We start from the raw sequence: 72,089 nt of genomic DNA on the forward strand, positions 1-72,089 counted from the left end.
GACCCCAGCCGGATGGTGGAATTGAATATAAATATTCTGACTCCTTTTCCTCTCTTCCTCCACTTTTTCCCTTGCAAAATATTTATATGAGCAGCTTCTACCATCTTCACAAATGGTTGTACCTCAGTTGTTCTAAAATGTTTTTGCAGTACTTACAGTGGGATGCAAAAGTTTGGGCAACCTTGTTAATAGTCATTATTTTCCTGTATAAATCGTCTGTTGTTACAATAAAAAATGTCAGTTAAATATATCATATAGGAGACACACACAGTGATATTTGAGAAGTGAAATGAAGTTTATTGGATTTACAGAAAGTGTGCAATAATTGTTTAAACAAAATCAGGCAGGTGCATAAATTTGGGCACCACAAAAAAAGAAATGAAATCAATATTTAGTAGATCCGCCTTTTGCAGAAATTACAGCCTCTAAACGCTTCCTGTAGGTTCCAATGAGAGTCTGGATTGTGGTTGAAGGTATTTTGGACCATTCCTCTTTACAAAACATCTCTAGTAGTTCAGGACCTCTCTTTAACTCACACAACAGATTTTCAATAATATTCAGGTCTGGGGACTGAGATGTCCAGAACGTTGTACTTGTTCCTCTGCATGAATGCCTTAGTGGATTTTGAGCAGTGTTTCGGGTCGTTGTCTTGTTGAAAGATCCAGCCCCGGCGCAGCTTCAGCTTTGTCACTGATTCCTGGACATTGGTCTCCACAATCTGCTGATATTGAGTGGAATCCATGTGTCCCTCATCTTTGACAAGATTCCCAGTCCCTGCACTGGCCACACAGCCCCACAGCAGGATGGAACCACCACCATATTTCACTGTTGGTAGCAGGTGTTTTTCTTGGAATGCTGTGTTCTTTTTCCTCCATGCATAACACCCCTTGTTATGCCCAAATACCTCAATCTTAGTTTCATCAGTCCCCAGCACCTTATTCCAGAATGAAGCTGGCTTGTCCAAATGTGCTTTAGCAAACCTCAAGCGGCTCTGTTTGTGCTGTGGGCGGAGAAAAGGCTTCCTCTGCATCACTCTCACGTACAGCATCTCCTTGTGTAAAGCGCGCTGAATGGTTGAACGATGCACAGTGACTCCATCTGCTGCAAGATGATGTTGTAGGTCTTTGGTGCTGGTCTGTGGGTTGACTGACGGTTCTCACCATTCGTTGCTTCTGTCTATCTGAGATTTTTCTTGGTCTGCCACTTCGAGCCTTAACTTGAACTGAGCCTGTGGTCTTCCATTTTCTCAATATGTTCCTAACTGTGGAAACAGACAGCTTAAATCTCTGAGACAGCTTTCTGTATCCTTCCCCTAAACCATGATGGTGAACAATCTTTGTCTTCAGGTCATTTGAGAGTAGTTTTGAGACCCCCATGTTGCTACTCTTCAGAGAAAATTAAAAGAGGGAAACTTACAATTGACCCCCTTAAATACTCTCTCATTATTGGATTCACCTGTGTATGTAGGTCAGGGGTCGCTGAGCTTACCAAGTCAATTTGAGTTCCAATAATTAGTTCTAAAGGTTTTGGAATCAATAAAATGACAACAGTGCCCAAATTTATGCACCTGCCTGATTTTGTTTAAACAATTATTGCACACTTTCTGCAAATCCAATAAACTTCATTTCACTTCTCAAATATCACTGTGTGTGTCTCCTATATGATATATTTAACTGACATTTTTTATTGTAACAACCAACGATTTATACAGGAAAATAATGACTATTAACAAGGCTGCCCAAACTTTTGCATCCCACTGTATATTCATGACTTACAGCTGTGTTCTCATCAGATCTGAACTAGACAATTTGTAGACACCTGTCTTAGTTAATTGTATAAATATCCTAAAACGTTTTCAAATGCTAGCAAAGAATGAGAAGTGCTCTTTCTGATGTGCACAATAACAAACTAAACCCAAGTAAATGAGAAAAACTGAGAAGAACTATTTGATGAAAGTGCACCAGACGTGATTTGTGTGGCCAGTAGTTTAAAAAGAAAATCAATATTCTCACATTAATGTGATCATTTCTAAACACATTCTTTTCCCTGACCGCTTTTTTAACCTTCAGAAGCACTTTAATGTTTTCTGTGCTTACTTCTGTACATCTGAACAGAGCGGAGCACTTAGGCTCTTCTGTCTCCGTTTATATAAGGAGATGTTTATTTATCAACCAATGACTTAGAGCACTTCAGCACTCTTGTTTCTGCCTCACTCGGGAGCAAATTTTGAGCTTCTGGGTGAACATCGTTCTGCTGCACGGCCAACTCATCCTTGACGCTAATACGTTTCTAATCTCGGTGTTTAGCCGATGCTTGCTACTGTCACTGTGCTAAAAGGGTTCTCCGTTTTTTGTTTCTCTTTTCTTTTTGCATAACTGGTCATGTGTCATCTAGCAGTGTTAAATATTACTCAGTGCTAGGCAACTAATAACTTACCCAAGTTACATAGCAGTAGTTTTGTTGTACCTCGATTGAAGTGACTGATATTGAAACAGATTGATCTGATGTGTCGTTGGAGTTTTTCTAAAAGAAAAAAAAAAAGCATTGGATGATTACCTGTATGCTCAAACTATGCTTGTTTTATTGGTGAACCTGTGCCTTTGGACCGTGATTAACAAACCCCTGGTGGTCTGAAGCCAACACACAAGTGCATTAAACCTGCAATCTTTCTAATGGCCACTAGGGGGTGAAGCCTCTGGTTGCCAGAGGAAGTTTACTTAATAACAGACTATGAGGAAAATCTCCTCATTCATTCATTCGATACACATTTTTCTGATGAGTTCATGGTCTCAGTTGCTTGTTTCAGGGATTGGTGAATACAACGTGTTGTTCATTTTACATGAGGGTGAGTGTTCATGTTTCTAAGTCATATTCAGTTTAAAAACAATGCTGCTTTTCTTGAGGCTTCACAACACGACCTCAGTAACCATGGGTGATGGCGCGCTGTCTGTCTTTTATATACAGTCTAATTCCAGCTAAGTCAAAATCACAGTTTCTGTAACGCAATTAAAATTAAAACCACTTTAAAGGTGTTTTTCTTTTGGTTTGTTTTTTAAGAAACAATTCTAATTCTTTCCCCCCCCCCATAAAACAAACAATTACTGTACCATTACTCAGTTTCATCAAGAACACAAATGAATCTAAGAAATCTGCAGCGGTTCTCCTTTTAGTACAATAAATCATTAGTCCCACGAGCATTATCCGGTCCATCAAAGCTCCTTGTGCAGCACATTAACTCTATACTTTTGCTGGTCTGGGAAACAAACCACAATAACTCTTTCATAAATGTTGCAAGAAGAGTAAAACACAACCTGCAGTGCAGCACTTCTTCCCCTCCCCACAAAGTGAAAAGCGTGAGATGAAAGAACTTTTCTTAACATGTCGAAGTCATCGGACCATCACATTCATCACTGGGTCACCCTCCATCAGCAAAGTACTTCCTGCTCCATGGGGAGAAAAATTGATAGCACATTGTCTGTTTGCTCAATGGCTGCCTTAGATTACATGGTAAAACATATAGTTTCTTTTAAAGAGTCATTAAAGCTTCCTCCATGCGGCTCACATTTAAAAGCACCGACGTTTCCTCTTGTTGTACATAGAGTAGAGTAGACATTTCTCAGGTGAGGGATATTTTAATACAAAAATGGAAACGTGGGCCAATTACAGGTTTGGGTGCTTGAAGTGATTTAAAACATGCATGTAATTCATCTTAGGTAGTCTGAAACTTTAGCATCAACACGGATGAAAATGGCATTTTTAATTTCATATATAAGTTAAATAATTGCTAAAACTCCAATGCATTTTTTTGCTGGTTTGAAAAGGTTCATAAACGATTCTACAACTACATGCGGCGACATAAGTGAAGGATTCCAAACTTCACACTTAATTTTTCTAATTTATTTAACATGAACATTTCTTAGCAGTAAGGCGAATCACTTAATTGTCTAAACTTTAACTAAATGCTCCAGTCCCTTTGTATATAATTAATGGACAGGCGTTTAAGTTTGCAAACAGACCAACATTTCAACACTGTCTTCAGATGATTGAAATGTTGCACAATTAAAAAGCTGTGACCTCATATGTGCGCCCTAGTCCCTTCTTTCCTTAAGTTTGGTAATATCCAGCTGAGATGCACCTGATACACTTTGGTGGAATACAGCTTTAGTTTAATAATAATTTGATTAGATAGGAGTTTTTGAAAATTCTGGTCACAGATTTTAAATCATTTTTCATCATTTGAGCCTCAGAAACAAATAGATGCTATTTGCAATCTGTTACAGAAACTTTGTTTTGTTTTTAAATGTAAAAAAACAAAACAAAACAAAAAAACCCAAAAAACAAACACCTAAGGTTCAACACTCAAGTTCATACATGACTGAAACTCATTTGCTCTCCAGTATTTAGTCTCTGTCTCCATCTAGTGGCCAGATGATAAACCTAACAATGAATATATCCTTGGCTGCCTCTGCTTTCAGTTAGAAAAATCCAAACAGGAACATTTTTAGTATTCATTGTCTTTTTATTACTCCTTAATCAATACCAGTTTTTATAAATAACAGACATACGGTTAGAAATTGCTGTGTCAGCCATGGAAAGTAAGATCATAAGAAACTTGACAGAAAACAGGAATCAACAACTGGAATTGCTGCTTGTAAGAATGAAAATCGCAATTTCAAACATTCAATGCAATTTGCATCAAAGTATTTTTTTCCCCCAAAGAACTACAATGATAAAACTCATTCCTCCTTAAAAAGGGATGAATGTCAAAGTCCACTGCAGGTCAAAGTCAAACCGGAGCAAAAGAGTCAAATTGTCAATAAAGCCCTAAAAGCTTTCAGCCAGCGAGTTTAATCAGGGCCCTTATTATAGTTTGCCATCATGAAAAAACTTGTTCTCCAAGAAAAGCAGCAGGATTCAAGTTCAGATATGGCTGTGGAGGCAAAAAAAACCGAACCTAAACCTCTGAGATGCAGATTGAATACATGAACATCATAATGAGGCACAGAGCTGCCACGCTGACAGGAGGACTGACGGCCACAGACGCACACAAGTGTGAAATTATACAATCAAAGCCAAACATGGAAACATTTAGGAGTTCTGATTCTACACTACAAAGACTACAGATTGATGTCTTAAAAATGTAAAGTTCACTTCAAAGCCAGTCCCAGGAAGCTTCAACCCTCAACACATCAACAGCATTTTCTCTCGAATGATTTTTGGTTAATGCACGTCTGTATGAGATTGAAACACAGCGAGTTTTACATTAAGTCCAGTAACAATCAAAGCTGCATGTAAAGACTTTATTTACAGTAACACAAGAAACCAGTGAATCATCCTTTTCTCTCTTACTGCAGCTCAACACTGTTCAAACACACCGCCCAGCAACTGTAATTAATACCATAAATAAAAAAAAAAAAGGTGACACTTATAGTAAAAAAGTTTCCAAACGCCACATATAAAAATCTAAACACTGAAAGTAATGCATCTGAACTGTATAAAATGACGAGCTGATGTATTTAAATGCTTTAAAACAAAAGAAGGCAGGTCGACCCCCTTTGGGAAAAAGTGGGGTCAAGTGTTTCGGGCCTTCCAAGTGCAGTCACCGCGCCTGTACCCCTCCTCTGACAGTCTTTTATTATGTGCTCAATCTTTTCAAGTAATTCCATGTATCAGTGGCAAACCCCCCCTCAAAAAAAAACCCAACAACTTTCTTTCAGTTTTTTTTTTTTGATTGTTCCAGTGTTTCCTCTGTCCATCACTGAGGACCAGTGTGTACAAAAAGTGCGAAAATTACAAAGCTCATTGCTGCACAGAACTACAAACCTAACAAAAACATAATCCCAGTTTGGCTCATGAGGAGAGCTTGGAGTAGCTTGGTGGTGAAAATTTGCGCTTCAGGTATTTGATTATGTAGAGAGGAAGACAGCTGACGAGTGTGATGGCGGACACCTTCCACAGGAAAGGCCAAGTCGTGATGAAGGACGAGTCTGGGAGAAGGAAAGAGGACAATCGTCAGAGTTCTGTCATAACTCCACAGGAAATTAGGAAAGGGTAAAGACTTTATCACAGCGACATGATCGCGCTCTAAAATTATGTTTGTGATTGCGTTTGGGTCAAAGCATGAAAATAAAAACTTAAACACGTGAGATGAAAACGACCCACACGACAAAATAAACCCAAGAACATAAGATGATGCAAACATACAGATGCAAGACCAGATACATAATATCAGAGACAGATGAAGGAGAAAGGGGTGTGAATTCACAGGCTGTACACCTACCAAGGAAAGCTCCCAACGACACCCTGCCTATGCCTGTCGCCGACACACAGAAGCAAAAGAAGTGCAGCAGAAACAGTGAGTGCAGTGCAAAAAGTTAGCAGTGAAGAAAGAAATAAAAATAGGACAGACAGAGAGAGAAGAAAAAGACTGAGGAGGGAATAAAAGCACAGAGCTGAGGGTTTAAACAACAGCGCAACACTTAGGTGCCAAGTAGTGTTACATCAAACTAAACAGAGCGGGCACAGCGAAGAAGAAGGCGGTTCCTTGAAGTACTCAGACCAATCAATACTGGACGTATCAAACCAAAAGTAAAAGCCTCACACCAACTGTTCAAGCTGTTCACAAGCAGGTTAGTTGACTGTTTAGCAACTGAAAAATAGCAAATTTGCATCACTCTTCATGGTTGTTCAGACTAAGGTTTTATTTTAATGAGAAAATATTCAGTAGATTAAAGTACAACAATAAGTTCTCATACAAGCTTTCATATAACTATTTGATAGGATTTTTAAATATGAAGATATTCTATTATCTCCTGAAACCTTAAATGTTTAAAAAGGTCAGTAAACCAGTAGTGAAAAACTCAGAGGAAAGGTATACCTACCAAAGTACTCGTTGAGGAAGGCGAGTGAGGCGAGGTAGCAACCCAGGCTGAAGAACTCAGCCACCACCATGAGCCAGTGCCAAGTGCGGATCGTCAGCGCCACCATCAGCAGCTCAGTCAGGATGAGCGCCGTGAAGGAGATGGCAACCACGTGAACGAACTCCGACTCAAACAGCACCAGCGCGCCGTACATGAGGATGCCCCCTGGTGGCGCCAAAGGAAACATGCGGACTTTAAAAACTTTTTTTGCGCGATTAGGTCTGGTCTAAGCGTCTGGGCTTAACTAAAATTACATTACTCATTATTCATTCAGGACTTGCTGTGCACCAGATCTCCCTTTAAGAAATCACGATTGTTTTCTAAAGATTAACTGGCCCAGTCTATCAGTTTCATCAACAGTGGTCTGGGACACTGAGTTAAGGATTATGGTGTCTGCAGATAAGGACTGATTCAATAACATTATTTATGAGGCTGAAGGATCCACAATGACTTCCAGTGTGTCTCACTCTTGAGTGTCCAGACACACACTCATCTTTGGGCGCCTGCTGTATCTTGATAGCTTTTCATTTTATCATAACACTACACAAATTGAGCTTAATAGCCTATAACTGATCACGTAATTGCTTTTTCATATTGGCTTAATACAGCGCATTCCACCGACTCAACGTCTGTAATAAATTATGCCCGATCAGTTCCTAATATTTTCTTCCTTTCATATTGCTTTTTTCCCTCTCCACACACCGAGTATTGGCCTTTAATTAAAAACCTCGAGCTGTCAGGAAGTCACGCTTGAGCAAGAACATAGATCTTTCTCACTCGCTGCATGGCTTAGCGATTACAGAAATATCGATTTACTGGACAGACAAAAGCTTGCATGTAAAAGCGGATGGCAGTTGGAAACCTTAGATACTGAGAAACGGACTGTGCAAGGGTTTGAAGGGGCCCTGGGACTGTGCTACTAGACAATGCACAAATGATGAAATGGTGGCTGAAGAGTTGCTCTGACAGTTTAAAGATAGAATCACGCTGTAGATGGTTCTGCTATAACTTGAAAGTTGATTTTAGGAAGCAAATGTGAGTGAATGATAAGGAAAAACACACCTTGATAGACACTGATCAAAACCCAAATGAAGAAAGTCTTGAAAGACAATGAACGTCCCTGAAAGAGAGGAAGACATGTTGTTACTTGTTTAAATTCTAGCGAAGGAAAGCTATCAAAAACAAAGATTAAAAAAAAAAAAAAATGGGATTAAACCTTAGTGAGGTCCTTATAAAGCTCTGGGTAGAGCAGGGCCATTTCTGGCTTCACATCTTGGTCCAGGACCAGGGAGAATACAGGAAACATGGTGTAGATAGTCGCATACCTACACACAAAGTAAAAAAAAAAAAAAGAGAAAGAAATGAGAGACGAAGACAGGAGAGGCAACAAAACTGAAGGTTATATGATCGAATACTGTAGAAGCTTGCATCAGGGTTATGCTGTTGTGAAGCTGTCCTTACACTGCCCCCATGAGACTTCAGGTACTCACCCGACCATGAGGAAACCCTGGTACAGAGGCACAGAGGCAAAGTAGAAGACGGAGGAGAAGACGGCCTGAGGACAGGACACAAAACTGGTGTCATAAAGTCACCAAATGAGGAATTTTAATGTCCCCTCTGTGGGGAATTTGTAATTTCGTTTTAACCGCAAAACAACTTTCATGATGAACTCATTAGGAACGATCAAAAGCAAAATATAGGCTCAAAATATGTAACAAGAAACATACAGCATTTGTAGTGTTTTGTCTGTGTTTTAATTTAACTATTGCTGTACCTGCATGGTGGAGATGATCATGCCCCTGTGCATGACAAACTGGCCAAGCGCTGCAGAACGCTTGTAGCTGTTCCTGCCGTGAACCATGAGCAGGCGGCCAATGTGCTTAAACTGAGTGATGGAGAAGTCTGCAGCCAGCGACGCCTGCTTCCCTTCCTATGTGAAACAAACAGAATAAAGATGCTAAGCTAAAGTAGAACAACGGTTTTCTTTTTTCTTCACATTTAAAGACATGCCACTTCGTTTTACCAGTTTTATAACTGAGGGATCTGAGTCAAGGTTTTTAGAGTTTTTATGATCAAATTAAGTTATTGGACCTAATCCAGGATAAGACACACAAGGTCTGAATGAAATGTGCAGCAGGCTTTACCTTTCCTTCAATCCCAATGCCACAGTCTGCAGCCTGGATCATACTGACATCATTTCCTCCATCACCTGCCACAAAATTACAAATTACATGATGCAGTTTCTAGAAGTAGCAGCTGGAATGGGCATTTTTAAATCAGTGAGTTTTCACTGCCATCTTGTGGACACATGCAGTAATACTCGGTCTAAGGCCACATGAATCTTCCTCTAACCCAACTAAAATCAGTGATGTTAAATGGTCACATCTGGGATGGGACGGTTAAGAGACTGTGAAATTACGTGTTTTTCTCTGAAGCACTTTACAAACCAGTTCAGCTTTTATCCCAAACACGAGTATGAAATCGGTCTGGTTTAATTTGTCTGTTCACCAGAGTTTTATAAATGGTAAACACTTTCCTCTCGAAAAGATGGGGCTAAATTCACACAGATATTTTCTCCCGCTAACAGATTTTCCCAGGCTGTCCGTGGATCGTAGCCAAATGCCTTGTGGGCAAGCAGGTCTGCCGCCCCTATATCTGTCAACACTTACCTATGGCGCAGGTTCTGTTGGCTGTGTGCTGTTGGAGGAGTCTGACGATCTGAGCCTTCTGAGTTGGAGAGCAGCGACAGCAGACCACTGCCGGACACTGACACGCCAGCTCCACAAACTCATGCTCATAGTACCTCAGACACACCTGTAGCACCACAAAGGAAGTAGCATACATAAAAAAAAAAAAACTAACAAAAAAACCAAAAAAAACCCCCAAAGGTTGTGTGACATAAATTACCTTGTTGACCAGAAAACACAGTGAAAATGTTAAATTCCTGCTTAACTTTTGTTTTTGTTTTTTTAAATTCAGCTCAATGTTCCAGTTGTTTTTATTATCTTTCCCTCTCCAACTCCTCCACTTCTTGGGTGAACTCCAAAGTGTTCGTTTTGGCTAAGAAGTACACCCTCAACATCATCGGCTGTGCAAGCGTCACTGCACTGCACTGTGCTGTAGTACCTCTAAGGAGTCTCCTGAGATGACCAGAGCACAGTCATGTTTCCTTCTGAAGGCGTTCAGCTCCAGATGGGCCTCTCCTCTGTTTGAGACCTGCTCGAGAGCCACACAATACAATTATCCACAAGATCATTTAAGCTTTTTGTTATCGCACATTTAATCTTAGTGAACAGCTATCTGTTTTGGAAAATGCAAAGTGGACAAGATGTTCGCTGCCATAAGCTTTCCATTTACTCTTTGAAGTTTACTTATAGACACATTTCTACTAATCAGGCAGGCAGGCTTCTCTTACATGCAGGTAGACAGTCTGTATAGAGGCAAAATGTAATCGTGAAATGAAGAGCTAACATAATATATATGCTTTTAGAAAAGTGGATAGAAAAGTAGTTTTTAAAACAGCCATACACACCTGCCCACGCCCTTAGGTCTGCCAATCAGCAGCTCTTTAAGGTGCTGAACACCAAGGGTAAATTTAGAGGTGACCATGCTTTTGCTGTAGCTGCTCCAAAGTTGTAGCATGATTGGCCTTTTGCACGTTAGGCAGACCTCTGCTCTTTCTGAGTTTATAACTCTTCTTAAAACATATTTATTTGCTGAAGCCTTTGGCACATTTTAAGAGATTGACTCTGTTTTACTATTTTTTCTAATTCCCTAATTTTTAACATGTTTTATTGTTTATGCTATTTGTATATGTGGTTCAGGGGGTTTGGAAGCTCATCTCGTAACCTGAAGGTTGCCGGTTCGATCCCCAGCTCTGTCTGTCCTGGTTGTTGTGTCCTTGGGCAAGACACTTCACCTACCGCCTACTGGTGTTGGCCAGAGGGGCCGATATGGCAGCCTCGCTTCTGTCAGTCTGCCCCAGGGCAGCTGTGGCTACAACTGTAGCTTGCCTCCACCAGTGTGTGAATGTGAGAGTGAATGAATAGTCAAATTGTAATGTAAAGCACTTTGAGGGTCTCGAAAAGCGCTATATAAATGCAATCCATTATTATTATTACAGCGATTTAAAACAGTAGTTTTATTTTAAACTGCTTTAAAAATAAAGGTGGTATGGTAACCATAATCTCTTATCCACCCTCCCTGAAAAACTGAGTTACACCCAGAGTGTGAAGCAGCCAACTAGCCGACAGGTCCTTTTATGCAAACACTTCATGTTTTCAAATAAAACAGCGTACCGGTCTGAAGACGTGGATGTCTTGGTTCCTGGAAACCAAATGAGAGCTTTTAGCGATGCACGTAGCCGTCTCAAGCTTGTCCCCAGTCAGCATCCAGATCTGAGAAGAAAACAACATGAAGAAACACAAAGTGTTACAGAAACAGCACAAAAATGGAGTAAAATTAAACAAATAAGATCTTCAGTTATCTCCAACACTTTATGGTTAATTAACATGAAAATACATCAAATTCTGATTAGGTGTAATATTATAGTTTTCCTGCTTTTTATCCCTCCTGAAGTAATTATTAAGCAACTTTCCTTCAAGGTATCAGTATTGTTGTTTAAACATAATGCTAACAAGCAGCAAAATGAATTTTTCTTCAGTCTCGATTGAGAAAAATTATGTTTTAATCTTTTAATTATTTCTTCCACCTTTTTCCTTTTACTCCCTTGCATTAACGCTACCATGTCACTATTACTTTAATAGTTTTGTTGGACTGCAACAAAGTAAATAAATCAAAGTGGAGATGATCTGACGAAAAAAAAAAAAAAAGCATCGGTCTGGCGTCCAGTTTTATTTCTGCACCGACCTTGATGCCAGCATTTCTAAGCAGCTCCAGCGTGGGCCTGACGTCTGCTTGTAGCTGGTCTTCCACACCAGTCAGACACAGAAGCTCCATCTCTCGCTCGAGACTCTCCACCACTGCTGCGACCTTCAGGGTTCGATCGTGGATACTCAGTTTCGCTTGATTGTAGCGATTCTGCACAAAAAAAGGAGAAAGAACAAAAATAACGAATAAAATCATGAAGCGATTCAGAGCTTCAGAACCGCAAATAGTGGACACGCCTGTTATTCTCCCTTTAGAGTAGTTTGAACTGCAGAGACTACAAAACCAATAAAAGTATTTACAGGCAAACATGAAAGTGATCTGAGGATTATGATGGGTTTGTGGTTGTTTACTAATGTCAAAGAATTCCTTTTTTTTTATGAGTTACTTAAACATTTGTTTCATCTACTCTTCTTTCATTATTTTTTTATGACAGTTATATCAGTAAGTGTAAGTTAAAAGTCCAGAGGAACCACGAACTTCACCCTCAAAAATGACCGTACAGTGAAAACACATATTTAGATTTTCATTTGGAGGGCTGTCAAAGCAGACTATATTAGATTTAAAGAGGTACACATCGTTCCTTATAAACCAACAACTGATAAACCTGCATACCTCAAAGTCCTGATACTGCTCCTCAGATAAACACTTCTTCGCCACCACCAGAGTCCTCAGGCCCTCTCTGGCCATGTTCCCACACTGAAAGGAAGGAGATCAGAGATCTATTTCAGGGGTGTTTTCAGTCTCAAGTATCTTTCAAAAGCTTCATCGCTCTTGACTGAAGTAGAAGATGTTGTGTATTTACAATAAATGTTTGCGAATGTTTCCCTGAGATGAATTTCAATCAAATCTAGGGCAGATAAGTTCTTTTATTAGAGCAGCTGCTGTGCAAGTACACCGTGCAGACACTACTGTCAATAACAGCATATTGTTACCAACACCAAAAGAAATCAATATTGAATAACATACCCTGTGGTGAAATTCAGAGGACACAGTAAAACAAAGGGATGGATGGCAGTTTATTTTTGATATGAAACACCAATAGGGGCAATCTGTCCACTTGATTGGTTATTGACAAGCTGAGTAACTGCAGCGAGCTGATCTGACAACGGGATATTACGGCCAACAGGACATCATTAGCACCATTGTTCAAGAATATGACATACTGTAATTACTTCAACTTTATCTAGGTCACTAATTAAATCAAAAGCTGCCCCCGGTGCTAAATGACTCAATAATGCCAATATAATTATGAACATATGCGCACAAGACCTTCGACCACCAAACTGGTGTAGGTGGCCTGTTGATCTTTTGATGAAATGTCCCCATTAATAGAGATGCCGTAAGCAGCTAAGCTCTCGTATATTTGTTATTCATGTTGGTTATTTTATTACTTCACATAAGTAGAAACAAATGAGAAAAATACTGGCAGAGAAAGACTACATTTAGTATACATTAAATTAACATGCCTTTTTAAGACATGAAATTGCATAACATATTTTTAAAGCAGGTGTTTTTCAGCATAACTTTTATTTATTTAGTTTGAGTTCAACAACTGTATTTAAAATCTTTTATATTTAAAGCTCCACAATCCCTTAACTATTATGTTATGTGAGAACAGCATGCGTCAACAGTTCACACAAAAATGTTTTGAGGATGCGCACAGACTGATTAGAGCACGATGTTTCTTGTCCCTGCTCCAAAACCTGTAATTATGCTGTCTGCCCATCATTTTACATAGACTGTAATTACAAGTAGCCAAGAAGAAAAACTGGTTACATCAGCCCTAACTCCAATTCTGAGCCAGAGATATTGAGAATTTCGGGCAGTGACAATCTAAAAGATCTACAAATCGGGGACCTATCCGGGAGTCAGTTAAACCAGGTTCCTTCAGCATAAGCAAAGTTATATTCAAGACCTTTTTAATGGTGTTGGAATGAAACTGAATCTTAGAAAGACCAATCAGGTAACAGTCTTTATCTGGCACTAGCTGAGGCACTAATTTGACAAACTGCACCAATCCAAGCGTGCTGCCTTATAGTAACCGTGTGCAAACACATAGACCACTTAAGAGCGCAGGAATAGTGTCACCAACTCACTGTTGTGATTCTCATCCTGAACCAAAATTTGGTTAAGACTAACTTTAATGGAATTTGCGCCTCTTTGATCCAGTTCTGTCCAAACTATATTTAAAGGAAGTATCCAGTAAAATCTTTGATATGACTCAAATTTGTACCTCTTCTTCCAACCAGTCGTTATACTGGACGATGCTCGCCATGGCAACATCAGCACCCTTCATGTAGAAAGTGATATCCCCCGTTGACTCCTCCTAAATAGTTGGAAAATAAAAATAGCTACGTTTCTTCTAAATTTGAAGGCATTACTGTGGAAACTAAGCTAAACAGAAGCAACAATAAACAGAATCACAAGATTAGGTTCAAACCTATCTTAAAAATTAGCCCTCATTATGTGCAGGAATAACAGAAACAGGCATGACTCAGACCACACAAAAAGGAGGATATCATTATACACACCCGAACAATGATGCCCATCCTTTTGCTCTCAGAGGTGAAGGGGAAGATCTGCAGGATGTAAAAGGAGAGAATCTGTCCAGAGGGAGTCTTCAGCTGCAGGGAGGTCAGGTCTCTGTTCACCAGGGTCAAACCAACGCTTTCTGTCCACCGCACCAGCGCCACCTGAGGAAGATTCGATGCTTTGACTTTAATAAAACAGCAGACGAAGATATACTTGTTCACAATGTTTGAGGACCAAATTAAAATACTTAAAATCTTTATTTTAGGATGAATGTTTACTAAAACTAACAGGTTAATGAGAAAATCACTTTATGTAGGAAAGAAAATGATGAAAGTTGACAACATGTAAGCTGATTAAATGTACTTTCACATGCACTTAAAGGATGAGAGAGTGTTACGGCATCTCCAGAGCTGCTGAGCTCTTCCCATTCAGCTCCACATAAGTGTTTTTCTGTTTCTCTTTCCTCTTTTTCCCCTCAGCAGGAACTGCGGCCCCCGAGTGAGTGTTCAGCTGCACACGACTCAATCCTCAATGGGTTCATTTTCAATTTGCTCACTCAAAGGTTGTTATTATACTCTGACCTACAAATTAGAACTTCCTGTTAATACCCCATCATTTCTCCTGCTCCCCCTTTGAGCTCCGTAAAAAGGCTGCCTATATTTACTTAACACACATCTGTGTGCCATTATCCTGTGTGTGTGTTCACATAGCTGCACATGGACACACATGAATTGACACACAACATGTGCTGACATTAAACAGAGTCCTTTTAATCTACTTTATCAGCTCTACAAAAACTATTTAAAGCTTTGTCAACTTTGATACAAATTGCATGTGATTCAAACTGCGTGTGTTACAACATTACTAAAAAAAACGACTGCTGCTGACTAGTTTACTGCAATGGCAGACGTTCTTAAACAACACGATCAATCATTTCAACTGTGTTCACTGTGTTTTAGCAGCCATGTAAATCACAATAGCGGCAAGTGGACTCTTAACAGTTAAATTATTTTCTCTGCTGTAATGTCACTGGTAACATAAAAGGGTACCCTGAAGAGCTCAATTTATTTTGGGATCATTTGACACACTTTAGATTTGAAAGAGTATCTCAAGACAGAGCAGAAATTGTGCATCTGGATTCATGAGAAACTTCTGTTGGTAACTTGTTTATCCCAAATACAAAACTATAAATCGTCTAGTTTGCGTCTTCTTTTTGCATTTGAGCAAAAGTTCTTGCATAACCAGTTTAACAAACCTTCACAGCCGTCCTGCTATTTGTACACATTTTTAACTGTTATTGATAAGCACACAGGGACACATGCAAACTTAACGGGAAAGAAAAGTATATTTACTTGATTATCATTGTGGTGTAATCGACACCAATGTCCCAGCATGTTCATATTGTATCTCACCTTTTTTTGACACAGAGTTATCTTCACAAAGCTTTTGATTTTAGCTCCAAATAAAAATTATCAACACTATGACAGAGTCTAAGAAGTCAAATATTAATAGCCAGTGACCACCAGCTCAGCTGCTTTTCAACTGCAGGAACTGAATGGATCCAACCTGGTGTTTCCCATGACATGAATCTTAGGGGGAATTTCACAAAGATTTCTCTTTTTCTTGGCTTTTCAACAGAATTTTGCAAACTTGGAAGGATCAGGTACTATCAAATTGACGTGCCTTGCATGTATGCCATTAAAAAGGAAGTAGCAAAGAAATATTTTTTATAAAGGAGAATATTAAATGTGAAATAGCAGCTGCTGCAATGCTTTTCTTTTCTTGCATTGGAGATGAAGTGACACAATTTTCCTGATCTTAATGACGGCTGAACAATAATTGTCAACAAACTTCTCAATCCAGAAAGACCAAGTGTGTAATTTAATACGAGCTCCTGAAAGGTGACAAAATGTAGGAAAGAAAAAAAAAGCCACACACATTTAAAGGCGACACTCAAATATTTTTTTCTAATCAGACCACAGGTCGGACGACCTTTGTTCTGATCCCAGTAGCTTCCACTTTATAATGACTGCTTATGATATCCGAAATGATGAGTGAGCCAAACAAACTAAGAGAAGTATAGCGGCTGAGATCGGATGCTGCATTCAATGAGACGAAGGATTCAAAAGAAGAGGGAAATGAAAGACAGAGAAAGAACAAAGGAGAGAGTGAAAGGGGAAGGGAGAGTTCTACCAACAATCACAGATCTACACCTCTCATCCTCCCAGTGAGAAAATTAAATATTGATCAATCCAAGCAGTGTGAGACAATAGAGGGAGGAGAGACAGAGCAGAAAGAGGGGATATAAATAAATATACCCATCAACTTGGAGGGAGGTAGTGCAGGTAAAACAGAAAAATTAGATTTATCTTTTAATACGCTTTTATCTTTATTTTGATTGCCAAAGGTGGCAGGGGGTAAAAAGGAAACTCTGCCAGTCTCACATAGGCTTTACGAACCTTCACATGTCAGTGGTGATAAACATGCCAATAATGCTGCAGTGGGCCTTTAAGGGTAGATTAACTCTCCTCCAATCTGCATTAAACTACTGTTAAAAAAAACAAAACAAAAGCCTGACTTTTTTGTCGTTTTCCTTCTGTGTTCTCCGTGTAATCCAGCTCTCGTGTTACATGGAGAAAGGAAACACTGAGGATCCTCGTGGGGACCGGGCTGCATTCTTCCTTCAGTTACAGCAGTAAATTCTCAGGCAGCTAATATAGACAATTAAAAAGCTTAACCTCTAAAAAGAGTTCATGACCTTTGACTTTCTGCCAGTGAAATGATAATTATGACTAAGCAGGATTATTTAGGATGGCTAATAAATGACACAGAAAGAGATTAGAAATATTTTTACAATGAGTGTTTCAAAAGCAAAATCTCATTTTTCCGCATCCTTTTGTTTAGTATATGCATGTTTTCTCCTACAAAAATATTAAAAGGTGCTAAAATAAAGATTTAAGCTGACTTTAAAATATATTATGGGTTTTTCCAAAGACTCTGAATGAGCTGGGAATCACCCAGAAACGTCACCCATGACAAGGGCGGTATTGTGACAATTTGTCACACACGGATTATTTAAACACATCTGTGTGACTGTAGAAAAAATGGACTCTAAAAGGTAAAGAAAATAATTTTATGTAGTGCACTGTAATGTGTTCAATTCAGACAGTTATTCAATCTTAACAATGTGCTGATTTAATTCATTAGCTTTCTATTTTACGTTCCCTGCCAGCTTCCAACTCCAAGTGTAATCTGCATCACAACAAGTTAACCTCTGATAACCCAAAGTAGTCATAAAATATTGTTTTTGACAAGTGAGGAAAACTGTGACCCACCCAAATTAGATAAGTTTGCTAAATACGAGGTGGAAATAGAGCTATAATCTAATCTTTGACGACCAGGATAACCACTGCGCTTTATATCTACCTCATCTGGGCTGGAGGCTTGATACGTGCGGTTGTCATCACTGAAGTCCTGGTCGGCTTCTGCAGATTCAGTCTCCCCGTTTACGGCATGCGACTCGTACACCGGTGTGACATTGTGGCACAGGGCGATGGCTTTCACGGCCTCGTGGATCCGGCTGCTAACGCTCTTACGAACCTTTGGGCCTGATGCCTGGGTCTTCCGCGATGGCGTGGCACCAGTGGCACTACCACTGGATGGCTGGGAAGTTGCCTGAAGTAAGAACAAAAGGTCTGCAGCTGACAACAGTTTCTGTCCAGACTTGTATTAAATATTTAGTTTTTTAAAAGAACTTTATAGATTTGGGCTCGGCTGTTCCTGTGTTATGGCACTGAGTAAAGGAACAATGGCCAGCATAGTGTTGCACAGTTACATGAACCTTTGAGCCGTTGTATACAAAATGTCATCACTTTTTTATCCTTTTAAACAGTTTTGTGAAATATTGAAATATCCATGTGAATTCATGAGTTATGGCTAAAAATGTGTTTGCAAGGTACCAGATGCAGTGCCTAAAAGAACTGAATCTGGAGTATATTTATATATATTTATCCCTGCAGACACAGTAAGAAACAGCTAGTTCTTATCAATCTGACACACCTGTTCAAGCTAGATGACACAGCGAGGAGAGGACTGCAGCATAGTCTCCATCATGTTATATTTGGTTTGAGGGCTTTTACATTTTCCTCTCTTTTGACAAGAACCATCAGTTTAAGTGTGCGATTACTGAGCATGACAACAGTCCACAGAGCCAGCTGTAGTTGACAGGAGGACTGCACTCTACTGAGCATTAGACTTTGGTTTATTATTAGACTTGACTCCTGCTGAGCAGAGAAAGGGGCTGACAGGAGTACAGTAAGTACACAAACTTTATCTAAAGGGACTGAAAGATCTACAGGCAGAGATTATTATCCATTCACCCAGATAAACAGTGTCACAGATATAAATGGAGGATTTCTTCTAAATGTACAACAGATACTTGTAGGCAAAAGTTGTGATTAAATTAAGACCTTTAGGTGGGTTTTTTTTAGACTATATTATAAATGATCCTCTTTAAATTTTACACATCACTGTGAGTACAGTACAGAAAAAAGTATTGTATAGCACAAATGAGAGAGGCACTGCTGATCAGCACTGCTTCAGCTGTTCTGCGCTAAAAAGACTAGTCATTTTTCATTAGCTGAGATTAGACATAAGGGTGCGGGGCAGATGGTTTCAGCCTCGACCAGCTGTTTGGAGCTGGCTGAGAGCGAACAATATAATTCTGTCAAGACTGCAGCCAGATCTGAGCCACCCAGTGAGGAAACACTTGCTTACAGTACAGGGAGTCTCTCAGGGACGCCGCATGATGAATGGACAATATGGGCTTCTTTCCTGGAAAACTTATTCTTAGCTCAATATAAAAATTGATTAAACTGATCCGCAGAGAGGGGCAGGAATAAGCGGGAAAACACTGAGGGAAAAAAAGTATTAATTTTAACTGGATACACGCCCATGCTGGGCACAAATTTTCAAAAGTCAAGTAAATTGAGTACCCAGTGTCTATCGTTAGGCATATGTGTTATAGTTTTAAAGTAATACTGAGCGAACACTCACACTAAACAATCATTATTCTGAAATTTACAAAAAAAAAAAAAAAAAGTCTTTTTTTCATAATATGGATGCTAAAAAAATTAGTGCTAAAATTTTTTACATAGATTTTATTTTTAGTGAATTAAAATATTGGACGTTATTTTCATATACACAAATACACTCACACCAATTAATGCACACAAACAAATCAGCATGGAGGTGAGCTGAAGGCAACCAGACTTCTTTTTTAGGTTCATGAAGAGATTTCACCTCTAATCCAAAAGGCTTAAAAGTCCAGATGCCTTTAACTCGGGTGCTTAAGACATACACAGACTAACAGTAGCTGGGTTTTCTCAACCACACGTCATTAAGGTTGCTCACCTGTGCGTATGACTGGACTATATGGCTTTGGATCTCATCCATGGTGTCTGTGCCATAGGATACTGTTCCCAGGTGGAGTCGCTTGAATATCATTTCGTTTTGTGTCAGAGTGCCTGCAGTTCAGAAGATTATTTAGACATTACCATATAAAACAAGCAGAACATCCACAGCACCTGAATCACAATTCAACAAACTCTCACAAGATAATGTTTAAGACCCATCGCAAGTGTAGAATAACAGTACTGTGTCTGTACTGTGACTATCATTATGTCATGTGTTTTAACAAGACAAGACATAAATAACATTTTCGGTACAAATCCGCAGTCTTTGTTATTGCTGGTCACAACTGTGATGAAATCCTCCCTGAGAGAAACTGAGCAGCTCCTAATTTGGCATCTCTGAACTCCAGCTTCTTGTATCATCTTACATATACACAGATACCCATCAAGCTACAACAGTATCAGATGCCTTATTTATTGTGCAAGCTCTAATCGCTTCCCAAAATTAATAGCTAAAATCGTCCTTGCTTTAAATGTGCAAGCAATCCCCTTCAAGCTTGACACCTTGTGCTCCCAGCCATCCTGCAAAGTTTGGATCACCACCTAGATCTCCAGAGTCAGGTCTGTGACTACAGCACAGAAAACAATCTGTTTATTTGACTATGCTTCTAAGAACCTTATGTTAGGTTTGTGCTCTATATAAATAAACCATGTCTCCACCTTATATCATCCAGAGTTTCTTATTACACAACTGTATACAATAGCAAAATTAAGAGAAATTCAGCCTTTCTGAAAGCTCTCACACACACGCACAAACACACACAGCACAGTGGTCGTCTTCATAAGACCGTTTCCAATATATCATGGGACCTGCAGGGTAGTGCATTTGCCTTCTCACTGACCTAATCTCATTACCAGTATGGACTGCGTGTCCTTTCTAACTATCAGACAAGACTGCATACAAAAAGACTGAGCGAATGTTCAGACACTAAAAGCAAAAGAAAAAAGAAAAATCCTTGAAAATGGGGGCAATGGCCTTGTTTAATGGATGTTGGTTGCCAGAACGTGTGCTGATAGAGCGTAAAGCTGATTAGAGGGCATCTAACTTCCAAAAACATTAGAGGCACAGAGTTAACCAATTCTAATGGATTGATTGTTTGTTCTTTTTTCCATGTACTTTAACTACCAACCTGGATAAATAGGCTCTAAAGCTAATCTATTCCTACCTAGATCAGTGGGGGAAGACAAAGAAGCATATTAGGACCCCAGCAGGAGTTTATCACTCTGACACACCGTCTAGAATTAGAAAAGAGCAGCCATTTGTTTATTAGTGAAACACGCCACAATAGGGAAATAAGAAAACTTGAGGACTCCTGAGAAGCACCTGAAAACGCTGGATTTTTCCTCACTTCTCCGTTTTAACTCACACATGCCCACAGTGTCAAATGTTTCTACTTCAGTTATCATCAAATGTGCTTAATTCATAAAGGAAAAATTAATGTGGCTGCATTAAAGACTCATTCTCAGTTTTTTTTTTTGTTTTTCCTTTTGGTTAATGTGCTTTGATCAGGTAACATCACTTTCTAATCTGCAAGTAGGTTTCGAGACACCTTAAAAATGTTAACATTAAAAACCCATAAATGCTATAATACACACATGTGTCACACACTTGGTGTAGACCTTCCACCTTCTTTGATGGTATAATAAGGCTTCCACAGTCTCTCCCATTTGAAGATGCACAGCCTAAACCAGCATCCAAATCATTTCTCCTCTTGAGGCAAATAATTTCAGTCAAACTCGGATTGTCAGTAAAATCTTAAACACTACCTGTCTTGTCTGTCAGCAGATAGACAAGCCGGCCCAGTTCCTCGGGGATGGTGCTGGTCCTCACAACAGTGCCGGGGATGTTTTCATCTTTCATTATCATCCAACCGTAGGCCGACTTTCCCATGTCCAAGTTTACACGCAAACTAAACAAAAAAAAACGAAATTAAATAAAATGACTGTAATCCACCACCAGTAAAACAACAAAACTGTATTAAAGACCAAATAAAAAGAAAAAATGGCTACAAAAAAAACCACAAAAACAACAAAAAAACAAAAACAAAAGAAAAACCACAAGAAAAGAGAAAGAAAAAGAAAAAAGGGGGAAAACAGATTAAGAGTTTTAAGAGTATCTTTATCTCACCAGTCACAGTAAGGCTACATAAACTAAGAAATAAGAAAACACTGGCTAATTCTTTTTTCTTCTTAAATAACTTGTCCTTTTGTCCACTGTTCACTGGTTTTAGTAAACCTTAACTGAAATAAAAAGAGAATACTTTGAATTCAACAACTGAAGCGAAATAAATTCAACATAAAAAAAAAATCTATTTAACGTTGAACACAAAGATTTGATAGGAAATCTGTTTTGAATGTACTGTAAGATCAAGCTTCAAAGTATTATTTTTTCTAAAATAATATTATTAAAAATAATATCATCATCATTATATCTATTTTGGTAAGAACATTTACACCTGCCAGTGTGGGAGGATCGTCTTCTGAGGTTTGTATTTGAGACTGTACCTGATGGGGATGATGTAGGAGAAAAGCACAACAAATCGGAAGAGATTGCGGAACCAAGGACCCACAAACCCTTGCAGTGCAACCATCACCACAGAGAGAACCACCTGGGCCAGGAACAGGGCTTTGGTGAGACGGTTCAGCTCCAGGTCCAGCAGGCCAACCTTTGGGGAAAAGATAGACGTCAAAATGGGCCGATTACAGCATAGCTGTCATGCTTCATCGATTAGAGAGTAATTTCTGTAAAGTTTGGCATTTGTTTTTAGCAATGTTTCTCTACTGTAGGACACTTTTTCAATTAACTTGAAATACAAAGCCAGATAAAACATCTTATTCCTTTTCTGGCAACTTAAAAAGAAAAGAAAAGGGGTCTTTGCTACTTTCCCATCTGCTACCAAAACCTTACAATATGCGACACATGGGCAAAAACAAAGCCAATCAAACTCTCAGCTGCAGGTTTTTAACATGCAAACTGTGTATACAGCATAAGTAAGTTTATTGGTGTTGCCACTTTGTGCTAAACTTCAAATTGCATTATTGTCATGCTGAAGTATTGTCTTTCAGTGCAACAAATAGAAGGTCAAAAGGCCTCAAAAACAGAGAAAGTTCCCATATTGAGATGGCTCTCAAGAAAAACAGACAAAAAAGGGGGTCAGAATTGTCTTTTATTTTTCGAGTGTATCTCCCAGCCAATGAAGCATGTGGGAAAAAGATGTCAAATAAAGAAGCGCCCTTCCCCTTTCTGGCAGTGCTCGCAGCAAAGCCCTGTACACAGAGGGCTTTCATCTGACGCACCACGCTTACAAAAACAGCAGAACATAACATCTCTCCTCTCTCAAATAAAGGAACTGCTCTGAAAAGGAGGGGAGGGGGCAGGCATATATAAAAAGCAGCAAAATTCCTCCACTGCCTAAACCCCCACCAAAACCATTCCCCTGAGGACTGGGAGAGCTGGGAGACCAGTGTGACTGATTTATCAGTTGGTGTTAAACTCCCAGTAGCAGAGTGGGGAAAGGGGAAGGGGTCCGAGTGAGCGGGTGGGCATCTCCCCACCCCAGTGCCTCACTACATGGTTCATGGTTGAGCTATTGAGAAAAATAGCGGGTTTGGGTGGATTAAAATGAAGAAAAATTAAGACAGAGAGAACAGTGCACGCCTGAAAAGCAAAGGATCGCCTTCTGCTTGAACAATGGCTAGTCTAAATTTTCCAAGCCTTGCCGGGGATCAGATGAAGTCATTATTCATTCAGTCAAGGGGGGAAAAAGGACTCAATTACCTCAACCTAAAGATGCTATCAATGAATAAAAGTGCATATTTTACTCCATTCATCTCCAAGCCATTAAAACTGAAAGGAATGATTCGATCTGCCTGTGTGGCTTGTATTTTAGCATGTGTGTGAAATCTGATGACGGACTGCAGACGTGGGACATGAATATTCATGAAATTAAACCCAAAGAATATCAGAGCTTCAGTCTTAGTGAACGGTTAAAGCTTAGAAATCTGGCCAAGAAGAAAGTCAAGAAAAATAAAATTGATCTTTGAGAGGTTAGTAAACAAGTTTAGGTTTCTATTTTTCAAGAGCAACTCGCCCTGAGAGACACACGAGGAGAGCGGAGTATTGGAACTTGGATATAAACTTCAAAGAATCCTTATTGAGAAGTGGCCTCTTGTCAAATGACAATGTTCGGCCTCTTTACTCAGACAGGAGTTTGTAACTATACTGCAACAAAGGGTGAATCTACGCCTGATGTCCTGTCAGATTGATCAAGCGCGGGCATCGTCCTGGTCGGTGTCACAACAGATTATATGAGACCAAAACGTTCTTGTGACTTTAGCCGCACTGTATTGACTTTCTCCCCCAATCTCCAGTCTCCATATTGGCACTTCTGACATCATCTCCTTGAAATATTGAATTCCTCTCAGCTGTCGGGCTTACACAAAACACTGGCCGGCTGTTCGACCGGCCACATCAGCGTTCTAAATAAAAGGCACTGGTGTCAAAATGGTGCTGCAGCAGGACGGGGTTATGTTATGCCACGGAGAGCTTTAGTAGGTGACAGCTGGAAGTGACAACTTTGTGTGTTAAAGTCACTGCATGGTAGATTCAGTTTAGCTAGAAAAGGGGAAAAAAAAAAAAAAAAAAAACCCCTCTGAGATCTTGTTTATTGCTGCCTCTATCAGATGACCTCTGTCTATCTAGCCAAAACATCTTCCAGGTAAAATCGTATATTTAGCATAAAATTATTCACTTCAATCCGGAGACAAAACGCTCAATGGGGATTCTATGAGATTAACTTGGTGTTGAAAATGTCATTTAAATCCTCAGTTAGTTAATTTCCCTTTTGGTTAATTAGCAAATGGTACTGACCTTTCGCGCTGACAGGCCCAACTTTATCTAGAAAGTCAAGGTTAACAAACCACCTTGTCGTAGTGATTGATTAGTGATCAGAGGTGAGAGGGAACGAGATGGCATGAGGAGAATTTGGGATAGAAGATACTTTGTTTGAGGTGTTTTATCCACTAGAGCTTTTAAACGTTTATGATGGAAACACCACAAGGGGACTCCATGTTTCTGAGTTATACCTTGTAAGCTGGTTTAAAACCTATAGAGGATATGCTTACAAGAACATTTTATTTTGTTCAAAATTCTGCTGACATCAGCAATGTGACTTTAAAAACAGCCAAAATAAATCATTATTTGATACAATACAGAAGCACTTAAAACAAAACTAGATCCAGTGTAAAAAATTATGATTGTTTCTTCTGCCGTTTGTCTTAATTTTAGTGAGGTAACTAAATCAAATGGGGGAAACAGGAGGATCTTAAGCAAATTTCAGACATTTTTAACAATTAAGCGTTAATTGTAACAGTTTAAATATTTATAATTATATTTCTAGTATACCACTTGACATTATTTGTATAGGAAACTAGAAAAAAAAACCCTTAGATTCAAAGCTACAAAAAACAAAAAAAAGCATTCACCTTGTTCTTGGCATAGGACGTGTTCAGTACGCTTCTGGTCTCTTTGCCTGTGTAGATCACCACCCCTATCACCGTGCCTGCCAAAGATAGAGACAAGGAAAGTAATGCTGCTCATTAACTGAACCTCACCCCACCATCTCACGCGCACACGGACACACAAACACGCACACAACACACACAACACACACAAATATGCATGCACACACTCATCTTGGTCAAGTAAGACGAACTGCATGAGAGGAAACACAATAAGGCTGAGCTGAGGCAGTTTTGTCTCATTGCCACTCAAGCCAACAGACAGGAGTTTAATACGCTTAGACACTCGGGGCCTTCAGCCACCCTATGGAAGCTCATAAAAGCTGATCAATACTCTGCCATCTTTATTTGCCAATTCATTACAGTGGCCTTATTAAAAAGGATTAATGAGTCATTAATATTAAATGAGCCTAATGGCAGAGCAAAGACACTAATAAACCTAAATACAGGCTCTGAAATCCCCAAACTATAAAAAAATGGCAAGAAAGTTACAAATGGATAAAAAAAACAAAACAAGGAAAGTAAAGTGCAGGCACAACAGAGACCAGCAGCCACAGGATCAGAGGAGAAAGGTGATGAATTGCTCCTGTTGACTTCTAACTCCAGAAATATTGAGCGGTGTGACAAATGGTCTGTGTGGCTCAGCATGCAGAGGGGCTTCAATCTGAATATGCGAGCAACTAATTCTCCTGTCACAGCTGGACTGAGGCCCGTAACCGTGTGAATACACAGTGATCTGGGCCAGATCAAACGCCCTGAATGCTACTGTAGAGGAGAGAGGTGTCTGTCAGGAAGAGTCTTGTGAGGGACAATGACATTTCTAAGCAGAGATGATGTAACGAGTCTAAGTCAGGCTTTCTGTGCCACTGTGTGTGTGTTTGCTCTTCTGGTCAAGGTCAGGCCAGAGGGGAGAGCAACACCACAGATCAATGCTGTGGCCATCACTGGGAGCGTCACAAACACTCTCAACTGACACAACCATTTCTGCCAGAATGGCTTGGCTGAACTGAAGGAGGACCACCTCCACCGTGGGTTTTATTAAGTAAATATCTATTAAATCAAACCGATTGCTCAAGGTTTAAACCCATGAATTCTGTTTGCAAAACTTGAGCACTGCACTCAGGAAGTGTGAGCAACAAATTTAGAAAATGCATAAAATAAGAAAAATGAAATATGAGTCAGTGCATGTTTCTGAAAACATTTACACAGACATGCATTCACATCTTTAGGTTGACGTTTAGCAATAATAAAAGGTGTCAGAAGGTGAAATTAAACTGGATGTTTTTTAAAAAGCAATATATTTGTGATTCACTTCAATTTAAAAAAAATGAAAAGGCTATAATAGCTTTCATTTACTTACCAGATGCAACTACGGTGCTGGCCCAAAGAGTGTTTTCAATGCTGAGACTCTCATGGATCTGTGGGTCCGTGTCTTCCTGCAAATAAACAAATTGGCATAATTAGGACTTTAAATAACTTAACTGGTGGTTTGAAATTAAATTATATTTAGATACAAATTAAATTCTACATATTACTAGTACAAACTTAATATGCTTTTTGTTTCTTCCTTTTTGTGACACTTTGTTGTGTGTGAGAAAAAAAACAAAGCAAACAAGAATCCTAAGACATGGAAAACTTCAACCAAAGAAGCTTCGAGCTTCAAAGAAATACCTCGACGCAGTGAATTTATTTCTGCAATTAGCCACCTTCTAATTAGTATTTCTCAGTGTGGCCCTCAGGCAAACAAACACAAAAGTAGCACCACAGATGAATTTCACTCCAGTGACTTTAATAGTAAAAGACAATTTACTGCAGTTAAACATTTTATTCTCACCAAAAATAAAATAATGAAGACAAATTTTATTTCAGCTTTTACAAACTGTAAAAAACATTAATCTGATTTCTAATAATTGAAATCTTTATTTTGTTTTGTGCAAGAGGCTCTAAGATCACCACTTTATTTTTTAATAACAATAATGATCTTAGCTTTATTACATAAAAGTGTGTACTATCTGATAACCATTATTTAATAAAATTGCAATGAAAAAACTACATTTCCCAATTGATTGATAGATTTTTTGACAATAATTAAAAGGAAAAAGCTGAAAAGTTTGTTTGGACAGAACAGAAATGGTTAAGAGACCCCAGCTCAGACTGTGCATAACTTGACCAGGATGGCTGAGCTCTGCTGTGCCATTAATTTTCTCAAGCACCCTGCACAGTTGTGCCGACTATAGCAATACAGTAGTCCTCTTACCTATACTTTCACTAGATTTGGCATGGCGATAGAGGCTCCTTTTAAAAAAAACAGTATAGAGTGTTCAAGTAGATGAGATTTTAGTGATAAATAAGCCCCTTGAGAGCCTCTTGTTTCACCCTCCCCGTTTCACCCTTCTCTCTTAAATAAAGACAAATGCTGAAAATGGCTTGAGTCAGGAGTGCAGAGTCAAGGCTCCAGTTTCGGCTCAAATTGCCTGCCCGATATGATAATTATGATACCTAAGCACCCACATCCTGTCAATCCACTCAAACATGGGAAGAGGTGCATGAAAAATAAATGGCAGTTTGCAGAATGCTTGACCGCTCTGACATTGGCATCACAGTACGGTGTTCATAACTGCAGAGGGTCTCAATGAAGACCACAGAAACAAAGCCACTATATCCGTCTCAGGAAAAAAAAAGAAAAAAAGAAAGAAACTCTCATAAATAGGTAAGTTCATTTGCTGCGGATCTGTGGGAACCCATTTTTTTCCCATCCTGCTCAGACTAAAAGCACACGCTATGCAAAGGAAGGCCGTGGAGGATGAATGAGCGCAGGAAGTGCTCGCTCACTAAGCCTGGTGTGTGGCCAAGAGTGAAGACGGACCACAAAGCCCCCCTTTGTACTGGAGCTCTCCTCTCTGTGGGGGCTGCGCTAATCTGCTATTAATAAAAAAAAAAAAAAAGGAAAAAAAAAAAATCACTGAGCAACAAGCAAGACAGGATGGATCGAGCTGGAGCTGCAAGAACCTGCCTGTGATGTAAGAGGCATGCCTGCTGGAGATAACAACAGGCCCAGATGGACACACAAGCCCCTATTGTTGTCACTTGTCAACACATTGCGGTGATACACATCTTCTATGTCAATCCACGTTCTATAGAAAAATCTGCATTTCTTTGAGATTTGTTTTACAGGTTATAAATATGTCAACGAGCTACTGTACCCTTGTGAAATTCCCCTCGAAACTGTGGATGTCCAGCTGAGGCTTCTGGGCGTAGACGTAGGCGCTGATAGAGAAGAGATCCTGAGACAAGAAGACACGACAGAGGTGCCATTTAATTAGTTTGAAAATGAGACACAGCCTCATTTAACTAGGTTATATGAGTGAGCAATTCTTCTGAAAACTACAAATGGAAAAGAGACCAGCTGTTTTCCAGAGAGAGTAAAAACTGTGTTAGCATTTCAGTATTTTACAGTCTGTTGCACTCAAACTAAACACCTTATTTGGAAGTGAAAATATGTTAGAAAAATATACTTTAAATTTGAAAATAAAAGCCTCACTAATTCCTATTAGAGCAGAATAATTGGATATTGCAGCAAATATTGTTTAAAATAACATATATTGCTGGAACATACATATATATATACATATATACATATATACATATATATACATATATATACACATATATATATACACATATATATATACACATATATATATACACACATATATATACACACATATATATATCAACATACACATAATATATAATATACACACATATATATATACACAATACACATATATATATCATATATATACCATATATATATACACATATCTATATATATACATATATATGTTAATATAATAATATATATATATATATATATAATATATATATATATATATATATACATATATATATATAAATATATAATATATATATATATATACACACATAATATATATATAATATACATACATATACTACACACACACACACACACACACACATATAACACACACAATATAAAGTGTGTTGTGTAATAACAACACACTTTAGCACAGTTGCTCAAATAAATAAGACCGATCTTGCTACACGAACAAAACCTTTAGTAGGATCTTTTGTTTCTTTGGCAAGATTTAGTAAAACAAACAGAATCAACAGAGTCAATGAAGGGAGTACTAAGATAACAGCACTTCCATAAATGTAGGATCTGGCTTCTTAACAAAAGAAGGAAACAACCTCAGGAAGTCACAACAATCACCACTGAAACACGACCAGTCAATCATCTGTTCTCTCAGTCACCCTGACAAATAAGACTGCAGCCTAAGGCCTGTCAAGCAGCCAATAGCAGCCTTCCCCCCTCTTAGTGGAACAAAAATTGATTGTAAATATTAAATTATTCAGGCAGGAATGAAGCGCGTGGAGCCTCGGCAGCAGTTAGGCAGGCCTCAGCTGTGCTCAGATAGTGTTCTCCTAGCGAGAACATGGGCAGAGCGGTTAAAGAGGAGCAGGGAAGATTATTTTACTGAACCCCCAATGGAGAGTTATGTTGCTCCAGCATTTTAGAGACAAAAGCACAGAGTTGGTGCAGTGATGATTTAGAGATAGCAAGTGTGGATGGTGATGGAGGAACAATACATGACCCTGATGAAAGTCATTAGTTTAAATATAGAAACAACAGCATAATTAGCAGATGTTTTACTGGAGTTGTGAACATATAAACTATTATACCTTCTCAGTGGGTGTAGACATGATGATAATTTAGTGCTTATATTATAAAAGTTTCTACGTAATATGGGGGGACATACTTGATTAGTTGGGACCTCAACTATTCACAGTCAGCAACCCTTCTTGTTGTGAAAGCGCATCAAACCAATTTACTTTAGCTCCTAATATTCTCTGGCAAAAGAACAATCTTTTAATGAAGTATAAAAGCGAGGCGTGTTAACAACGCGAAAACTGGCTCAACTAAAGACAGCTTGTGCCATCTTCGGGTGCCTTGAAACCCAATACAGAAGCCGTGGCTCAATCATCAAATGACTTGCTGAAACTTTAATTATCTGATTGCATTAAGTGGCAACAAAAAAACAAAAACTCAAATCTGAAGTGTTGGGTATCATCTCCAGTTAAAGGAAGCTGCTGTCAGGTTCAGACTGTTCCTGCTGTCTGTCATCAGTGATTAGGTTTCCATCACAGCACAGACATTCGATGAGCAGCGCTGTTAGTGATAACTCAACACTCATTCACAGACAGTTTGTTACCAGAGATTCACTAACGTATCCATACCCCTACTGCTGGCAGCCGTTGTGTGCAGCCAACAGCAACTTTCAGTTTCCAGTCTGTTTCTCCATCCAGCTGATCTGTTCTGATAAAACACGAACCTGGAAAAACACAAAAGCTCTCAAAGACTGCACAGTTGTTGTGATTGCATACTTTGCATTGCTCTTTCACACAGATACTTATTCATGTAGCCATGCTTACTGGTTTGTTGTGTTAATTGACTTTCCCATATAAGACAAATAGATTATAACTCACTCAAGCTTTCCTTCTGAAAATGACAATTTTTCTGTGGCATTTTGCATGTTTTAACACACATTATAATGTTATTACTTATTAGCAATAGACTTTTTTAACATTTGCATTTTTAGAAACCTGACAGTGACCAAAGTTTAAAAAGTATATCCTGTGGATTAAACAATTAAAGGCCAAAACCATGAGACTGCTTTGTTGAACCAAAAAACATGCTTGAAAAGCATGCTTCCACATTACCATGTGCTAAAGAACGTAAACATATTCGCAGCACATAGAAATTGTCTTAATCTAATAACTTGAGCATTAATACAGAACCTGTAGCACAACAGAAAGCCTCTGTGGTTGCTGTGAACACCGCAAAGCCTGATAAAAATTGAGCAGTGGTGACCTGTATTGATCTGAGGCAATATTACATATGAAACTGATGGATGAGAGCAACTATCTGACAGAGAGGGTAAAAGGGCAACTATAAACCATCCCTGGAGGGTTAAGTATCATGGAAAACATTAACACAAGTGGGATGATTCATGCTTTCCCTCTGCAGTAATGGCAGGTCAGCTTCTCACGTGACACCACTGGGATGTGAGGGTGTATATGAGTATGTGAAAGACAAAATATACGAGCCTGTGTGCGAAAGAGAAATATGTTATTTTATGTGGATGTGTGTGGGCGTGTGAGTTAGAGACAAAGACATCAACAACTTCCTGCCAAGCTTATTGACATATCAAAGATTGATGGAAATGATGCCACTAAGAAAAGAGCCAGGATCTGATGCAGTTCATCGATTAATTAGAATTTGCATCGTCAGTCACCTGAACAAATCATATGAATCACAGGGTGACTTGTCAAAGGACTAGAAGTGTAGGGAAAAGTCACATTTCTCACCTAAATACACTTGACTCAGCTGGCTGAACTGCCACAGAGAACACAAAAGTTCAACTGTAAGCATTCTTTGTGTTATTTTTTTGGAAAACATACCGTTACAGGTGTGTACAGGTAATGCTGATCTACTTGCGTCTCCAACATATTTTGTCCTGCTTTACAATGACTGATTTAAAAAAAAAAAAACAGACCCGGAGTTCATCTGCTCACCAGTTTTTTCAGATGTCCTCAGGAAAATCATATCTGCAGGAATCCTTTGGTTCTAGGAAAAGAAGAAGAAGAAAGGAGGAAAATGTTAAAGGTGGTGTGTCATTGAGCACTATCCCCTCCAAATCGTCCTGAATAATTAAATATGGTCAATACCCTGACGTGAAGTTCACTTTACGTGAATCTAATGCACAGCAATGAAAATTTTAAAATGGACTTAGTGTGCTTTTCACCATTTTACTTCACATATATCACTGTAACAATGGTGTATAAGCACAAGTTTCACCCTAAACACTCTGTTTTAGACAGTTTTTTTATACTCTTGGCTGTGTTTGATGTCAGTGAGAGAGGATTTCCCTCAGACAGTTATTTCAGGTGCACAGCTCTGGGGTTTTGAGCACAGAAACAAACTCCTAGTACACAAACCAATTTGTTTGGGAATAGCAGCCAATCAGATGAAAGTGGTCTAGAAAGACAGGGTGGCATTAAAGGAAGAGATGGAAAAAAAATATTAAGAGTCCAAGAATAAAAATTTGGAGCTGGAATTGACCTAGAACCAAACATCACAAATTGATCATTTTTAATTAAATTTTTAGAATTGAGAATGTATCTAAAGTTTCAAAAAAAATAAAACACATTTCCCACCGTACTGTTTAAATCAAATCCATTAATCTGTTTTATAATATCTGCCTGTTAGCAAAGATGCAAATGCTTATAAAATAAGCTCAAGCTAATGTTTTGAAGGATTTAGAACCTTTTTTGTGGTTGCTTTTACTTTTAAACAAACATCTTTTCATCGTATATGAAAATAAATTCCAAAAATGTCGGCTAAACTATCAAATTCCTATTTTATATATTTTAAATAGCTTAAAAAAAATGAGTCAAATCAGCACCTATCAAGCAAATACACCTAACTGAATCCTTCCGTGCAGAGGCATCTAGAGGTAAAGACAGGAGAGATTTACCTTCTCCACGATGATCAGGTCTCCAACTTGTATGTCTGAACTTTTCACTTGAATTTTACCTAAGGAAAAGCACAGAAATTGTGAAAGACTCTAGACTTGTATTCTGAAATACCTTCAAACTAAATTATGTCATGAAATAAAATGCAGATATTGATTTTTGGCCCATGGAAATGATGCCGACTCTTAAAACCACAGCCCACTTTTTGCTATTGCTCTTTTTTCCCCCCCTCTCACCTTCTAATTGATTGATTATCTCCAGCTTGATAACGTAATACCCTTTTGTTTTCATCTCTGGTCAGAGTCAGACAAAAACAATGACATAGAAGGTCACTCTCAATTAAACCACCCCAATATCCGCTGAGAACCTTCCTCTTTCACTGCGCTTACATGCACAAACATGTACATATGTACACGGTGGCTGTGAAGTGCTACAATCAACACAAGGCACAGATCTTAGGTGTTTATAAATTTGAAGGAAAAAAAAAAAAAAGAGTCAATGCAATTACAGTGAGAAGAATGACTTCTGTTGCAAGTGTAAAGCCATCTTTTAATTGCATGGAGCCTCAATCATTGGAATAAGAGTCTTCATAATGTCAGCAAACAGCTAGACGAATAAGGTGGAAGGTGAATAGGTCTCTTTCAGTTGTCTCACTAACCTCTCACTGTCAGTTTGCTGTAGAGTTGAGAGTTCATCTCTTTGTCTCGCTGATAACGTCTCACTTCGTCCACAGCCTCCCGCACCATTGTGACAGCTAGCACAAAACCCTGATCGACAAAAGAGTGCTTTAAAAACTGAGTTTTATCAATAATAAAATCCATTCATTTAAACTACACTGGCATTTGCTTAACATTAACAAATTGGAGCAGGTTCTCACTTAAAACTGTTGCAATAGTAAAAAGTGGAAAAATGTGGGTTTATTCTCTTGCTGAATTCCAACAGTACGACTAATTTGGCTTCACTGTACATTTAATTTAGTTGCAAACAACTTGATAGATCAAAAATAAATACATAAAAACATTTACCAGAGGTGCCCAATATGTGTACAAGTATCCGATTTTCAGTGATGGCACAAACTGCGAGCAGGCCACCACTAGAAAATAAAGATTGAGGAAGAACTTGAACTGCTGGTAGAGAACCTGAGAGGGGACAGAAGACAAAGATTCAGCGAGGTGAGTGAACATGTCAGCAAGGTGAGTCAAAGATGACGACAGCTGCAGACAAGATAAAAGAGGATGCAGCAGCAGAAACAAACCAGACGGGATGGGTTACTGTACACGTTCCAAGAGGGAACAAGATACATGTTAATGCTGTTAACTTTACATTAACCTAATGGAAACTCTGACACTTTGAGAACGTCTGTTTCAAATGGCACGCAGGGTGCAGATTTCAAATGTAAGGGCAACTAGGTACGATGTCAGTGCCTAAAACTTTCAAGAATAATCCTGCACTGCGTGAACAAAGCTTCAAATGAAGGAGGAAAACAGGCGCATTGTGTTGATAAATCAACATGAGGTTGACTCAATCAGATACCATTTCAGGTGGAAATCACCAGAGACACTCTTATATTACACATACCAAAGTAGCTCTTGTGAGTGGCTCAAGCTTCTTTGCTAATGTGCCATCTATCACCAGGGAGATCGCAGTATTCTAGTCATCTAAGGTCAAATTTTGAATAATGTTTGCAATAATGAGAGTCCAGTGTCTAGTCACAGATTATCAGAGACAATGGGATCAATGCAAGACGCTCTACAGTTAATGAACCTCCTGACCTTTAGGGGAAAATGCATACTGCTAACTCAATTCGTGTGTATTTAATAATTCAAAGTGGAGGGAGAAAAACAGCCGTTTTGTTCACCGTCGACGAGAATATCTACGTCTCTAATAGACAGTTGACATTTAATGGCCTGGGCTGAAGGCAGCCCTCTTAATCAAGGAACCATTTGCTTTTTAATAAGTAACTCTGATGGATCTCTATTGTTCCCTACAGAGTAAACCCTTAACTTAATGACAGAATAGTTAACAATGAGATCCAGTGAAAGCTCCTGTGCATTACAGTCTGTTAATCAGTGAAAATAAATGACTGATTTCAACTGAAAGGATGAATTTGTACTGTAGACACTATAAAGACTGGGAGCATGGACTCGATAAAAAGAAAAACTGCTGCGTTAAGAGCAAAGATCAGGGCACGAAATGCGAATTCAGTTACCAAAGCAAGACAGTTAATTTGAAACAGGCTACAGGTTGTGTGCGAGCTACTGCCACTCACCCCAGGCACAAAGGTGATGATGTTGTATTTCTGGTTTTTGATGGCATTTTTGGGGTACTTCTCTTCACACTTCTCAGGGCAGCCGAGCCAAACTGTCCTTGCCTTCAGCTCCTTCTTCCTCCGACATATATGAGCCAGACAGTCACAGCAGCTTACAAAAGAAGATGTCAATATGATTAAAAACAGACCAAAAAAAAAGCAAAAATTACAACAACAAGACAGCACTGCCTTTATGGGGATATTTTTTGTACCAGGAGAGTCAGAAAGTTCCACACTAGGTCACAAAATAAATTTAACAGACGATTAAAAGGAAACATCTTACATATATAAAACAGTTTATTTTTTCAGGTTTTAATGTTAGCACGTGGTGAGCTACACACTGCTTCAAGGGCTTTTTGGAAACCATTCTGTATTTTTAAAGAAACATACTGACTGTCAATATTTGTAATATATGGGTTGTGGTAAAGGGATGAAGGAGAAGTAGATGGTGCAAGAAAAGGGCATCCAAGTAATAAAATGTGCTGTAGTGACTTTATTTAAAAAAGGGAGCATAGGTAAGGCTATTGAAAAAAATATGCAGCTTGAAAAAGATTAACAAATTAATCATTAAACTTCTCCTTATTTTACTTTTTTACACTTTACTACAACTGCCTGACAGCTTTAGTAACATTTTAACAGATTACCAACCAGAACCTGCGCAAAATATGATTTTTTCAAAATAAGAAAAAACATTTTTGAAAACCTAAAATTCAACTTAATATTTGTCACAGCAACCAGAGTCTAAAACGTATTTTCAGCCTTCTTACATTTCAGTAATCACTCTATAACTGCGTGAGTTTGTGTTTAAATCATTATTGATGTCACAAATTCTCAAAATTTGCTCCGGACACATAGAGCTTAAAATAATAAAGATAAAAATATAACCAATAAACAGAAAATAAACTCTGTGGTAATACATGACTTTGAGGATCTCTGTCGAGTTTGCACAACACAGGATACAAATTTAAGCAATACATAGAAAAAGCGATTAAAGCAAATCTGTGATTTTGCCCTTCCTTGCTTACAATGCTTAAACAGTGCCAGCTCTAGCACTGTGCAGTAACGCCACTAATAGCTCCCTACTAATTATATCAGTACATGTGGTAATCCATTGGGCTTTTGTAACTGGAGGTGGGGGTTTCCAAAGTAAAGCCAGCTTCTTTGTGGCAACAGTGGTGCACACTGAGTGAATATGTCTATTCAAACATGTTCATTTAAATGAGGGGGTTGTGCAATGGGAGAGGATGGTATGGCTGCTGCTGATACATCGAGACAACACAACTGTCTTCCCTTAAAAATGAAACAAAAATTTACATTAGTAATATAAATGTGAGCGATAGAGAGACTCAACTAGCTCTATAAATATCAATAACTCACAATTCAACAGCAACTGTGTGTGTAAACATATATAAAAAAAATACTATATATAAAAGAAAAACAATTCTTATCCAAACTGCAAACATGAACCAAACAGCAGGCCATCTTATTCTCTTCATTTATATTCTGCAATAAATAAAGAAGCAGAAAAAGACATTTTTACTTTTTCCTTAGATTCACCAGTTTTCTTGCATCTTTCACCAGTTTCCTGTTTTTCTGCAACTACAGTGACGCAACCGTGACGTCCACTTCAAATTGGTTTATTCATTCTCATTAACGTTCTCAGCTGTTAAACCATTAGTAGCCATGGAGCCTCACAGCTGTGTTCTGCTGCGTCCTACAGTACTGATGCGATTTATATTCCAGGTCTCATCAGTGTAAATTAGATCTTCAAGGCTTTTTTTTGACCCACTTGTATAAAGAGGTCCTTTGCTTTTAACGCTATGAATCATCTAAAAAGGTTAGCATCTCTCCTGGTGGGAAATCCCTTGCTAATTATGTTAAAAGTCAGACAAGTTCAGAGCTGGATAATCAATTTAAGCTTAAGAGTCAAACATGTTGCATGTATACAATCAAACTACTGCATGAAATTGGTTGACACACATTAGTTTTGTTAGTTTTACCCAAACAGCAACCTCTGAGGTTAAAAAGAAGGCAACATAAAAAAGCTAAAAGCTGCAGTTCCACCAGTGGCCACTTGGGGCTGATTCAAAAAGTGAATCAATTCCCATGATATACATGTTAAAATGCAAGTTTGCAATCTGGTACAATTGGTAATTTCCTCCATCATAACAACTCCACACTGAATAATTTTTGGATACTATCAAGGCTTAAAAACAGTGGTGCGTTGCTTCGACTGACACGCGTGCCTGTGCCTTACTTTTACTGAACTTCCATTTTTAATATTTTATTAGTTTGGTACTGAGCACTGAGAAGCCGATATTTATGTTTATGTGTTGCACCTCCACAGTTAACAAATGCCAACACAGCAGCAGATGTAACAACTTGACTTTTATATGCAGTTTGTAGTTTTACCCCTAGTCCATTTCTGCTTGTATGCACTAACATCATTACCACCATATTATCAAAACTCAATAACGACAGACGGGTTCAGATTGACATTTACTTTTCAAAAAGTAAGTGACTTTCCATCAACCTGGTAATGACTACAATGGGGGCTTATCTCCCATATCTGATATCAAACGCAAACAGTGGCATAGTGTGCGGGTAAATTTCAATGAGAGCAGCGTGATCTGAGCATGACCTAAACTGGCACCTGGGGGGAAAGAGGGGAGAGTGTCAGTGTATACCGTCATGCTGAACGGCTTGGCTTTTCCACATTTTAAGCAACTTGGCAAAACATGAAACTAAATAAATCAACTTTGGTAAAAAGTCCTGTTTGTATTGGCCTCGACGTTCTCTGTCTCTGTGCACTCTGAGTCCAGATTCATAAGAGCGATTATTTGAGCAAATGAATGCTATTCAAATAATATGCCATTTGAACAGTCGGGGCTTATTCACTGTGAATTATTTGTGTTTTATAATCCCACACTATGCACACATAAAATTACTGGAAAGCATCAAACTGGTCAGCTGTGAAAAATCCGATTTGTTCATTAGTGGGGGGATGGGGAGGGGGATCAATATGCAGCTTCAATTGGACACGTACCACTACCAACAAAACTGAACTGAAAACCGAATATGCTATGAAATTGCAGCAGCGGTGAATGTTACGTTTTGGGCACTGGAGTACTACACAAACAAGTGTTTATAAATGTACACAAACAAACAGTCCTCTTAGCCTGAAAGGAGCGTCGTTAGAGGGCAAAACCTGTCAAATAAATCATTAGTCGGATAAACCACCCTGTTCTGTTTGACCTGAAAATCTTTTTGGACTGATGGTGCGCATCGAGGAACCCGACCAAAAAACATGCCCTTATCCTCTCTTTGCACTTCATGCACAGCTACCAGTGCGTTTGAAATCCAAACTGATCACCACAAGCATGCTTGCTGACATTATACAATACGCTTGCATTTACAGAAAGACTCTCGGAAATGTTAAATGTCCAGTTGGACTACTCTAGTCTGTAGATTAAAAATAAGGCGACATCAGTAAAGCATTTGGCAAAACATATCCGAGTATTTTGCTATGAAAATATGTTATTTAGCAAAGACTACTGGGCTACAAGAACAATCCATTTTATATCCCAGAGTGAACTTGCAATCTATTTTTGTGTGTTTACAGATCTGTTATGGACAAGCTTCTATTACAAATATTATTCAAGTAGTCTAATTGCTAGAAACTTATATTACAGGTTCCTTTAAGTTTATTTAGAAAACATACAAGAAGGTGGTGCAGTGTTTGGCAGAAGGTAAAAAATATGTGGTTGCAGCAGAGGTCAGAAATAGAAACTTCACTGAAAACATGGTTAATCTATTTTTGCTTTAAAATGCTTTCATTGAATTTTCCTATTAAAAAATAGCAGGGCTTGAGTGAATAATCAGAAAACACCCAGATACATAAACCCAAAATGTAAACTATCAATATTTTGCCTAAACCGTCACTATAAAAAAATCATTAAATCAACATATTAACAACAATGGTGCAAAGGTACCTCCCACACAGGACTTTCCATCCTCCCAGGAGGAACCAGGCGAGGCCACTCTGTCTCTGATTGACTCTGGCCCGGGGTAGAGTCTGGTAGTCGCTCTCGTCATTCTCAAAGCCTTCCTCCGACATCATCAGGGGCATTTCATCCAAGTTAGAGGGCTCATCTTCTAAAGAGTATCTGAAAGAACAGTAAGCTGTGTTAGGAAGACTCAGTTACTTGTAAGTATGTGTGTTGGAGAACAATTTTAGAAACATGCTGAAATGGATAAACAATTTAAATATAAAATTATGACAACACGATAAAGCAACTCTTGTGCTTTATTCCTTTTTGTAACAGTGTTTTCATTTGTTTTAGTTGTAAAGTTCAGCATCTCATAACTGTGCCAACCACTGCACATGAAGTCTGATGTGTACAACTCAATCTTGTGTTCAGATTGTGTCCAAAAACACAAATTAATAAGGTCATAAGTATTCACATTCTCTGCTGAGACTGTACTAAAAATAAATAAATGAATAAATTTTGAAAAAAAAAAAAAAAAAAACCTCAAAATTCACTTTACTAGTTTAAAAAAAGAAAAAAGTACTCTATTCATTACATTAAACTCAACCTTTTTAACCTTAAATCGTAAAAACAGTATATCCAAGCAGTGTGAACAAGTAACAGCATCTATGACCAACTTTACACTTAGGGAAATCTCAAGGTAAAAAAATAAATAAATACTAAAAAAAGCACTTCAAAGTACAAGATGTGCAAGATTCAGTGAGAAAAGCCAAGATTAAAGCTAGGTAGAAGGGCAGAGCCAACAGCACTTTCACATAATAAACACTAAAAACACAGTTGAGAAGATATACTACCTTATTCATGAGATGCCCTCTAATAAATGTCTAGATTCTTATAAGAAAAAAAACAAACAAAAAACACATTGTGGTCACGTCAACCCTGCAATGACCTCAATAATATTTATAGTGACGTTGCCAGATTGCGTGATGAAAATGAGGATGCCAATTAAATATAGCAGTAAAAGATTCAGAGTCTCATATCAGCAACAGGCAAAATAAAGCTGAAAAGATTAATAACATTTTTCTGATCAATGTCACATACAAGTACTGATCTTCCATGTATTATACTGAGGTGGATGTTCTGAGTAAATAAAATTTACTGTACTAAAAAAAAAACTAACAAACAAATCTGAATTTAATTCAAATTTAACATCATTCAGTTTTACCATTTGGGGAGGTTTGTGTTTTGCTTTCTTTTTTTAATTAAACTTCAAATCTCTTTTTAGAAACCAGAACTTATTTTTATCAAATACATTCAGAAAAAAAAATACAATATAAGCAGACTGAAAGGTCACTCCACTGTACAAGAGTGTCCTTTATTGAAAATAAATAAATAAACGTGGACATGCGCGCAAGCAAACGTAGCATGAGCAGGATTAAGAGCTTAAGGTCCAAACTCACAGATGCGGCCCTCCCCAGCAGTAAAACATTTAGACGCCTGCTGTAGCCTGACTTTGTTTGAGCTGAGAGCGTCTGCAACTTTAGTTGAAGGACCGGAGATAATGCCACTTGGTTAAGAGGACTTTCTGCTACAAAACAACCTGTTACCCATTTATAACCCATATGAACAGAAACTCCCAAAGCTCTGTTTCTGAACAAGGGAAGAAGGTGTGCACCACCAGGCTTGGCTGGTTTATACATTCACTTCATTGTCTCCACAAAATCAACACCCTCTATGATGACAGTGTTTTCCATAAAATACAACCCTATTAACACAATTCAGCCTCACCACAAATAGAAATAGAAATTTTACAAGAGTACAATTCATCACACAAATCATAAAACAAATATTTGTTATAATTATTTCTTGTGTAGCAACTACTACCAGTTAATGAATGTGTTTGGTTCCGCACTTCTAAAAATCACAGTTTGGACAGATCACAGTCCAGACCATTCCCCCTCCCCCCACATGCTTATAGTATTTGTTTCTTTATTTAAAAATGTATTTTCTGTCAAATAAAAATTGGTAGAACTAATCTTAAAGTTTGTTTCATTTATATGAGATTTTGAACAAATAAAAAAATAAATAAAAATTGCAGTGCTTTTTTTTGTAAGTCGAACAACATCTGAGCCAAGAGAAACATGCCGGTAACAAATGCTGTAACTTAGCCAAACAGGAATCTGTTCATGCTTATATCCTGTCATGATACACCCATATTTCTGCACAGCAAAGTGCTTATCACATATAGTTTGGTACGAAAAATAAAGTTCCTCATACAACATCCTGATCATTTTCAAATAACTGAGTCATAATGAGAAGACAGTTCTCCTGAGTTGTTCAAAGTTTTCTTTTGGCACTTTGAGCATCAAAAGGAGGTGCCATTTATTCTAAGGGACTACAACAGGGGGTTCATGAATATGGCATTTACTTTTTTTTTTTTAAACACCAAAACGAGTATCCTACTCTTTCTGTTAAATGAAGGTAAGCTAAATAACTCTGTCTCTATATAGTAATGAAGTTCAGCTGCAAGCAATTAATTTTTAATTGTCATATAAGAGTGTAACCCAGTTCATTTTTGTAGCAACAATTTATAGATGTCCACTAAAAACACACACACACACACACACACACACACACACACACACACACACACACCAAGTTATTATTTTAAAAGTCCAGTTACATGCATACACATACCAAATGTGTTTGAGTGATTACGGCTATTGAAAATATAAACTGCTTATTAAAATAACATAAGTGAGTGAAGGTATTTAGTATTGCAGGCCTGCTGATGGATGGATTAAATCCCTAAAGAAGTTTGATAAACTGTAACACCAACAAATGTCCTGGATTTGCAGCATGATCTCAGGAGCCTTTTTATAGCATGAGGCACTAAACTAAATACATTTATGTTCAGCTGTATTTGCAAGAACCAGTTTGAGTTATTACTATCAGAAAGAACAAACCTAAGAAAAGAGGTTTTTTTAGGGTTAAAATGTAAGATTTAAGTCAGGATTTTGGCATTTAGTTGTCATGTCCAAAATTAAGGTTCTGACACTTGGGAATGCAAGATTTTCATTCAATATCTTCACAAGCACAGTCAAACACATGGCTGCTGTCACTTTAGGGGAAATACTGACATTCAAGAACAACTTCTAGTGAGAAACAAAAGTAAGACCTGTTCATTCAAATGACTTCACACACTCAGCACTGCACTTCAGTGTCTTGTAAAGGTTGTGTATTGATCCTACACAGAGCTTTGCAGACCAGTATCCGCATGTTGCATCAGTGTGTTGTCATCAATGGTTATGTCAAAAATACAACAACTACTACTGGCTACTTTTTGTTTGTTTTGGGTGTTTCTTTCGATTACAGAAGTGAAAACATACAAAGAAACCAAATGTTCAAAACCACCAGAACAGTTCACTCCAACCACCATTTGTACTTCTTTATTTTTGACCTTTGATTCTTTTCACACTTTTCCCCCCTTCATGGTGAACTCTGCTGTCAATCCATTGTTTGTTCAAGCAAATCTTTCAATCAATCAGCACACATCCTGTGCATAGCATCACCACCTTCAGAGTAAGCAGTGTTTTTTTAGTTTTTTTAGAGGACTGCATCCAAGGACACTTGCATTTGTCACATACCCCAAATCCTTCCCTTCATAGCCAAAGACCCAGCTATGCCAAGTCTGAACCTGATGAGCAGAACAGTCGATACAGATTTCTCAAGTTATAACTAAACAAACACTGATTGAATGACAATATGCAGGGAGATGAACTGTTAAAGAGGATAAGAAAAAAAGACTGTTTTAGACAGATCTATAAACATAAAGGTAGTAGTGTTAAACTGTAAATATTGTGCTCAAAGCTTTGAGTCATATGATCTGGGAAATGTTTCACTGTTACCAAAATGTGCGATATGTTTACACACCATTCGAACTTGCTAAAAAAAAGTGGATTATCAGCCACAGTGTTTCTTGCGATGGAACACCCACATCTGATTACATAATAACTCAAGCCTGTGGGAAACGTGGGCTGCTTTGTAAAAATGTTTTCTGCCTCTCCGGTGCAGCGTTGACGGTGTTGCCAACAGTTGCTCAGAGTGTCAGTGGGAAAGCATTCTCCATCAGCTTCAGGACAAATGCTTTGGAACAGTTTGAGAAAATCAGCTCTCATCATTCCTCTACAGGGATCAATAAACTGCCACATTAATTTCATCACTATCATGAGAAACGAGTTCAGCGTGGCAGATTTTCCCAGGAAGTCCAAGTTTAAATGTGCTTTTAGATATAGTAGGAGATATAGTAAAATTAGACACAACTTACAGGTCTTAGAAACAAAGTGGGATTCTATTGTCCTGTCCTGAATCCCTGCCCTCGTGGCAACATAGCTGTTTGCGTTTTTACACTGGTGTGCGCTGGTGTTTCTGCTTCGATGCACTTCAAGTGAAACTAAGCTCTTTATTTTAGACTTGGTGCTGACAAATTTAGAGAAATAGACTCAGTCTAACATGAACTGCCAGAGCTACACTGGCAGAATACAAGCCATTTTATCGGCATAATAAGCAAGCTAGATACAACTCTACCATCTTTCTTTCAGTGAGGTATCATCCCCTCACCCTTCGAGTCAGTCACAGCAGATAAATGCCCCTTGCTGGTTCTGCTGGATATCTGTTCCTGTTAAAAAGGAGTTCTACCTTCCTACTGTCGCCAAGTGTTAACCATAAGGGATCTGATTGGTAGGGTTTTATTTGTAATATTATATGGGTTTTACCCTTGAATGTAAATGCCTTGAGGAGATTACTGTTGTGAACTGCAACTATATAAAACTGAATACTTTTGCCTTTTAATATACTGCAGCTGAATTGCACATTACTACCACCCACTACAAAACACCTTTTACAGTTGCTGAGGTCTGTGATTTATGTGTGCACATGGGGCAATACAATCCTTCTAAGGTTGTGCCACCTTCCACGATAATATGGGGTACATATTTTTACATTATAAAAATGTGTCATTAATGTGATATCAAGGATAGAACTGTGCCAGGTGTTTACAATACTTAGTGCAAACAACAACAAGTGTAGCCCAGACATCTCTGACAGCAAGAGCCACATATCAGCCTCTGACGACATTTTAGAAACGAACTACTTCAACAGCCTCCAAAAAAAAAAGGGAAAAAAAAGCACAATGCTTTGCAGAATAAGCAAGAAAACTGTCTCTGCTAAAGGTGGAAACAAACTTGTTTCACCACTTGAAGCAAAAAACACACCATCCAGTAAAACCAGGCTATGAAAGACGAGATAATAGCAGCTGGTGAGGAGTGACCCAAAAGTAAACAAATGACTCACTGGAGCACTCACTAGTTGCACTTCATATGACAGGAAGAGCTAGTGGAAAAGTAGGGTTTTAAGCAACTGGCTGATAAGTCTGACCCAAGACACAACATCCCCCAAGTATAAAATATATTTTAATTTCAATACTGTGGAGGCTCCTGAGATGTTGCATGGTTTATTTGATTTAGTTATTGTTGAACTAAAAAATAAAGCAGTTATGTTATAGTTTGACTTAAAATTCCCATTAAAAACACTACCTAGGCTACTTTTTTTTTTTTTTGCTTACAGTTGATTTAAACTGTGTTGCTACATATAATGTTTTGTCACTGTTATTGCATTGTAATGTTAGTGCTGCTGTTGGCACCTCGGAGCAACAAGTTTCAGACTTTGATTTAGGCAGTCTGTCATCAATGACTGAAGCTCACTGAAAAAGAAGGCTGGAAAATTCTGTTTACTTTGTTTGATGAATGATAAATTGACTGCCTTAACCTGTACCCTCAGTAAACACTTTACTGACCCATTTATGGTTTCACTTAAGTTTTAATCCTTTCCACCACAACTTGATGTTTTTTGTAAAATGTGGTCCCTATTAGTGTAAAAAAAAAAAAAAAAAAGAAAAGAAAAAAAAAAGAAGATAAAGATAAAGCAGTCTTTTCACTACGGCATACCTGTCTTGTATTAGCAAGCAGTACCTCTCTGTTTCTCAGCCCATAAGGCATCTTAAACTGCTAAACCATCACTACTAGAAAACCTTTAGTTTAGCTTTAGATTTTTATACAAGTCCCTGTTTTGATTACTTGGTTACAGTGGTGTACAGCACTCAAAAATCTACCACAGGAATTCAACTAGGTTGTAATCTTGTGTTATTGAAACTATAACATTCTAATACTCATTAAACTAACCAGCCAATCCTTGTGCCCTATGGGTGGAGGCATTGTCATCCTAAAGGAGATCACTAGATGTTTTTCACCACAGGAAGAAGAGAAATTTTTATTATTTTTGCCGTGACCAAAGGAGACAAGTGGACGTGAAACATACTAGGACATTTTCTACTTAAATCTTAACTTGGCCACCAAATTCTAACCCTGCAGGGGTCGAGGTTTTACCTTCCACCTTTAATTAGCCACTTGCCTATACGTTAACATGACCCAAAGCTATTTGCTGTGGATGCTCTTGAACTACAAGTACCTTGTTATGCGCCTACTTCGCTTCCTGTCCATTCCTCACCCTGAGGACTGTGTTAGTCCATCTTCCTCCATTCTGAAAGATGAGCAAGATGGTGAATCATGACTACAGAAAGTAACTATCTTCATATATCATGTGACGTAGTACGCCAGCACAGCTATCATGTGACTTTAAATGAAAAGCCCGAGGGAACACAGCAGATAACTATCACTAACATATGCTACACTGACAGGCTGAATTATGGAACTTGTAAAAAAGCAAAAGCACATATTGCGCAGGTTTCTAGCTTTACCTGGGGCGGTGTGATAAAATCAAACAGCTGTCAAAGCAGAAACCGCTAATGAGCTGTCAACACCACTACTAGCAAAACAAGCTAACAAGCACGACCCCCGTACACAGATCCGAGCCCCGGGAAGCAAAAGCAAAGCAAAAACACATAAACGTGTCAGACAACAAGACTGTCGCTTTAGTGCGAGACAGAAAAAACAGCTCAGCTACCCCGTCCATACCTTGAAAGCCTGGCTGAGTTGTAATACGGGATTCTCTTCGAGTTCTTCCGCACCGGATTTAACGGGATGCTGTCAGCCATCTTGGCTGGGCAGTACCTATGCGATGCCACGCAAAAAGCGTGGGGATTTGTGCTGCATTCACGTGGCATTTAAAAATGTCGTAGTGATGCATGTTAAACCAAGAAAAAATTGCTTTACTAATTTAAGATTAGAGAGCACAGACTGGGTGGGCGGGGGGTTCATCTCACGCAACACTTGTTTTGCGCAGCGTGTGTGCAAAAAACAAAAACAAAACAAAAACAATAACAAAAATAAACAAAGTGGGCTTTTTCTGAATGTAGCAATGCGAAAACTGCGCTTTCAAGATGTAACCGAAGGTTGCACGCGGATTTAATCAGTGTAGTGAAATAATAAATATAGCTTACGCTAAAATAAGACTTTGCAGGATGATACGAAACCTTTAATAAGTGGTATATTTTGCATTACGCACCATTTTGAAATTATTTGAGAAGCAGCTGTTCTAATCCGAATTTATAGAAACTACTTAACAAAATATACGCCTTTATTTTGTTCCTAAAGTTTTGATTTGAAACTGGCTGACATAGTCTCCCTTTATGAAATCTAGTGTTGACTGCTGACTTACTTTTCTGATATTTTCTTTGATTTAAATAATTACAGATAACACAACTCATTGACCTGTTTAAATACTACAATTATTATTATTATTATTATTATTATTATTATTATTACTGATGGTTGTTTTTAGATTTAATTGAAAACTTCAGACGTAGCTTAGCAGTTCTACTAAAATGATAAAATATAGTCAAGCTAAAGAATCAATTTGTTAAAGCTGTTAGTTTATGAGGGCCACTTTATTGTTTGCCAAAAAAAAATCCTTGCTGAAAGAGATAAAAGTAAATGAAAAAGCTTATTCTTGGCTGTGATTTCTAAGCAAAATAAAAGTGCTGTAATAACTAAGGAGTGTCACGTATAGATCTGAACATACAGGTGGTGTGTTCTGATTTTATTCAGTCCGACTGTTGTTTAAGAAAGACAATTTCTCACCATAACACTGACAACGTATCTTTTCAGTTCATAGATGTGGATGTTTACGAGCATATTTTGTGCTTTGCTCTCACTGTAGCAGCAGCGGGCAGGTGTCCGGAGGAGAAAGCAAACTCTTTGCATTATTGATTATCGGACATATGTTCCCTTCTTCAGAGCAACCATACATCTAAGGAATTGTCAATTACAGTATGAGTTGAACAACGTCTTTACTGTGTAGAAAAACACATTCACAAATGACTGCAAAGTAAAATAGCAAAATGTGAATAACCTACTATTCTCTGTTGAGTCATAAAAAGTTCTTTTTCAAGTCTATATATAATACATAAGAACAAACAAGGTGTTTTACAAATATTTTAATGTCCATAATAACTTGCATAATTTCACAACGTTTGTCTTTTTTTTCAATTGATTCCAATTTCTTTACTGTCATCAATCAGCAGAGAAAAATGTCTGTTGTTTCCCAGGTCGATGCCTGTCTTGGTTAGACTGGTAATTGGACCTCCTGCGGTGCTCACTCTGTCCATGCCTGCCGAGAGGGGGTGAAGCTGAGGGATGCCTCTGTTCTGGATCACCGAGATCTCGTTGTTCTTCATGGCCAAGCTGTTGGTGATAGCTGTCGCGTAACGGTTCCAGAATCCTGGGTCTACATTCATGGCTCGAGCTGCCAGGTCCTTCTGAAACATCTCTCCAAACTTCACTGCCTCTCCACCCAGCAAAGCCATGGGGTTGTCCACAGAAAGCCGCCGGCCTCTCCTTGCCGGTGCATTGTTCCACATGTGAGTTCCCATATGAACCTGAAAATGGCATTTAAAGTGTTATGTGGTAATCTTTTTCAAAATACAAACATAGTTATATATCACCTATAGGACAGCTGACAGTTTATTCATGTTAGATCTTTTGATTTTTTTCAAACACACCCTGATGGTTCAAATACATTTATTTAAACGTCATTTTTAGGCTCTGACAAAATAAAAGTTTGAACAGCAAGTTTTTATTGTTTGATCCAGAATCGATTTGTTGATTAATAATTAATCAGAAACCTTTCTGATTATTCAATACTGTAAAATATTTGTTTGTTTTTGGACAAAAACAAACATTATGAAGGTGCAATCTGGGGTTTTAAGGAATTCTAATGGGAATTACTTTTGATACTTCTTAACATTTAAGAAGTAAAAGTAATAATCAGTTATGATTTTTAAGATCCAAGTGGTGAATAGCAGAGATTTTGTCAGTGTTAGTATGATGTTGCACTAAATGATGAACAAAGTTTTAATCCTACAGAAACGTGTATAGTCTAAGCAGTCTTTTATTTTGAAAGGTGCATGATTTAAGCTTCCATCGATATGCTTCCTAATTCGCGTTAATGGATTCTTATAAGCAAAGATACCATGTAGAGAAGAATATGTATGCTTGGTAAATGTTCTGTTTTTGTTTAGTTCATCTGTCTCTGTTTTTCAATATGGACTGTTTTACTTTTAGACACATTTGAACAAGAGATCCTCTGAATGCTTTGTTTCTCTAAAACTGAAACCAGGTTCTTGGTCTAAAGGATTCCCGTCTTGCAGGAAGTCTTGTCTTATCCAATATTCAACACAGTAAAATGAGTCCTGGTTCACCTACTGTGCACTTTTTAAAACTTAATAGCAATAGGGAACAGTTTTCCTTGATAAGGTCCTAACACAACACAACACAACACACCAGAAAAAACATCAGTTTTTATCTACCTTCAGATTGCCTTTTGTGGTGAAAGCTCTACCACAGATCGAGCAGACAAACGGTTTCTCTCCGGTGTGAGTCCGCTCGTGGATCTGCAGGGCGCTGGCTGAGGAGAAGTTCTTCCCACAGACATTGCAGTTGTGCTGCTTTGGGGTTCGCCGAGGAGGCGCAGGGCCTAGCAGGGAGGTCATACCTGGGCTACCAACTGACGGATACGCTGGGGTGATGTGGATGCTAAACGGAGGATGGTGCCCTTCCATCGGGGTGCTCGGTTGACTGTGACCATTCACCTCAGTTTTTATCAAGCCCGATGAAGTGCTGGTAATCAGGCTTGGAATACTTTGACCTGCAGCTGAAACAAAAGCATAGAGTATAAAGTTATCTTTACAAAACTAAACTGTTTTTTAAGGTTATTATAATAAACATTTACATGGCATTTTTAGCTTACCTCTCTCTCTGCTCAGCTGGAATGACATAGTGTAAGGCATCTCCTCTTTCACACATAGTTTGCCGGGCTGTGTTCCTCTCGGCTCTTGGGCAGCTGCCGGTGCAGAGGCAGGAGACTCAAATTGCTCTCTCTTCACTGAGGCTGCCAAAGGCTCCTGGGATTCTGGCCTGCTGTTGTCAACTGCCGGTGATTTGATCGTCATGCTTTCTGAGTTGCTTTGAAAGGGAGACGCTGATACACAAGGCGAACAGGAGGACTCGGACACATGTGGGCTGTTTTCACTACAGTTCTCCACCCTTTTCTCTGATAAAGCGCCTTCAATATTGAGCTGGCTGCTGTCTTTAAAACCATTAGTTAGGGGTTTTGTACCAAATGACTGGTTTAGGCTTACAGCAGAGTCAATCATTCTCATTTGTCTCTCCAGAGCTGCTATACTTGACACAATGGCTAAAGACTTGGGGGGAGAATTACAATCAGAGATTAAGGGTTTAGATGTATATACGCCTTCCTCCATATTTTCCACTTCCTCTTCACCATCCTCATTATCCTCTTCCATTGAAATATCATCAATGAGGTCATTGCCATTGCTGCTCAGGCTGTCAAAGTTGTTCTCATTGAAAGACACGTTGCTGTCCACCTCCTGCAGCCTGTCCACCGCGGCTGACTCTGAAATCTGCCCAACCATGTGCATGCGGATATGCTGCTGAAGAACAACAGCGTTGGTGAACTTCTTCTGACAAATGGGACACGAGTGTTGCACCTGCACTGGGAGATTTTCTCGGTGAACGCCAATGTGAGTCTTCAGGTTTCCTTTGGTGGTGAAAGCCCTGCCGCACACTTTGCATTTAAAGGGTCTTTCGCCTGTGTGGATGCGATAGTGCATCTTGAGCGCGCTCTGACAGCTGAGGACACGGTGACAGAGGACACACTGGTTGGGATCTGTAATCTTTTTGTCAATATTCTCCACCAGCTGCTGAAGCTTTGAGGTCTCAGATGTTTGCATAGAATCCAGGAGGCCACACGATGAGAGTCTTATTTCGTCTGAGTTTAATGAGAGAGAAGGAGAGTTGGAGGCAGGAGATGCTGAGGCGATGGGTTCAGGTGTGGTGGTCACAGATGGGATGGTGGTGCTGGTTGTTTCAGAGGCAAGGTTGGGTCTCAGATTACTGGTGCAGCTCTGGGGCAGGTGCACCCCCTCTGTTTTCAGCACACTGGAGGCTTCTAAAACGGGAGAGAAACGAGCCTCGCTGCCTCTGTGGTTAGGTGACACAGATACACATTCACCAGGAGCTGGCTCATAGGAAGATTTAACAGATGGTGTTACACTTACAGGGTCATTTGAGCCGCCGATACTAGTAATAGTGGAGGAAAGCGGAAGACCCAGAGTGGCTGGCAGAGTTGCTACAACCGGCTTGCTATCCAGCCAGGAGGAGACAGGTTTTTCTGGAGGGATGGACATTCCATAGGGAATCCCAGAACTTGTTGGCACATTATCCAGATATTCTGGCACTGGGAAGGGGTTCATCTGAATATGAGGATACTTCTCTTTGTGCCGTTGAAAGTGCACCTTTAAGTTCCCCTTTGTAGAAAATCGGTTGCCGCAGATGTTGCATTTGAAGGGCCGCTCTCCTGTATGGGAGCGCAGGTGGATCTGCAGAGCACTGTCGCTGCCAAACACTTTGGCACAGAACCTGCATTTATGCTTGAAGAAGGGCTCCTCTGGGCTGGGCTTCGTTTCGAACAAGGACACATTAGGCAGTTTCGCTTTCCTGTGCTTCATCAAGGCTGCGAGAGGGTCAAGTGCATTAGCTGTGGCGGCAATGCTAGCCAGGGGATTGGGAAAAATGACGCTGCTGGGGGGGCTCTGAGGTAGAAATGGCAGGCTAGAAGAAGAGCTGAGTAGACTGCTCTGTGCCAGCGAAATGGGGCTGGAGGAGCTCAGTGTCTGAGTACTGCTAACACTGCTGGTGTGTGAGCCTGTGTAAGGAGGCAGCAACGTGGAGATGCTGCTGCTGCTGCAGCTGGAGAGAGATGGGGTCGTGTTTTCTGAGGAGGCTGAGGTACATGTGACATCCTTAAATGTGGGCTGTCCACATATAGTTTGTGAGGGCAGGGTTTGCGACTTTTCAAGCACAGAAGACAAAGAAACAGCCGCCTGTCCGTTAATGGCGGAGGGAATCGTTCCTGACAGTGGCAGGACGGGAGGAGGGATGATGCCTTGTGAGGGGAAAGGGTTAGGAGCCAGAGACAGGGACCTGGAGACTGGGTTTAATGCTGCTTGTGTTGGTTGTCTGTTCATGACAGCTACCTGGCTGCAGATCTGCTCTATAAGCTGCAGCTGGTGGACCTGTTGTTGCTGCAGAGCTAGCAGGTGTTCCAGGATCACCGGGATAGCTGCTGAAGCGGCCTTCCCTCCTGGACCGCTGCTATTGATCCCCTGGGAAAACTGGGCAACAGCCACCCTGGTGCTGTGAAGGATCTCAAGTGTCACGTTGGTGCTCGGCATGCTGTAGCTGGCAGCTGCAGACATCTGGGAAGGAGTGGACTCAGCTGAATCCGGGGGATGGGGGCTAGGCGTTGTAGTGTATTTGTCCTGTGGGCAATGTTCAAGCTCCATAGCTTCATCCTGCTCCCTCCCTTCCTCCAAATTATCCAGACTGTCGTTGTCATTTACCAGTGTTTCTCCCAGCTCAAAGCCGGCATCCGTGGACTCTGCAGCAGATGAGTCACTGGACGCTACGCTGGGAACTGGAGACGGCCCGACAGGAGATTCCTCTGGTGCAGGCATCCCCTCGCTGTCCTTCACTATCAGCACCAAGGGATCCTCAGTGCAGACTTTGTGGTGCTCTAACAGTTTGGTCCAAGTGAAGAACTGAGCACAGCATTTATCACAGATGTGTGTTTCCTCACTGTCTTCATTGGCCTTCTCTCGCTCCATGCCAGCCAAAATCCCTGAGAAGGAAAAAAAACAAGAGTAGAATGGGAAACTGATAACTGAATGTCCCGATGTTTCGTCAGTGGGACGAATTTTCTCTATATCACCTTTCACCTATGGTCCCTTCCCCCTCTCACTCGTGCGTGCACACACACACACACACACACACACACACACACACACACACACACACACACACACACACACACACACACACAGACACACACACACACACACACACACACACACACACAGCGGTGAGTCCATCTTTCCAATCTCGTGTTGTACGGACAACCATTGTTTAACTCCACTGAACGTCGAAATCCACAAGACACCCTGCAGCGTCCAAAGATAACAAACATGTCAAGCTGAAACGGGACGGTTTGTCAAGGAATTATCTAAAACAAATTTAGATTAAACTGCATATGTGCCGTAAACGTTATGCACACACGTGCATTTGTATGTGAGAACAAATTATGAACCACAGGAGGAAAGGTTTGGGGCATTTTAAGGTTTATTTTTAATATAAAAAACTGCATTTAACCAAAGACCATTCTCAGCTACTTCAAAGTTTACAGCTGTGGAGTGTGTGTTCATTTTTAATGAGACGTGACTCTAAAAGACTTAATTCAACCGGCTTTGTAAAAAAATTGCTTTTAAGTGTCTGACAGAAGTTTTCAACTCACACTTAAAGTAAAAGTAAAGTAAAAGTAAAGAGTGTGTGAAAACACATATTTGTCAAAATTTCTATTTGGAAAAAGTGAAGTGAATTAACCTAAACTTAAAAAAACTGTTGTAACATTTAATAATCTACACAACCTGAAACACATGTTATACCCTGATTGTTATTAAAACATCGTGTTCGCTCTCAGGGTCTGATAAATTTAATTGTCTTCTCAAATTTCTACAGGAACACAGCTGTGAATCTGCATCAGCAACACATATCTCTTTTTTATTTTTGTATTTCATGCATCTAAATACCAAAAATACAAAATACATATAAAAATAAAAATACTAAAAAATACCCTGACGTGAACAGGACGTAAGAGCGTGCCTTGTCGTCCTCGTTTCCAGACTTTTCCTGATGTATTTTCTCATATTTTAGCACAATTCTTTATTTTGAAATCTTCATTTCATTTTGCCCCGTTTCACTAGCTGATATGTGACATTCCTTATGACAGGATTTCACACTTTATGATCACTGTTGCATCTGTTCAGGTTTTGCCCCATTAGGAAACAGACAGTAATGCCAGATGGGAAGTTTTGGGGAAATCACTACTGAATTATTGCACATATATCCGGGTATTGCTACACTAATTTAAGGATAACAATTTTAAAAAACTGACTATTTAGACGGATGGATATTTTCAGGGATTAGGAACGACTGTAATTGGATTTTGTTAACTGAGTATCTTTACAAACTTCCATTCTTGTAAGCATCACACGTTAAAGACACGTTCACAGGGGCTGTCAGCGTTTTTTTCCTTAAGCAAACTAAATGTGAATTTTAAATAATTTTAGATTGAAAGATGCGTGTTTGTGCTAAATTTGACACGAACGTGTGTCTGTGTGGCCCCATATGTGCACAGAATTCGTGTGTATGTGCACACGCGTGTGTGTTTGTGTTTCCGACTTAAATCAATAAACTCCAATTATCACATTTCACCACCTAAAAGAATTACTCCCAGTGTGCTGGAGCTAAAAGCAGCCGGAGACGTCTGTTATATTTACAATTATACGAACACACTGAACAAATCCTCACGCAAACACGCAGAACAATGTCTGCATTAAGGAGGAAATTAGTTCACTAACCTATTATAGACATGTAGCTCCAAATGTGGCACGTCAGAGATTTTATAAAAAGAATTTTTTACAGACTTTTTTTTCAGTTTAAGAAGTAAGAGTGTAACCAGAGCAGAGTAGAAAAATCTATTTGAAAGTCAAACTTGTCATGGGTAAATAATCAGAGTCCTTGCCTCACAAAGTGGGTGGTCTGAGGATCACCAGGGCGATTCAGCAAACACAGGAGTGAAAACACTTCCACTGTTTTAGCACAGGATTTTGTCTGCTCTCTGTAAGATTTACTTCCAATGAAAACAAAGAAAAGATCGGATTTGATTTAAACCTTTAAATATATTTCCAAATGTAATAACACGTGATGGGAATTTATTTAAAAATGTCACCCTCACTCAATCCATAATGTCAGGAACAGTAAACAGATTTATGTTGGTTTCTTGTGTGGTTTGGCGATGAGAGGAGAGAGGGGGGAAAAAAATCATGAAGCTGCAGCTGAAAAGCAAACAGATTCGCAGCCCAGCATTAATGCTTCTGTGACTCTCTGCGCGACCTCTGGGTCGCAGAGGTCAATGGTTCAGATGTACTAATTGTATTGTGATCCAGACATGGACCACTTGCCCCTCTCAGGGTGATGCTGCCAAAGGTTAAGTCAGCAGGCTCAATCAAAGCCCAGCTCATAGTGGCGGAGCCCCCTGCTTGGCTGGAGGGCGGTGGGAGGGCCCGAGTCAGGAGGGCCTCTTCCACACTCGACACCTTTTCACAGCCACGCATAAAAACAAAGTCACATATAATTCAATGAAAAATACGCAACAAAAACGGCGATGATGATAAAAATTGCGATTCCACCAGTGAAGCAGATTTTTTCATTTACAGGCCTTTTACTTTTCAGGGTTATGCAAACAATAATAAAAAACCCTCCATCAACATTAACATAATTAAAATAAGTCAAATGAATGATATTACATCAGCATTATTTGGATGAATTTATATTTACGTCCCTGGTGGAATGTAAAAGTATTTCAGCTGATTCTGCACCAAATTGAGAGGCCAAAGATTAATTTTAAAATTCTGTTAAATTTCAGTAAACATTTTGGCCTCTTCCAGCAGTTTAAAGGTTGATTTACACTTAAAATATTAATGCTGATACAATTTAATGCTCAGCTTCTTTGTTGATTAAAAGGTTGAATGAGGATTTCCTGCAAGCACACCAGATTAAACCCTGACACTGAAAATATACAAGATGGGACTTATAGTGTACTCTAACATGAGATGGTCATATGTTTTAATGATTTTGTTCTGTTTACAAATGATATGAAATGCACTGATAATCCCTAGTCATTATTTTATTCATGGACTTCCCTAATGTTATAATTAAAAACTTTAAATCAATATACATATATATTTAAAAAAAGGGTCTTGACTTACTTAAACGTCTTACTTTATTAAGAAGCTTCTTCTAAGACTATTTCTATTTGATTTATAATATGAATGTTTATCATTAAAAGTTTAATAGTTGGCAGGAGGACTTTGCCCCCCAAATTAAAAAAATACAATAAAATAAAATATGAACATAATGTGAAACAAAATATAAGATTTCCGTGCGTTTCTTGCTTCATGTGGGGGTTTTGTTTCGGCGCAGTCCTTCACAGCAGGTCCTGTTTCTTCAACATTTAAACACCAAGCAAATAAACTATTACATTGAACTTGGTTCATGAAGAAAAATGTTAAAAGATTTCAGTCTACAGTTGCTACTCCATATTGTGTCAACATCTTCTCCAGCTGTTAAATCTCGACCTGCACGAGTCAAAGTAAAGTTAAAACTAAATGAAAAAAGCTTCCTTGTGATCAAATCATGAACTTTTTCGGATTTTATCTTTAAAAAGTTTCCCTAATGAGACTTGAAAGCTAAACAGTGTGATACAGAAATAATGCTAAAATAATAGGTGTGTTTCCGCAGAAAATTGTAAGTAAAATTGTTTAAATTAATTTGCATTCTATTTTATTTTACAAATTGCCTAAAAAGTTTTTTTTTGTAACAGAATAAATCATTTTGAATAAACCGTCTAAGACGACAGTTCTTCTTCACGCAGCAGCCTAAAACCCCCCTGAAAAGTCGTCCAAAGCTCCCCGGACACTTACCATTATTGCAGAGCAGTCCGGTCTGTATCGCCTCCTCATCTGACTTGAGGTGCTGCGGCTTGGCTTGCTTTCGCCGGGACATGTTGATCTGTTTGTGCGCCTCGCTGCTGCCTTTCGCCGAATCATCTACAAGCAGCGAATGGGACGCTTCGTGGAGAGCGGGTTCGGTGAAATAAGAGATCGGAGGATGGTGTTGATGCCCGAGTGCAGATTGCGCATGTCAGTGTAATTATGATGGAGGAAGGATAATGCTTTTACGACTCTAGCTGCCTTTCGATGGGTGATTGGCTGCCGTCCAGCCAACTCACGGTAGATATGGAAATGAGGGATGGTGTTTAATAATAATTAGTTCACTTCCTGTCCGGTGTGCGGCTGATTTTACGCACATCTCCGAGCAGCCAACATGGTTTAGTCCGATCTGAACTCCTGAGAGTCTTAAGCGTTTTGGAACGGTCTTGGTTTTAACTCTGTGGTCAAATGCTGCATCTTTAGATAGTCCGTTTGAGTCTAAGATTGTTTTATTTCCTTTCTCAGCTCTTGGATTGGCTTAGACATTCCACTTTGAGTTGACTCCTCGGGAGGTGGATGGCTCGATGTCCCAGCTGAATCCCTCACACACACTCGCGGCAAAAGCGTAACACTAGCAGGAGCACCCTCAGAGAAAATAGGCTGAACACCTAAAACTGCCTCAAGCCCAGAATCAACGCGACGGAAGAGGTAACTCCCTAACAGATCAGATTTCGCAGGATTGGATACGTGCGTAAAGTCAAACTTTGTGCGTAAAAATCTCACTCAGGTCGTACGTAGATCCGATCTTACACTGGTGACTGTCGGAAGTGAGACTCCCTGGTTTATCCGAGCTACCGGCGCTCTCCTTGTTGCCTCCGCCTCCGGTCCATCATTAGATGCCCTTCAGCCGCCTGCGATAGGCTACTGCCAGGATACCACAGGAGGTGTTGGAGCCCTTGCTTCATTTGTTACGACCTCCCACAATTTGGCGCCATAATAGACTGAAAAATGTGTCGGAGAAGAAATCCTCCCTCGAGTGAGCATCAGGGAAGTGTGTAAGATAAACCCAGATGAGCTCAGTTTGAAAATAAAACTAGGCTGAATACACCTTTTTTGTAGCTTGTATATATGTTTTACCGGTTGGTTGACATAATAAGAGCCAATACAGACCAGAGTTTAAACTTAAATGCAGCTCAGTTATCGATAAATTAAAAAATCCTTTAAAAAAGAAAGTATGCAAGAGTATGAGGTGTATAATAAAATGTATTTGAAACCCTTCCACAGACTGTAGCTATTTCAAAGCCGAGAGAAGAATGAAGCATACTTCAGCAAAGCTGTAATCCCCTTTCACCAGACATTGTCCCCAAACTTGTAATTATGTGGTATTAAAAGATGCAGCTGGGGGACGACAGAATCAGCTGTTGATAATTGCAAGTACTACACAACAGCCTGGTATTGATCGGCATGTCTCCTATTCCCCTGCTATAGAGAGATAAGGAGGCCCCACTCTTGCTCGAATATAATTTCTTCTGACCTATCAGGTTTCTACAGACTTATGATGAATAGCCAGAGTGGCCGAGAACGCTTATCTAGAAACTCAACCCTCCTTGATTCGATATTGATTCTTTGTAACCAGCGTCAGCACACAAAATCAAACTAGCAACTACTTGACCATGATCTCTTCCAGATTCTAACTTGGCCTCCACCCGTGCAGACTCCACTCTATGCCCGAAGCACCACTTGATTTTAATCATTGTGAACATCTGTTAGACAAACAAATGTATCAGTTTATATTGTTTAATATGAGGAGGAAAGGTAATCCAGCTGAGCCACTTAAATAAATTATATTCATTAATAAATAAGTGCTGAAAGTAAGCAATTACACTAAAAATACACAAATCACTTAATTAATAATGAAACAAAAAAGGCACTTGGGAGTTATTCATGATGCTATTTTGGCGACCTATGCTGCTAAAACTGCTTCGCTTTTTTTCAGCAGGGCAGAAGAAGTCTCCAGTTAATTTTGGGGCAGCAGTAAGTGGAGTTGTGGTGTTAGATTGCAATACAAACACTGGCTTAATTTAAGAAACAAAGAGGTCCTGAATCCTGGATGAAGCTATTACACATGATTTCAGTAGAATTTTTGTTTTCAGTGGTTTTGTTGGAAAAACAACTGACCAGTAGTATTCCAGGCTATTTAATGAAGAGAAGTCTAAAAATAACTTTTAAAGCTGTAAATACTGCAAAAATACAGCAATAGCATATAAGGATGGGTAAAGAAGAAAACAACATAAAGTACCTTTGTTTTGGTTTGGACCACAGCATCAGTGAGTACCTCTTAAAAATGACTTTAAAGGCCATATCACATGATTCACAACACTTTTAAGCCACTATTGATTCATGCGGATGAAGGCATTGTTGTTCTGGAAGAGAACACAGTTAAAAGTGATCTTTCAGAACAAGTATGTATTGATGTGCGCTCAACCTTAATTTCCTCCTGCAACCTTTTTTTCCACCAATCCAGTGCCAGTGCCAAATCTAGAACCAGCTGTTTGCATTTCCAGTAAAAAAAAAAAGACCTGCGCTGGTGCCAAAAAGCTGGCACAAGTACTGCACCACAAAATTGCTGGGCCCAGATTTGGACCCACTGAAGTAAGTAACTAAGGGAGGGGTTATGGCAAGAAACTCACAGATGATTTGCAGATTTTGTCCACTATAATTTTCATCACATGGATTTATGAACATGACGTTTTGCCACTTAATTCAATGTTATACTCAGTTCTTAAACCTGCAGAAATGTGGGCTGGTATAACCAGGCACCAGCATCACATCTGTAGAAACCAGGCATCATGGCACAAAGGACCCAAACCATTACCACCGGATGCCTCGCTGTCAGGGCCAGTGACTCATGGTTTTCTTTTTTTGTGTCATGCTTCCTTGTGTTACATAATGTTCATTTTGTTGTACAAATCAAACTGTACCCACCTATAATTATATGCCAAAATATCTGATATAAAGGAGGAAGAGGATTAAATTTCCAAACATGGGCTGTTATAGTCAGTAATAATCATTCTAGCCTGATATCCACTAACAGCTGAAAAAACACAGGAAATGTGACATCAGTGGCTATGGCATGAATAACATAGAAGGTATTTCTTTTCTTTCAGGAGCCTGGAAATGATAAATACCAACAAATCAACAAGCACATCTCCTAAAAACAACATCACATTTAATACAGATTACATTCATTCATGTTTTGTCCACTCCACAAGAACTTGGAAAAGATATCAATTAATATAACAAAGTGTTTGCGTGTCTGAAAATAGGCCAAATACACTATTATGTTTGAATGAATATAAAATGAAAGTTAAAATCTGTCATTTGTAATGTTTAAGTTCTTTGCACATTTGCGTATCAGTCATTTGTGAGCAAGAAATTGACAGTCAGGTCAACGTACTCGCCAAGATTACAATTTGATGCTTCAGAATTGAGAAGCTTCTCTGCAGCCACATTTTGTCTGTATGAAAATTACAGTAAGCAGCGATTTACTAGCAACTAAAAGGAGGAGCAGATACACCAGCGGCTCATCAGCCGGTGCCAACTGAGGAATGCGAAGGCTGCTGTACAGAGCATGAGGCCACAGATGGAGATATGACAAGCTAATGGCCCCTGAAGACAGTGATCAGCCACGAGAAAAATGCAAAACTTTCCAGAGATATATCAGGCTGAAAGACACGGCAAGACTTTGAAACTATCTATTCATACTGAGGTATTTACTGACTAACAGGAAAAGCCTCGCAGAGAATCTGCAGGGAATAATAAAATTGTTTATGCACAGATTTTTACCTAAAGAGCTTCAATGTGTTCACTGAAACTTGACTGGCCTACGTGGTGGTGATTGTGGAGCCAAAAACTGGTTAAACTCACTAAAATGTTTTTAAAATGTTATTTTTAATGGTCCTAATATGAGCAGAAGATTTACAGTGAGCTTTAAAGTGAAGTTGATAGACTGTTAGATCGTCTTAAAATAATTTAATACATGCTTAGGAGGACATTGGTGTTAAATTCTTCTAATATTCTTTTAAAGCTCTTTTAGCTAAGCCTGCTTTCCTAAGAAGTTCATTGATAATGGACAAACCTACAGATCAAATTACATTCTGTGCTAATAAGGAAAGTAAGAGCCACATATCGTTAGCTTCATAGCATAAGTGCCTAAGTCATTTTTTGGTCAAATTGAGATTTTTGCCTAACTTTACTCCCCTACCACTGCTGCATCATCCTGTCCGTCACAAAAAAAAACACAAAAAAATGACTTAGGCACTTATGCTATGAAGCTAACGATATGTGCTGTGGTATGATAAATATGTGAGGATGTAACCAGAGGATGCTATTGTTTGCCTTTTTTGACTTATTGTAGTGACTAAAATGACAGAGTGAGGTGATTTATTATATTTTATATAAGAACTGATATAAGACTGATATTCTAAAATAAGCCATTAATTATTGTTTTTACAATACTTTTTGTTATGCATGAAGAGGTTACTCTGACTCAGTGGAGCCGTTTTCATTGTCAGGCATTTGTATTTGCCTCCTGTCTTCTCTTACATCTGTTAGCCATGGCTCAGAGAAAAACATTAAAACGTGGTAATTACAAGGGAACGATTGTGTTAAAATAAAGCTTATGATGTTAAAAAAAACAAAACTTGATGCCTACATAACTTTCCATTATCCTCACCATACCAATGGGACAATTCCTTTAAAAACTATAAAAAGTTAAAGCAGAAATGGACTGAAAAAATTGTGGTACAGTAGAAAACATCTTTTATTGTTAGAAATATCAGCTGGGTCATAAACTACCTCACTGGGTTACTTGAAGGTTAAACATATCACAGCTGCCCAGCAAATACAGTGGAAAAACTGGACTGTACAGTCTCTGGAGAAATTGCTGTTGCATTGTTGCTACGCACAGAGATCGTTGCTTTGTCTCCTGTAGGTTGAGGTTAAAGTTTGGTAGGGTGTATGTACCCAATAAAATGGCACATACACCCTACCTAAAGTAGCTAAAATGGTGTACCTAAAACGTGGCCAGGTACACAAGTGTGCCTAATAAAGTGGCCACGCACAGGTGTACCCAATTAAGTGGCTGACTCCGTTTTTAAGCACACGGTGTACCTAATAAAGTGACCACAGGTGTAACTAATAAAGGGGACAGCCATTTAATTAAGCACATAAGTGTACCAAATAAAGCGGTCACAGATGTACCTAATTAAGTGGCCAGCCACCTTTTCAGGCACACAGGTGTACGTAGTAAAACGGTCGGCATCTTTACAGAGCTCCAGGATGTCACAGCATCGATACCTGACCCACAAAATCACAAACAGCCAGGGACACTAACAGAAAAATAAATAGTAGCTTTAAATCAGTTCCTGTGTGAAAATGAAGGTTTAGTTTAAAAATTCTGAAATTTTACATCATATTGGTCTTTGATTAAAAAAAAAAAAAGGACTTTTATTTTGAAATTTGACACACACACACTTAGTCCCTGTCAGGGTCTACGACTGTTGTCTGTTGTCCTTCTGTGTTTGTTTGTGAATGACAGTGTTTTCAGTGTATTTTGGAACAAGCAGCATTGTGCTGCAAGTAGTTAACGTATGACATCATGAAAATGTTTGTCCAAGCGGCTTATTTCACTCAATCATTGTCAGTTTTACAGCCTTCTTGCTGACAAAGTCATCGCATATGGCTCGCCATAGCACACTGAAGTAAGGTGGTTCAGCTCAGGAGGCATGCCAAAGAGTTTCTTTGATTTATGACTGTAGTGTTTCTTCACAGTGACAGCGCACTGACTCAGTGTGGAAATATTGTTCTTTACTTTTAAGGTTTTTGTTTTGTAAATGACAGATTTGTTAAATGTTAAAGTTTTCAGATCACACTTGCACGTCTTTAAACTAAAAGAAGGGGAAAATTGGAGGTGTTTTGTAGGTAATTATTCAATGTTTTTACCCACGAGCGAGAATGAGTTTTAAAAGTATATTTTGGGAATGTAGTCAAGCTCATTAATAGGGCGGGATTTCTAAATTACCCACATTATCTAAGAGGTGCAATGTTGAAAGCCACAGGCAGCAGCCGCAGTTTGTAACTCATGAGTGTGTAGAGCCAGCTGCTTCCTTTGATTTACTTTTCATTGAAACCAACAGGATCATAACAATTTTTCTAGTTGAAAATATCTCTCCTGTGAGGGGCTTCAGGGTGGCAGTCTGTTTAGCCCTCCACCACTGGCACTGTGCTCTATAATATCTCTAAAAGAATTGCACTCACTCAGGCTCTGTTTCCTCATATAATCACACAAAGGGATTTTTCTAGAAAATGATCGTAAATCACAGGCTGGATCAATACAGCAAGCCCAGGCTGCACTAGCCTGATAACACAATCAATAGGGGTATTTGGATTTTAATTAATACATGGCGGCACCTCAGCCCTGAAACAGTGAAATATGACCCCAAACCCTTTTGAAATACACCCTTCAGAGCATCACATACAACCCTGATATCTGCTACAACTCATCAGTTGTCGATGTGATCTGGTACCTGAGGAGCTGAAGGAACAGAGGGCTGCGGGAAAGAGGGGATGGGGGTGAAAATACAAGTGGACACACAGGATTTGAAAAAGAAGCATGTAAAACCGAAGAAGTCAAGATAGTAGAGACAGGATTCAGGCCAAGTGATTCTTTTAAATGCTAACCATAGCATGACAGTAGATAAATAGGGTAATATGAAGGTAATTACATTACTAATGGCATTTCCCATAGGTTTGCATAGTGTTAGTCTTGTATAGTCTTTGTATAGTCTGAAATTTTTGTCTTTTAGACAAAAATCTGTGAAATAGCAGGTACAATGTTCATCACGTTTGCCATCTTAGTATATCTTTAACTAGGTGCTAGACCAGGGGGAGGCAACCTTTCTGATGGCGAGTGCCATTTAAAATTTTCTCAGTCAGTGTGCCATATGATTGTATTAGCAATAAATTTAATAATGCTCTATATGAACAGTTACGCACTATATAGAACCACTTTATAGAATTATATTTGTTTGCAGATGTTGGCAGCTATCAGTGAATAGTTATCAGCTATTTTGAAACAAAAAAAAGACACTTTTTATCCATAACAAGAACAGCAAATGAACTGTACAACAGAAAATACAAATGCTATTTATGGTCTCCTCACAACAATGATAAGAAAAATAAACTAAGCCAATATGGCATGTCTGTTAATACAGAGTCACACATGTTAATGTGATCTCTGGTCTCCCACTCACAGACACAGGTCTCCGAGTGTCCAGCATTCAGACGGCTACCTGAGGACACTCATGTGAGAGAAAATCTGCTCACACAGATATGTAGAGCCAAATACTGTCAATAAGGCCTCAGCAATGTTCTGAAGACAGTTAAACTTGTCAGGTAGTGACGTCCAGCAGGTGAAAATGAAAGCTCCATGAACACGCACAGCTGTGGGTTCCAGCTGGTTTGATGTCAGCCAGTTAATGCGAGACAAATCTAGCTGCTCATTAAAGATTTCTGGTTTGATCAGAAAATAAAACATTGGTCCATATACCTGAAAGTCCCAATTTGCAAAGTGCACCGCTGGCGCAGCCATTTATTCTTTGATGCACCTTCTCAGATTAATTCACTGCGTGTCGTGCCCAGGGTTGGACTGGGACAAAAAACAGCCCAGCTTGACTAAAGACCGGCCCACCAGGTATTAAGGCTTTGGTTGTAAGCTTCAGATAATTATTTAATAACAGCCAGACATTTTAAATGAGAATAAGAAAGTATTTCTTTGTGCCCCCCCTTTCGCTGTTAATGCCCTACCTGCCCCCCTGGCAAAACTTTGCTAGATCCACCCCTGCACAGTTACCAGCTGTCAGATACTTAGAAACAGATCCTGGTGTTATTTGTCTCTCAGAAACAGTTCATAACTTCCCTTCAACTCATTCATGTCACCTAAAAGGTAAACCTCCATCACCTGTTCAGCTCTGATGATTCAGTAAGGACATCTCCTGGTTTCATCTTAATGTTTCCCTCTCACCACATATCCAAACCGATATCGTGACCAGCAGCTTTTACAGCTGTGGCTCCAGCAAACATCAGCTGATACTAGAAATTAATATTAAATAAATTCTAACAACAGCTCATCAAGCTTAAACGTGCTGCTGTTGTTTAGTACGACATCCGGCGGTTTCTTCTTTCTGGTGCAAAGTGGGCGATAAACAAACGAGAGAGAAAAGCCGATCAGCTGATCATTGATCAGCCCGATGGCCAGTCCAGCTATGGTCGTGCCATCAGTTAACCCTTCGCGTGCCAACTGTGGCACGTGTGCCTAGGGTTACCGACCCCTGTGCTAGACTAAAGGTTGAGCAGAGTATGGAGTTCATCTCTGGTAGATATTTGTTCGTAAACCAAAGTGAACATTTTTTTGACAATGATGATGATGAGGAATTAATTTTTACAATTGATCCCACTTTTTCCAAATGTATGAAAATATGCAATTCTTAGACCTCACCAGGAAATTGGCAGTAATGGTCGAAAGTGGACGAAACCACAGCTGCTCACATTGGAGATCTTTTGTATCATCTAACTCAACTATCTTTCACCTTTATAATCCAGAATATGGAAACGATTGTTGTACACAAGGAATTTGTTTCCTAGACATAAACTATATATAAAAGATGGGCTTACAGTAGCTAATTTGACATAACCCATTAGTTTTTATTTTGCATTTTGAATACTCAGCGTTAAGCTTCACCCACACTGGAAGCAACGCGGCGACCGGAGACCACATAAAGTGAATGACATTCAGCAACTTCAAGCAACTATGGATGAAAAAAACTGCAAGCGATGGGGAAGTGGGCGGGACCTGAGATAACATTTTCTCAACTTCCCGTCCAACAACTAAAGTGACTGCCAATCAGAGCGAAGGATACCACTGACTGACATTTGACCTGGCAGCAAATAGATTAGAGGGTTACCAAGGCAACTGGAGCCTTGAATGTCTGCGAGCAAGCAGCCGTCAGCTTCAAAGTGATGCGCAACAAGCAAATTGCGTCCAGTGTTCAACAGCATTTGGCTATAACTCCCTGTGTTGGCATGTGTTCAAATAGCCATGCCTCTTACTCTATTATCCCAATGGATGAGTAATTAATAAATTGACCCAATGACTATAAATATTAGTTTGTACCTGTAAACATGCTCGTTTTAAGCTGTAAACCTGGGAATCTATGGAAGCTGACTAAAGTTTTAAGGGGTCGCGAGAGGAAGTGCAGAAAATAAAATTCATTTCTGATTATTTTATTCCCTTATTTTTCACTGGAAATTTTTAATTTGTAAATCGTGGCACAATGTAGAGCAACTTAAAGCAGGATATTCTCCAGCCTGTGTTTCCCTGTGGCAGGCCTGATGTACCTCAATGTCTCAGTCATTTGTGAAGTTGGTTTTCTTGGTGCAAAGACAGTGACGCCAGAATCCTGAGGTCACAGTGGTTGTAGCCATCTTTTATATACAGTCTGAGTTTTTAACTTGACTAATATACAACCGATTTTTTAAAACCCAAATCATGCTTTTCCTGAAGTATGTCATAGCATAAATGAACTAAACAGAAAATAAAAGTATTAATGTCAAATTACACAAAAACTATTCTTGGCCCCCATAAACAGAAATTCTACTGAAATATATACAATCATAGATTTATTCCATTAAAATGAATGGTTTACATTGTACTCATGTAACATAATTACATGAAAAATTAACACGTACTCAAAAAACTTAAAGTAACCATTTGTGTATTTTAAATACTTTTGTGTATTTTAAAGTGAAGTCACAGTGGAGTCATTAGCAGTTAGCATGTTCTGGCGTTGATATTCACCTAATTAAACATTTGCCAATCACAAATACTGATTAAACCTAATGGTGACAAGTGAGAAGCTAGCATGCGTATTTACTTTAGATTATGACGCTCGGTTCAGAATTTTATGGCAATCGCCTCAATAGTTCTTGAGATTTTTCAGTTTTTCAGTAGAACTGAATAAAGTCAGACATTCATGTTCCTCTGGGGTCCTCCATGAATGTCTGTGCAAAAGCTTTTTTCAATCCATCCAGTAGATGCTGAGAAATAAGTCTTGTGGAATGACTAGCCAACACCACCATCTCTAACTGCTAGTTCTGCTTTAAAACAAGAGGCCCGATGACTCCACGCGGTCACGTCCCTTAAGAGAATCCAGCAATCGTCAAAGCTGAGATGGAGACTCAGACCCAGACAGTCTCCCCTGCAATAGCCAAAACCTTCACTCAGCAGTTATTGTGGTTGAATGGGATCTGGTTCTTCATCCCAAAACACAAAGCAAACGGAGAATAGACCAAAAAGAAATCAAAAGCGAACAAAGAGGGATTGAACGGAGAGCGCAGAGTGACAGACAGCACCAAGGCAGGGCTGTTAGGTTATGTAGACTGAGGGCTGAGTGTCGGGGAAATTTCTGATCGCTTTAATTCACTACACCTAACTTGGCTCGGCTCTTTCCCCCCTTTCTGCTTTTATCTAACACTGTGTTTCTGTATTGATTTTTTTTCTTTATCTTCAAGGCTGGATAAGAGGACACAGAAGTGCGGGAGTGAGAGTGAATGGAGAACTTTCCTGAAGATTGCTGCTATTCTCCGGCTTATTGCCTCCTGTCCTTCATGGTTTCACATGACGTCCCGGGTGTCAGGATCGCCTTCAAGCTGGAAATGAGGAAAGTGATGATACCAGTGGGCTGGGATCAGAAAAGAGGAAATTGGCTAAGGTAGAAAAAAAAATGACAAAATAAAGTTAAAGTGCAGAATGACATAAAATAGGTGTAAATATTTGTAAACTTTTGCTGTATGAGGAAACTCAAAGGGTGCACTCATTTAGAGGAGGATGAGAGAAACAGGGACACAGAATAAAACATCCCCTCAGCTGCTGTTTTCTTACACATAAAAGCTTCATAATTATGTGTTTGGGGCTTTGTTGACATGAAAACCTACATGAAAAGCACCTAACGGCAAAAAAGCTGCAGATTTCAGGAAAAAAAGGAAATCATTCCTTCTTAAAACTTGCATGCAGATTAGAACAAAGGAGGCAATAAAACAGAAGCTAATTACAACCTTCATGCACATAAAATCTAAGGCAGGTAAAAGGAAGACTCAGAGTACAATATGCCTTTCCTTTCCTTGTGTGTTTCCTTAAACGCACTGCCCTGTCGTAGGACAGAAAATCTTTTGTGGAATAAATAATTTCTTCTGTGAATTAAAGCTACAAGTGTTTGAATTGAAAGTGAAGAGAAAGGCAAAAGCCCTGGGTAATAGATTTCTTAAAAGAAAGAAGAGGAGGACTTAAACGTACCAGCAGGATGCCCTTTTCTTATCTCTGAAACAATTAAGCAACACAGTTGTTTAGAATAAGAATAGATTGTTTCAGATTCAGGTCTTTTCCCAGCTGAGTAACAAAGCAGGCTACCTACAGCTAAGCCTTTTGTTTCACCGAGCATCAGCAGAAATAGATTTTCACATCAGCTCTCTTACAAATAATCCAGTTAGCTCTCTCTTAATCTGAAAAACAAGTAAAGCTGGCCCTGCCCTCACCCCGCTTATTATTCTCCAGCTGAGTTCGAATTTCAGCTCTTGCAGCAATGACGAGTGTGCGGACTCAAATATGGATAAAATAATGCCGAGTAAACTGTAGAAAGTCAGCGACGCCTTTTCCCTTTTCACTAAAATGAGGTCAAATGCATTATCCCCTGATGATTTACATTTTTAAACTTGTCCTGGTTACAAAAGAGGCCGACAAGTTAAAGACTGTACATCTAAATTAACTTTAAAAAAAACATATTCAAAAACTTTTTGAACTATTTTGCTTCCATAACGTATCTTCTTGCACTAATGGAAAGAATATGTCCAAAATACCCATTCCAGTTTCAGAAGTCAGTGTACGTCTAATGAGACTATGCCTCATTTGCATATCTATACATACACTTTTATAAACTTGGCCCTATAACACAATACAAAAGATCATTCTCATAATGTAAGCAATTCCCTAAACAAGTGTCAGGGTCATCTCTCTTCGAACAGTATTGGAAAAGCAATGGAATATAACACACATTAACAGAAGCTTTCTTAAAATGCATTATCAGAATCAGAATCAGAATACTTTATTAATCCCTGGGGGAAATTAGTCTCATATTTGGAGCCAGAAATGCTCATTTAAGTAACTCCTAACTCTCCATTTTTCTTCTTGTTTAGGATTTTACACGAGCGTTTGATATATATCACTCCAAACCTCTTTTATAGAAAGATTTAATCCTTAAAACATTTAAACTTAAAACATTACTACTGTAGGACGAATGATGACTGGAAACAAATCAAAATGGAATCAGTTCCGACCTTTTGCTTTAATGCAAAAATGAAAAATGAAGACTTAGTCAGTATTTACAACTGTGTTTTGACGAATATGCAAATAAGCATTAAATTAAAAACATTTGCATTCTAACAAATATGCAAATTTTCAATATGCAGCAATAAAACTTTCAGAAAACCTACAAAATTTAAACTTAGCGTCAAATATTCAGCTGAGGAGGTTTGTTGGAATTTTAACCTGTAGTGTTTCTGCTAAATGTTGTTTAAGAAAAATCCCAAAATCCCTAAAAATATATAAACGGGAAATTCTGAAAATTTTGAAGACACATTCTAATGAGCGCTTTAAAAACCTAAAAATCCCCCCAAGTACTCGTCTGTTTCCTTTTTTCCCGTAGTCTCTGCTCGGTACTTTTACCGAACAGCTACAAGTTACCCAAAGATAGATACAGATAACATACAACCATATGATTAGTTTGTAAAAGTGCGACACACTTGAGAAGTACATGATTTATCTCCGACTTCTTCATCTGCTTCCATATCAGTAACAAAACTGCATTATAAAGGAAATATTTCAGTATTAGTATCATAACAGTTTTGACTTAAGCTCACTTTCTTAATAAAGCTTTTAATCTAACACTTCTAGACATAATGGAGTACTTTCAGATCGCCGTATCACCTCCTTTTCTGATGTTAAAGATCTAAATACTTTTTCCACTTCTAGCAGAAACACATACTGAAGCAGTAAGAGGAGCCCTGCAGGCGACTTTCACACATTAAAGCAACATATGTGAAGATTTTCTAGCCTCCTCCTTCAGCGTGTCTCTCAGTGGGAGGCAGACAGTGGACAGAATAATTATTAGGAAACTCAACGTAAAGCACACCAGGAGAAACTCATGACTGTCCTCATAACTTAGACCAATAAATGCTCGTAGCCACAGCCTAAATCTTGCCATGCCACATCATCATTAGAGCACAAAACTGGACAAAAAAAGAAAAACAGTTTCACATGCACTATTATATCAGCGTCAGAGGACTGCGTCACTGCTCTGAACTGTAATTCCCGTATAAACTAAAATAAATCATTTGACTTCTGTGTAATCGTAAATTAAAAGGTCTGGCTTACTCGTGTCCGTGAAAAGTTGCAGATCCTTGTGAAATTTGAAGGAAAACCTCACAAAGATCCTGCAAACAAATAAAGGTGTTGTCTCCCACCAAGTCAAACAGTAAAGCTCCTCAGCTCTCTGCACACAATGAAAAGGAGACGAGGAAAAAGAGAAAACTAAACGAAAAGGGCCCGGGCTGATTTTTATGTGAATGTTGACTAAGAATGGTCTCCATCTGTGCAAACCAACTCAAACAGTTACTTCCTGTGAGTCACAGTCTGAAGCCTGGAGCAAATCACTGATATTTATCATGCAAGATGGCACACATTCCCAGGGTTATACTTTCTGCTGCTGGTCTCACAGTCAGGCTCTGGCCTGCTGAGAGAGGCTACTTTTCAATCATGTGAGGAGCTGGTTTTTAAAGTTGCAGGTAAGATTGTCTTTATTGATCAAAGGCACACAGAACTTCTGTGACTTACTTCAGACGTTGTAGGGAACCGTTTTGGGTCTTAAGTATTGCGTAGCACCCGATTAGCAAAAAAGTTCCTGAACTCAGCTCAAGATGCTCGACCAGTAATGCTTTAGCGGCTGTGAGATGCCGTCATATATAGAAATCAGGCAAGTTAATCAATTTTGTGGCGAGGAGCCAAAAATTGGGAAATTCCACAAATATCAACACATTGTTCACTTTTGAAGTCAAGCTTGTGCTACACCTGTTAGCAACATGCTAATGAAAGGAAGTAAGTATAAATATGAGCTATGCACACTAAAATATCTCAATGATTTTTGGACATATCGTTTGCTGTATACTTATCATGATATTTAGCAGGTTGCACACATGGAGGAGCAGGTTTTGATGGCCATCCAATGATAATAAAACTGAACTGAAGTGATTTTTAGCTAATGTGAATCTGTACTGGGTAGTCCTTCTTTGCAATTACAATAATATTATATAATATTAATATTCATTAGTATACCCCCTGCACAGATTTTGTAGACACACTGCTCAAAACAATATTTGTGCCCAGTATTCACATTTTAACTGTGGAAATTTAGAACCCAGTAAAAACTTTCCACGAGTCTTTTCTTATGAGAAACACAAAATGCTTCCTTTGTTTCCCAAAGTAGCACTTTATGACGTTCTTCTGCAGTTATTATCGTCCTTAATTCTACCCAAACATACTCAAGAGGTAGCACTGAGGGTACAGCAGATATAAGCAAAAGGTAGCTGCCCTCCACTGATGTGAACTTTTTAGATTCCAAGGTTATTCTTTTGTCTTAGTTCCTTTAAAACTGTCTCGGTATGAAAACCACAGTTGAGCTCAAATATAAGGTCGATGGGAAACTTGTGATTTGTTTGCATTATTTTTGGTTTCCTCTGTTAAAGCTCTGACTTGCTCTTGTTTTGTTGCATTTCGGCACGTTTCATGTAAACCGCTCCATGCTGGGATTTTTCAGAGTTGCTGTCACCCTCAGTCGTCGACCAAACTCCCCCCAACTTTAATGATGCAATAAAAGGCAGGACAGGAGGAGTAAGTTACGGATAATTGCAAAGTCATGCTTCGTGGGGCCGGTGTGGTTTATTTGATTAACCTATAGTAACAGGTCAGATGCTGGGAATATGTTTTTCAGGCACATGATCATGGGTCATTTATGACCTCCTGCTGAAGGATAATCAATCGCTGGACAGACAGACAGCCAGGCAGCTGACAAAGTCTGTCATTAGGGTGATGTTTGTGTTATGTCTGCTCCTGAGGCAAAGTAACGGGCAATATCAAGACGCTGCAGAGGCTCGTTGACACTTTCTGACGGGGATGGTGTTTATAGAGAAAAGGAAAGGGAGAAAGAGAGTCGAATTTTCTCACAACAGTGGTATTTAAACCCCGTAAATGCTTCTGTTTCTATACATGCCACACACCCTTTTTCCTCTCACAGCAAAACCATGTCGCAAAATGGCAGCATGTGCGTCAAACAGCCTTTTCAAAGAGAGAGGCAAGGGGAGGGGACAACAGGAGGAGTGGGGAAAGAGAAAAACAAATGTCATGCAATGCAAACAGTAAAGAGAGCCCAGTCTTTACAACAGTTTTACAGCACATCCTGGGCCGAGCTTCAGCAGCTGCCTGCAGACAAACCTTCCCTGCTCGCTGCAGCCTCTGCAGCTCTCTGCTGTCCTCCCAACAGCAACTCTTTTAGAGCTCCTAGTGGCTGTAAGCAG

At 39.1% G+C, this 72,089-nt stretch overlaps 2 protein-coding genes across 4 annotated transcripts; both read right to left on the reverse strand.

Moving 5' to 3' along the window:
• Window positions 1–4,498: 4,498 nt before the first annotated feature.
• On the reverse strand, window positions 4,499–46,368 carry atp9b (ATPase phospholipid transporting 9B). 3 transcript variants are annotated; one of them, XM_014340493.2, is made up of 31 exons: window positions 46,240–46,360; window positions 45,734–45,805; window positions 39,212–39,385; window positions 35,181–35,331; window positions 33,937–34,050; window positions 33,570–33,678; window positions 32,914–32,972; window positions 31,952–32,003; window positions 30,614–30,708; window positions 28,537–28,617; window positions 26,694–26,769; window positions 25,298–25,374; window positions 22,319–22,479; window positions 21,581–21,723; window positions 19,755–19,867; window positions 17,769–18,017; window positions 14,342–14,503; window positions 14,044–14,136; window positions 12,423–12,506; window positions 11,790–11,960; window positions 11,219–11,317; window positions 10,047–10,136; window positions 9,590–9,734; window positions 9,065–9,129; window positions 8,695–8,850; window positions 8,411–8,475; window positions 8,137–8,245; window positions 7,983–8,040; window positions 6,882–7,085; window positions 6,281–6,313; window positions 4,499–5,987 (listed from the first exon to the last, which is right to left on the reverse strand). In XM_014340493.2, exons 2-31 carry the CDS (start codon window positions 45,763–45,765, stop codon window positions 5,851–5,853), a joined length of 3,357 nt encoding a protein of 1,118 aa, XP_014195979.1. In that variant the 5' UTR covers window positions 45,766–45,805; window positions 46,240–46,360; the 3' UTR covers window positions 4,499–5,850. The 3 variants fall into 3 exon arrangements, with proteins under 3 accessions (XP_014195979.1, XP_005943599.2, XP_005943600.2); XM_005943537.3 differs by lacking the exon at window positions 45,734–45,805 and having other exon boundaries at window positions 46,240–46,368; XM_005943538.3 differs by lacking the exons at window positions 6,281–6,313; window positions 45,734–45,805 and having other exon boundaries at window positions 46,240–46,368.
• Window positions 46,369–47,645: 1,277 nt separating this feature from the next.
• Window positions 47,646–60,487, reverse strand: sall3b (spalt-like transcription factor 3b). The gene is made up of 4 exons (XM_005943539.3): window positions 56,343–60,487; window positions 49,472–52,423; window positions 49,032–49,375; window positions 47,646–48,101 (listed from the first exon to the last, which is right to left on the reverse strand). Exons 1-4 carry the CDS (start codon window positions 56,422–56,424, stop codon window positions 47,709–47,711), a joined length of 3,771 nt encoding a protein of 1,256 aa, XP_005943601.1. The 5' UTR covers window positions 56,425–60,487; the 3' UTR covers window positions 47,646–47,708.
• Window positions 60,488–72,089: the final 11,602 nt, after the last annotated feature.

The sequence above is a fragment of the Haplochromis burtoni genome, unplaced genomic scaffold (genome assembly GCF_018398535.1).
Source record: "Haplochromis burtoni strain Fernald_Lab_line unplaced genomic scaffold, NCSU_Asbu1 Contig_171, whole genome shotgun sequence".
In the NCBI taxonomy this organism is placed as follows: Eukaryota; Metazoa; Chordata; class Actinopteri; order Cichliformes; family Cichlidae; genus Haplochromis; species Haplochromis burtoni.

What these genes read in the sequence shown, in the direction of transcription:
- atp9b (XM_005943537.3), bottom strand. Translation starts at nt 46,319, where the DNA reads ATGGCTGACAGCATCCCGTTAAATCCGGTGCGGAAGAACTCGAAGAGA. An exon ending in GGATGGGCATCATTGTTCGG is followed by an intron (nt 14,137 to 14,341) that starts GTGTGTATAATG and finishes CCAACTATTTAG; the next exon opens with GAGGAGTCAACGGGGGATAT. An exon ending in CTTCCTCAACGAGTACTTTG is followed by an intron (nt 6,314 to 6,881) that starts GTAGGTATACCT and finishes TGTCGGCGACAG; the next exon opens with GCATAGGCAGGGTGTCGTTG.
- sall3b (XM_005943539.3), bottom strand. Translation starts at nt 56,424, where the DNA reads ATGTCCCGGCGAAAGCAAGCCAAGCCGCAGCACCTCAAGTCAGATGAG. An exon ending in CGGACTGCTCTGCAATAATG is followed by an intron (nt 52,424 to 56,342) that starts GTAAGTGTCCGG and finishes TTTCCTTCTCAG; the next exon opens with GGATTTTGGCTGGCATGGAG. An exon ending in CCACAAAAGGCAATCTGAAG is followed by an intron (nt 48,102 to 49,031) that starts GTAGATAAAAAC and finishes TGCCATTTTCAG; the next exon opens with GTTCATATGGGAACTCACAT.